The sequence below is a fragment of the Ovis aries genome, unplaced genomic scaffold (genome assembly GCF_016772045.2).
Source record: "Ovis aries strain OAR_USU_Benz2616 breed Rambouillet unplaced genomic scaffold, ARS-UI_Ramb_v3.0 scaffold_90, whole genome shotgun sequence".
NCBI classification, from domain to species: Eukaryota; Metazoa; Chordata; class Mammalia; order Artiodactyla; family Bovidae; genus Ovis; species Ovis aries.
The window spans coordinates 230,545-302,633 of NW_024599829.1; the positions used below are offsets into that span (position 1 = coordinate 230,545).

The following is a 72,089-nucleotide window of genomic DNA, read 5'->3' on the forward strand; positions in this document are numbered from 1 at the left end:
GACTTTCAACATCTATTGGATCACAGAAAAATTAATAACTCCAGAAAAGCATCTACTTCTGCTTTATTGACTGCACTGAAGCCTTTGACTGTGTAGATCAAAACAAACTGTGGAAAATTCTTGAAGAGATGGGGATACCAGACCATCTTACCTGCCTCCTGAGAAATCTGTTTGCAGGTCAAGACAGATAGAACCGGACATGGAGCAATGGACCGGTTCCAAATAGGGAAAGGAGTACATCAAGGCTGTATATTGTCACCCTGCGAAGTTAACTTATACCCAGAGCACATCATTCAAAATGCTGGGCTGGATGAAGCACAAGCTGGAATCATGATTGCTGGGAGAAATATCAATAACTTCAGATATGCAGATGATACCACCCTCATGGCAGAAAGTGAATAGAAACTAAAGAGGCTTTTGATGAAGGTGAAAGAGGAGAGTGAAGAAGTTGGCTTAAAATTCAACATTCAAAAAACTGAGATCATGGCATCTGGCCCCATCACTTCATGCATATAGATGGGAAAACGATGGAAACAGTAGCTGACTTTATTTTCTTGGGTGTGAAATCACTGCTGATGGTGACTGCAGCCATGAAATTAAAAAAAAAAAAAAAAAAGCTTGCTCCTTGGAAAAAAAGCGATTGCCAAACTAGAGAGCATATTAAAAAACAGAGACATTACTTTGCTGACAAAGGTCTGTCTAGTCAAAGCTATGGGTTTCCAGTAGGTATGTATGGATGTGAGAGTTGGTTCTTAAAAAAGACTGACTGCTAAACAATTGATGCTTTTGAACTGTGGTGTTGGAGAAGACTCTAGAGAGTCCCTTGGACTACAAGGGGATCAAACCAGTCAATCCTAAAGGAAATCAGTCCTGAATGTTCATTGGAAGGACTGAGGCTGAAGACCCATTACATTGGGCAGCTGATGCAAAGAACTGACTCATTGGAAAAGACCCTGATGCTGGGAAAGATGGAAGGCAGGAGTAAAAGTGTATGACAGAGGATGAAATGGTTGGATGTCTTCACCAGCTTGTTGGACATGAGTTTGATCGAGCTCCAGGGGTTGGTGATGGACAGGGAGGCCTGGCATGCTGCAGGCTTTGCAAAGAGTGAGGCTCACGAAGAGTCGGACCTGACTGAGTGACTGAATTTAACTGTACAAACCTTGGAGAGTTTCCTCCCCACTTTATATCTTATGAAAGTCATTAATTGTTTGTGTCCCAAGATGATATTTTTTTTTTCTTCACATCTTGTTGAGATCCCACAGAGACCAATGATTGGTTCTGGAAAATTAAGGGATATGGGCTTCGGGGATACACACATAAAAACATAAAGCCTGTGACATTTTCCCTCATAGCATCCTCAGAAACAAAGGAAGCAATATCTGTCAAAAGGTTGCTAGACTACATTCTATTTTGGAGAGGAAAGGGATGAATGATATTTCCTGATGTCTGGAAAGTAGGTTGCTTCTTTTTTCAGGGGACTAAATTATTACTAGCGATGTATAAGAGAAAGAGGAATGGTAAAGAGGTCAGCGGCATTAGGAATAATTCTTACAAGTCTGTATTTGGAGAGTTTTTAAGAAATGCCAAGTTTGAAGCACTCTATGAAGTGGATGGCATCACTGACTCGATGGGCATGAGTTTGAGTAAACTCCAGGAGTTGGTGATGGACAGGGAGGCCTAGCATGCTGCGATTCATGGGGTTGCAAAGAGTCAGAAACAACTGAGCGACTGAACTGAACTGAACTGATGAAGTGTTTTCCCTTTACGTACTGAGAAACAATATGAGATGAAATGGGGACACTTCAATCTATAGAATGAAATATCTTGAAACAGCTATTAGTGTAACAGGGGAAAGAGTGTGAGCCAGTTGGGAAGAATGCTTGATTCCTCTCCCCTTCCATCTGCCTCCACTCTCCAATTAACTCCATCCAAGGAATGTGGGAAAGACATCAGGGAGATTCTCTTGAGACTCCCTTTGATGCTGAGAGTAGTGGTGAGGGGTCCTCAAAACTGCAGATGGAGGAGCACAGACATGTGAACCACCTCTGAAGCAGACAGGAGAGCAAGAACTTTAACCTTGTGAAAAGGTCATGCATCTCTACAGCAGGTTTCTCAAGTATGATGCTATTAACATCGGTCAAGATATATATTTGGTCTTTGCTTATGTTGAGGATATGTGGAAGGGTGGGAGTGGGGAAAGAGATGCCGTCCTGCACCTTATACACTTAGCAGCATCTATAGTCTGCCCTCTGGATGTTTGTAGCACCCCTTCCTATTGTGACAGTCAACAATATTTCCAGACATTGACAAATGTCCAACAAGGATCAACATCACTCCTGCTCTATAAATAATCAGCAGCCTGACTTTTCATCTTTAGAACTTAAAAACAGGAAAAGATTTTCAAAATTATGCACCACGTTGAAATAAAAAAATACAGCTCACTTATTCCTGGCCCTTTGAAGAGAGAAAAGCCTTCCATCACAGTGATAATTTGTGTTCAAACAGGAGTCCTTAATTCACATATCCTTTATCTCTTGAAGTTATTTGAAGAAGGAGGAAAAAAATGGCTGTGTTGGCTCTTAGTCCAGATTCACTTTCCTCCTGGAATAAGCAGTCAGTGCTAATAAGTCATTTTATTGTTAGTTAGGATCAGGAGAGTGAATAAATGAGCATGTTCATACCCTTTGTTGGCATCTTTTACGTGTCCAGGTCTTAGAAAGTATCTCTCCTATATTAAAAAAAAAAAAAGGCAAATTCCTGCATGCATTTTTTTGAAAGTAATTGGTAAAACTGTTTATTTTCTTGGATGTTTTGACAATTAAATATGCACGGAGATTTATGTTTAGGTATGCCATATTCTACCTTTGTGATCTGACTTCCTATTTTTAACTTGACACTTTCTCATAGTCATTGTTCAGGTTATTGAAAGTTCTTCTGAAACCTACATAGTTTCCTATAATATGCATGCAGCATAACTTTGACCCTCCTGTTTGACATTTTGTTTCTAAGCTCCTATAATAAATAATAGTGCAATGCAGCAAGAAGAATTTGTGTTAATTTAATATTCACAATTTTGATTTATTGAATAGATTTAAAGTAGTGAGTTCATTCATCAAATAGGTTTTAGAAGGCTTCAGGGTCACAGTTACATAAAGTTTGTGTGCGTGTTAAGTTGCTTCAGCTGTGTCCAACTCTTTGCAACCCCATAGAGTGTAGCCCACCAGGCTCCTCTGTCAATGGGATTCTCCAGGCCGATGTTGGAGTGGGTTGCCATTTCTTTCTCCATACAGAAAGTTTCCATTCAGTTCAGTCGCTCAGTCTTGTCTGACTCTTTGTGACCCCATGAATCTCAGCACACCAGGCCTCCCTGTGTTCACTCAGACTCACGTCCATCGAGTCAATGATGCCATCCAGCCATCTCATCCTCTGTCGTCCCCTTCTCCTCCTGCCCCCAATCCCTCCCAGCATCAGAGTCTTTTCCAATGAATCAATTCTTCGCATGAAGTGGCCAAAGTACTGGAGTTTCAGCTATAGCATCATTCCTTCCAAAGAAATCCCAGGGCTGATCTCCTTCAGAATGGACTGGTTGGCTCTCCTTGCAGTCCAAGGGACTCTCAGAAGTCTTCTCCAACAAAAGTTCAAAAGCATCAATTCTTCGGCGCTCAGCCTTCTTCACAGTCCAATTCTCATTAGACCTAAGTAATAATTCTCTGTACAATGATGAACATTTTATAGCATAGTTTAAAAATCGCTGCTGCTGCTGCTGCTGCTACTAAGTCACTTCAATTGCTAAAATAGACTATAAAATTCACTTTTCCATTTAAAAAGTAATAATACAAATGATGCTTGTGTGTTAATAATCTTAAATAAGCATACTTCTCATCATTTCATCAAAAAAGAGAAACTTCCTACATACTATTAAAAAATTCCCAAGGATACTAGTATTTCCAAAATTGATTTAACAGTGTAGCAGTAAAAAGGTATTTAAATTTCAAACTTTGCTAATTAAGTAATATTTGATGTCTTTCTAATGATTCAGTTCCAAGCTGTATATTGTGTAGAGCTACTTTAGATCATTATATAGATTTTCATGGATGTGAATTATTTCATGTGATCTGTGAATTTAAATGTGAGCTCTATGCATTTGTGGATTAGGATGTCTGAACTTTTCTTAAGCTTCAAAATGTCAATATTTTATTTCTTTGCTGAAAAAAGTTGACTATCTTATTTATTCTCATGTCTTTCTTAGGAGATATTTGGAGATGATCTCACAGAGAATAACTATTAACTTTTTTTTTTTTCTGCAACCACAGTAAAGTGAATACATGGATGAGGAAAACTGCACTGCTGTGTCACACTTCATCCTCCTTGGATTCTCAGATGCCCCTGAGCTCAGAGTCTTCCCCTTCCTGCTGTTTCTTTCCATCTATGGAGTCACAGTTTTGGGAAACCTGGGCGTGATTGTCCTTATTCAGATTAGCTCTGGACTCCACATCCCCATGTACTTTTTCCTCAGCCACTTGCCCTTTGTGGATTTCTGTTATTCCATGATCATCACCCTAAAGATGCTAGCTAACATCTTAAATGAAGACAAAGGCATTTCCTTCCTGGAATGCACTGTGCAATTCTACCTGTTTTGCACATTGGTGGTAACTGAGGTCATTCTGCTGGCAGTGATGGCCTATGACCACTCTGTGGCCATCTGTGACCCGCTGCTCTATGGTCACCATGTCCCAGGATCTCTGTGTGGAGTTGGTGTCTTGTTGCTACCTCAGTGGTGCTATGTGTTCTCTGATTCACTGTGTTTAGCTCTTCAGGTCCCATCCTACAGATTGAATATGACCACCCACTTCTTTTGTGATCTCCCCCCTCTCTTGTCTCCTGCTTGCTCTGATGCGTCTGTGAATCAGTTGATGCTATGCACTGGGGCCACTTTCTATGAGATCATCACCATCATGGTCATCCTCACACCCTACTTGTTTATTCTCATCACCATCCTGAGGTGGTGCGCTCTGCAGAGGGAAAGTGCAAAGCCTTTTTCACCTGTGCCTCCCACCTTACAGCCATCACTGTCTTACAGGGAACGGCCCTTTTCATTTATTGCCAGACCCATTCTGGCAACAGCATGGGTACTGACAAAGTGACCACGGTGTTCTACACTGTAGTGATCCCCATGCTGAATCCACTGATCTACAGTCTGAGGAACAAGGATGGATGTGAAAGAAGCTCTCAGAAAAGTGGTGAACTTCAAAATATTATCCTAGAGAATATTTTCCTAGCAGAACTCAGGGTTAGAAACTGGAGGCTGGTGAAAAGGTGATAATGATTGCAGTGTTGAAAGGGCAGAACTGAATTAGGTAGTTTTGAGTGAGTCTTCCTGGCTTATTATTTTGTACCTCATATCCTGTCAATTTATAAGAGTAGTCTACTTCTTTACATTTATTCAGTTTAAAATGTTTTAAATGGTTCTTAGTAATTGGAATCAAGATTGCCGGGAGAAATAACCTCAGATATGCAGATGACACCACCCTATGGCAGAAAGTGAAGAGGAACTAAAAAGCCGCGTGATGAAAGTGAAAGAGGAGAGTGAAAAGTTGGCTTAAAGCTCAACATTCAGAAAACGAAGATCATGGCATCTGGTCCCATCACTTCATGGGAAATAGATGGGAAAACAGTGGAAACAGTGTCAGACTTTATTTTTCAGGGCTCCAAAATCACTGCAGATGGTGACTGCAGCCATGAAATTAAAAGATGCTTACTCCTTGGAAGGAAAGTTATGACCTACCTAGATAGTATATTCAAAAGCAGAGACATTGCCAACAAAGGTCCGTCTAGTCAAGGCTATGGTTTTTCCAGTGGTCATGTATGGATGTGAGAGTTGGACTGTGAAGAAGGCTTAGCGCCAAAGAATTGATACTTTTGAACTGTGGTGTTGGAGAAAACTCCTGAGATTCCCTTGGACTGCAAGGAGATCCAACCAGTCCATTCTAGAGATCAGTCCTGGGTGTTCTTTGGAAGGACTGATGCTAAAGCTGAAAGTCCAGTACTTTGGCCACCTCATGTGAAGAGCTGACTTGTCGGAAAAGACCCTGATTCTGGGAGTGATTGGGGGCAGGAGCAGTAGGGGATGACAGAGGATGAGATGGCTGGATGGCATCACTGACTCGATGGACGTGAGTTTGAGTGAACCTTGGGAGTTGGTGATGGACAGGGAGGCCTGGCTTGCTGTGATTCATGGGGTCTCTAAGAGTCGGACATGACTGAGCTACTGAACTGAACTGAACTGAACTGAACTAAATGGACTGTTAAAACGCACATTTAGTTTGCTGTATAACTTTCATAGGCTTACTAAAGATTTTACATTTTATTTCACTATCCATTATGGAAACTATGATTTATTTCAAAATCAAATGGCTGTTATTTTACAATGAACAACACACATTTGAGTTTATGCACAAATGTTATATATATATATATATATATATATATATATATACTGCATTTTATTTCTAGCTTCCTTTATTGTTTTTGCTGTCATTGCCATGTCCAGCATTTGGGGAGTTTCATATATCATTATATCTGAATAATGGAGACATTGATAATAATTATGTCAAATAAATCTTAACAAAATTAAATTTAGGTCACATGGAAATATTTTAGAATAATCCTGGTACATCGGTAGTTTTCCTTGTGTGCATGGGTGTGTGTGTGTATGTCTGTGTGTATACAAGAATACTTCATTTCATTGAAATTCACAGAGAGTTTTTCTGTAGATTAAAGGTTTGTGGCCACTTTCCCTTGAGCAGGTGTATATAAGCCTTTTTCCAAGAGCATCTGTCACTTCATGTTTCTGTGAATATTTCTTATAATATTTCAAATATTTCAGAAAAGCAAAAGAAAAAGGAAACTATGGTAATTTAATGATTATAACATCAGGAAGCATCCATCATTCTTGAGGTTGGGAGAAGTAGAGAAAAGACATTTTACAGGAATCTCAACTTGGAGGAAGTACTCTGCTAATCAGTAGTAAGCCCTTGAGGAAGGGCCATGGCTGTAAGGGTGTCTGCGGTCTAAGTCTGGCTTATGACTCAACAGTTCTCAGACACTGGAGATGGGCCCTAGTGGTGTCTCGTTCCAGGGGGATGCCAGGATACGACTCTGACCTCTGAAGAGAGTAAGATGAGAAACCGGAGCCAGAACTGGAGAACATGAAGCAAAAAAATCCCTTTCTTCTCTCCTCTCCATTTCTCTTCAATATTCTTTTCTTTCCCACATCATTTCCCTTGGTTTATCCCTTTAGCAAAATCTAAACAGAAACCAGCTATCAAGGGCATCTGGGTATTCAGTTTGCAAGTCCCAGCAACAGCGTCACAGCTCAAGAATAGAAAGGCAGCCATAGATATATGACAAAAGGCAACAAAGGGCCTGCAGCTTATGATGCAAAAAGAGAGATTCATTTTACTTCTATCCTCACTTAGAGTGTGCAAGTCTCTCTATAATACACAAGTGCACCTTAAGACTCTTCACTCTTCAGATTATTGTTAGTTTAGATGTACTTGATTCATCAGAAGAGTTATAAACCAAATGTGACAGAGGGTGGTTGTCACTCTTAAGATCTCTCTATGGAAATGTACCTGATTTCATATATATATATAAAATCACACTACAAGAAGTACATTAAATCAAATATTTGATCAATTTCACATACTGGGTTAAAAACAGCTTTCAAAAAGAAAAAAAAAAACAGTATCTATCAAGAAATAATATTCAGAATTTTTAAAAAGAAATAAACATTTAAAAAATATGATGCTTCAGAATTGGGAAAACCATTTTTTGGAGCTAAAATTGCCCATATTCTGAAATTTTGTTCCAATCCACTAATTTGTTTAATTTCTTCAGAGTCACTTTCATGGAATATGCATTTTAAGCAGAACCATCTTTCAAAATACAGTAATTAGGCCTTGGTCAGGATATTTTTGGCATATAGAAAAATAATTTTAATTCTAATATCAATAATATCTAATTCAGTGTTTCTTTGTTAGTTTTTCTTTTTTTAGGTCATTAAATAATATTTAGCTGAGAAACATATGAATTAAAAAGCAAGTGGACAAACAAGGAAAACACTAATTTTATCACAATTTTGTCTGTGTCATTGTATGCGATTTTAGACAAATCCATCAAAACTCTGTGGCTTTAATTTCATCTATAGTACTTATTTTAAAAGACCACTACTTGGATAGCAATAGAGTGGCTTTTTTTTTTTCCTGTTAGGCTTACAATATCCAGGACTTCCCATAGCTCAATTGGTAAAAAAATCCACCTACAATGCAGGAGAACTGGGTTGAGAAGATCTCCTGGAGAAGGAAAAGGCTACTCACTCCAGTATTCTGGCCTGGAGAATTCCATGGACTGCAAAGTCCATGGGGTCGCAAAGAGTTGGACACGACTGAATGACTTTCACTTTCACTTTACAATATACATGATTATGCTAATAGAATAAAAGAAATACATGCTATTATCATGTCTCAGGAGTGCTGTCTCTAATCGTTTCTCACCACGCAGCCTTCCTCTTTATGACCATGACCATTTTCTAGTTTAATATTATAAGATTCACCATCATTAAACGTAACCAAAGGGAACAGTCTCCCAATTCAGTTCAGCCATTCAGTTGTGTTTGACTCTGCAACCCCATGGACTTCATCATGCCAGGCTTTCCTGTCCATCATCAACTCTTAGAGCTTACTCAAATTCATGTCCATTGCATTGGTAATGCCATCTAACCATCTCATTCTCTGTCAGCCCCTTCTCTTCCAGTCTTCAATCTTTCCCAACATCAGGGTCTTTCCCAATGAGATGGTTCTTCTCATCAGATTGGCCAAAGTGTTGGAGTTTCAGCTTCAGCATCAGTCTTTCCAATGAATATACAGGACTGATTTCCTTTAGGATGGACTGGTTGGATCTCCTTGCAGTCCAAGGGACTCTCAAGAGTCTTCTTCAGCACCACAGTTCAAAAGCATCAATTCTCTGGCGTTGAGGTTTCTTTATAGTACAACTCTCACATCCATACATGACTAGCGGAAAAAAACATAGCTTTGACTAAGCAGACCGTTGTTGGCAAAGTAATGTCTCTGTTTTTAATATGCTGTCAAGGTTTGTCATAGATTTGCTTCCAAGGACCAAGTGTCTTTTAATTTCATGGCTGTGATCACCATCTACAGTGATTCTGGAGCACTCAAAAATAAAGTCAGCCACTGTTTCCAGTTTCTGCATCTATTTGCCATGAAGTGATGGGACCAGATGTCATGATCTTCATTTTTTGAATGTTGAGTTTTAAGCCAAAATTTTTAACTCTCCTCTTTTACTTTCATCAAAAGACTGTTTATTTCTTCTTCACTTTCTGCCATAAGGGTGGTGTCATCTGCATATCTGAGATCATTGATATTTCTCCCAGCAATCTTGAATCCAGCTTGTGCTTCATCCAGCCCAGCACTTCTCATGATGTACTCTGCATAGAAGTTCAAGAAGCAGGGTGACAATATACACCATCATTAAATGTACCCAAAGGGAACAATCTTTACACATTCAAATATGAGGCAGCCATTTCTTTATTTTTAATAATGTTTTAATAGAAAAATATATTAAAATAGTTTAAAATAGGTATGAATTTAATGACATTTCTATTATCTATAATTTTAAGAATAAAAATATGATAAAAATCAGTTAAGCCTTTATTGTATTATGCATTTTTTTTTCTTTTGACTGCACTATGCAGCTTGTGGGATCTTAGTTTCCATACCAGTGACTGAACCTCTACTCTGGGCAGTGAAAGCACAGAGTCCTGTCCTCTGGACTGTCAGGGGATTCCCAACTGCATCACCCATTTTCTTTATTCATTCATTTTTATTTTTAGAAAATTATACAATTAATATTTCATACTTCTCATCATTTTTTTTTTTACTTTTTAAAATTTTGTATCATACATTTTAAATAGCATTTGCACAGCTCAATCAAGGCTTTACACTCCACAATCTATTCTTCATATCTGGAGAAAGATATGAAGAAGGGAAGATAAGACTTGAGATCTAGGTTTGGCTGCAGCAGTTAATAATGAGGGCCTCCCAGGTGACTCAGTGTTAAAGAATCTGCTTGTCAAGCAAGAGAGGAGAGTTCCATCCCTCAGCCATGAACATCCCCTAGAAAAGGAAATGACACCCCGCTCCAGTATTCTTGCTGGAGAATCTCATAGCTAGAGAAGCCTGGTGGGCTATAGTCCATGGGGTGGCAAAGAGTCAGACACAACTCAGTGAATCAACAAAAATAAACAATTAATACACAAACTTTACCAGAGGCACATTACTCCTGATGTGAAGAGCATCATTTATGCCAAGTACTTCAACTGAAGAAAATAAAGCTAAGGATTGTGCGCCCATAAGTAGTAATGCCATTGAGAGCATGGTAACAACACAACTGAGAGACTTGAAGCCAGGGTTTTCCTACTGTTGCTTGTGGTTAGTATAAGAAGGGCAGTTACACCTTACAGAGGTCACAAGTACGGTAGAAATTTAAGAAATATTTGTTGGAAGACAATTACTCCATGATCTCACTTGCACATAAACTACAGCAGTTAGCCTCATAGCAGTAGAATGTAGAGCAATGACTGATAATTCAGGGCTAAGGGCTCAAGGCAAGGGGAGATGAAGGCCGAGAGGTACAAAGTTTCCCTCATGCAAGATGAACAAACCCTGAAGTCTCAATGTACAATAGAATTTGTATTCTCATTATTGTAAAAAAAAAAAAAAGTGAGAAAAAGAAAATGGTAACATAAAGCAATGGACATGTTAGCTTGATGGTAGTGATTATTTCACACCAAATTTATACCTTAAATATATAGAATTTGTTTGTCAATTATACCACAGTAAATCTTAAAAAAAAAAAAAAAAGCATAAAACAATGGAGTGTTATTCAGCCATTAAAAAGAATACATTTGAATCAGTTTTAATGAGGTGGATGAAACTGGAGCCTATTATATGGAGTGAAGTAAGCCAGAAAGAAAAATACCAATACAGTATACTAACACAGATATATGGAATTTAGAAAGATGGTAATGATAACCCTGTATGCGAGAGAGCAAAAGATACACAGATGTATAGAACAGTCTTTTTGACTCTGTGGGAGAGAGAGAGGGTGGGATGATTTTGGAGAATGGCATTGAAACATGTATAATATCCAGGTTGCTTGGGGCTGGTGCACTGGAATGACCCAGAGGGATGGTACAGGGAGGGAGGTGGGAGGGGGGTTCAGGATGGGGAACACGTGTATACCCGTGGCGGATTCATGTTGATGTATGGCAAAACCAATACAATGTTGTAAAGTAATTAGCCTCCAATTAAAATAAATAAATTTAAATTTAAAAAAAGAATTAAGGAGAAATAAAGCATAAAAATAAATAAATAAGATAATTATTTTCTGGGAAATATAGATAACTTTTGCTATGACTTTTCATTGTATAACAGTTTTGGAGTCTATGATAATGATGATTGGGCTTCCTGGGTATCTCAAATAGTAGAATCTGCCTGCAATGCAGGAGACCTGAGTTTGATCCCTGGGTCAGAAGATCCCCTGGAGAAGGTCATAACAACACACTCCAGTATTTTTGCCTGGAGAATACCATAGACAGAGAAGCCTGGCAGGCTACAATCCATGGGGTTGCAAAGAGTTGCTTGGGGCATGGTGAGAAGACAGCTAGACTTTTGATTTATTTTCATATAAAATGTTTCTAAATCTGCTGTTGATTTTTCTTCATGTTTTCCAAGAAATATAAATTACATCAGAAAACAACAATAAACTTTAATTGTTTTGATCCTCTGAAGAAGGCAAGGGATTCTCCCTATGGCGTTGTACTCTCTAGGGAGTGCAGGAGACATAAGCGTCTCAGCCTTCCCAGTAAATCCACAAGTCCTCTGTAGGGCGGAGGAGGGCTGCCTTTCCCACAGTTCCATGTAGGGCATCTAATAGATACCTTGGCTTCAGTTATTTCTTCATGAAGGTAATCACTTGAGGGAATTTTGAGTCAATGCAAACATTACATATCAGGAACAGGAAGTGCATACTTTCCAGAAAGATATGTAGTAAAGCCTGGCTTAGCTGAACTCCTTCATAGTAGTGTCCTGAACAAGTGTTTCCTGGGAGTGTGAGAACACAGGGGCCCTGAGACTCTTTGGTGCATGTCTCTCTGCTTCTGCCAATTCGAGGTAGAACTGTGCAACGAAGGATAGACAGTTATTTAACAAAAACTGAATTCAAAGGAATTAAAAGTAAACTTCTGGAGAAATAGAATCTATAAGGTCACCTCTAACTAAGATTTTAAAGCATGTGAAAAAAAAAGTGCTGACTCACAAGACCACAAGCAAAAGCAATGGGCAAAAATTGTAAAGATAAAGATTTTAGACACCATCCTTCCCAGGTTTGAGGATAATACACATTGTATATTAATAGTATTTGGGAGATAAAGAATTAGAAATGTAATTGCACATAAGTTAGACAGTTGGAGAAGGCAGTGGCAACCTACTCCAATGCTCTTGCCTAGAAAACCCCATGGACTAAGGAGCCTGGTAGGCTGCTGTCCATAGGGTCTCTAAGAGTCAGACACGACTGAGCAACTTCACTTTCACTTAGATAGTAGAGCATAAAAACCTACCAGAATCGAGTAAAGGATGGTCAGTGGTTTATTCACTTCCCCTCATCTTCCAAGGGGACAGTGGACAATATCTGGAGGCATTTTTGGTGTCACAATGGAGGGACCAGGGGTGAAGGTACTGTCATCCAGTGGATAAAGGCCAGAGAAGCTGCTCTACATGGTACCATGCATGGGATACCTCCCCATAAAAAGAATAATCCAGTCCAAAATATCAATAATGCCATGGTTGAAAAACTCTGAAAAAGATCACTAATAAGAGTTGTATAATAGTGAGAACTGACTTGGAAAGATTGCCTTCTGACTGATCCTGAAATATCCTTAGATATCTGAACATATAAAATTATCAAAGGTTCTTTCTGTTATGTGGGATCTCTAGCCTTTAGTGCTGATATATCTAAAGCTATCTAATTCTATGGAGAAGGAAATGGCAACCCACTCCAAGATTCTTGTCTGAAAAATTCCATGGACAGAGGAGCCTGGCGGGATGCAGTCTGTGAGACTGCAAGAGTTGGACACGATACTCAGCACATCTAGTTCTAGGCCTGTAGAAAGAACAGTGACCTTATCAGGAATGTTAACCTGAGAAAGAAATATCCATTATAAAGAAATATTATTAAGAGAATTCCTGATATGCATGACTTAACAGTACTAAAACAAGGACAGCTACAAGTGAACTGGGCTGTGTTGATCATGATAGCTTTCAGAATTATTTGCACTGTTAATATCCAAAACAATTGCTGATTGTTGTCAGACATTCATTAAAACCTTCTGCACAGGAAAGGAAACAAAAAGAATGAAGAAGTAACAGAATGAGAAAAACGTTTGCAATCCATATATTAAAATATTAATCTCCAACATGCATATAAAGAACTCATACAACTCAATAGCAAAAAAACAAACACAACAGCAACAACAAAAATAAAAACTAATAGTTCAGTTAAGGAGTTATCTAAACACAAGATTTATATTTTTTCCTGATATGCAAATGGCAAATAAGTATATAAAAAGGAGAAAAACATATTCAGTGTCACTAATCATCAGGAAGAGGAAAATCAAAACCACAATGAGATCAAATCCCACTTGTCAGGATGACAATCATCTAAAACCAAAGCCAAAAATAAGTGTCATTAAGTTTATGGAAAATTGGAACCCTTTTATACTATTAGTAGGTATGTAAAATCACGCAGATACTGTGAAAATAGTATGGTAGCTTTTCACAATGTAAAAATTAAATATATGATCCAGTAATCCTGCTTCTGAATATTTATCCAAAATATTAAAATAATGATTCCAAAGATATATTAGCATTCTTGTGTTCATTGCAGAACTATTCACAATAGCCGAGAAGTGGAAATAACCTAAATGGACCAGAAAGTGAATAAAGAAAATGTGGCATGTAACTAAAATGTCATACAATTCACCCTTTTAAAAAGATGGAAATTTTGCAGATGGAATTTTTGCAGATGGAAATTTTGCAGAAATAACCTAAATGGACCAAAAAGTGAATAAAGAAAATGTGGCATGTAACTAAAATGTCATACAATTCACCCTTTTAAAAAGATGGAAATATCCACATGGATAATAGTATGCTCAGTGAAATATATCAGTCACAGAAAGACAAATACTGTATGATTCCACCTATATGTTCATGGAGTCAAAAAGCGAAGTGATAGATGTCACAGGCAAGAGGAGGGAGCAATGGGAAGTTACCAATCAAAGGGCATAAAATTTCAGTTAAGCTAGATGAATGAGATCTAAAGATGCACTGTACAAAAATCACATCTGTAGTCAACAAAGCTGTATTCTACACCTAAAATATGTTAATCAGATAGGCCTTATGTGAGATGTTCTTACCACAATAAAATAAAAATAAAAATAAATGTTAGTACAATATGATCTCTGAAACCTAAATTGTACTTGGATCCCATCAGCTCTTCCCCTTTATTCTCTCTTTATTTTCTTGGACCCAATCCAGGTTCACACTGTATTGTCATCATGTCTCCCAAATGTCTAACCTGTGAGAGGCTTTGACTTTTCTTTTGTCTTTTGTCTTCAATAATTTTAAGGAATACTGATGAGATATCCTGTGGAATGCTTGCAAATATCGTTTTGCCTAATAATTTTCTCATTTTAACCCTGGAGTACAGGGTTTGGGGAAAGAATATGACCGAGATGAAGTTTCTCATCACATCATATCAGGGAATAAATGTTGTCCACATTGCATCACTGGAGATGCTCACCTGTATCTTTTATTTCAGGTGGTGTTGGTCATATTTATTAAAGTTGAATGTGACATTAAAAATGAAGTTGAGTTAACAATTATATATAGCATGTTCATGTTTCTTATTTACATTCTATAGTTCAGGCTTTCTTCAATAAATATGAGTTATTTCAATAGTTCAATAAACAAAAGTAATTAATGAAATTGATGTGGTGGTGCAATTGAAGAGAACATTTATTTTATAGGGATTAGGTCATTTTCCAAACTTAGTACTTAACTTTGTAAATATCTCTGTTTTAAATCTCAGTGAATCATGGCGATCTAAAAGGTGGATCTTCATACGTCTCCCATATGTTAGACTAAAAGTATGTAGAAACAGGATTATGCCTCGTATATTGTATAATTCAATTAATATTTGATAATGATTACTTCTATAGTTACATAATTTTGATAATTGTAAAAGTAATCAGTGATGAAGCATCTGAGTGAAGTGACTTTAACCTATAAATGTTCATGTGAAATGCCCCTAATACTGTTCCAATTTTTCTAGAACATAAGAATTACATCAGAGAATTGTGAGTAATTTTAATTATTTCAAGCCTTTAAGAGAATGAGGCTACAGACAGTCTCTAGGGTTTATGCCGCATCGGTTTTGACTCTAGATATAAGAATATATCCATCACTCCCAAACAAGAGAGATCCTGCGTTTACCCATCAGCAGGTATGTACAACAGACAGCTCGTGGGAAGCTGCTGTGTAACTCAGGAGCTCAGCCTGATGCTCTGTGATGACCTAAGAGGTGCCATGGGAGGGAACGGGGAAGTTTAAGAAGAAGGGAATATATTATACATCCCCTGCAATTAAAAATAAAATTTGAAAAGAAAAATTAATATTATTTTCCATGTAGGGTAGGTAGAAAAAAAAAGGGTGAGCAGAAAATTACCATTTAGACATAGAGATTCCTTGTGTAATACTGAGTTATCCTAAAAGCTACCAATCTGAACTGTAAAGGAAGAGGACGTGCAGTCAGGCTTCAGAGCTTTGTATTAGAGCCGGATCAGCTGAGCCCCTGAATTATAGCCCCATAAACAACAGGTCAAAGTAATGTTTCTGCTTTTTAATGTGCTGTCGAAGTTGGTCATAGCTTTTCTTCCAAGCAGCAAGCATCTTTTAATTTCATGGCTGCAGTCATCATTAGCAGTGGTTTTGGAGCCCAAGAGAATAAAGTCTGTCACTGTTTCCATTGTTTCCCCATCTATTTGCCATGAAGCAATGGGACCGAATGTCATGATCTCAGTTTTCTGAACTTTGAGTTTTAAGCCAACTTTTTCACTCTCCTCTTTCACTTTCATCAAAAGGCTGTTTAGAAAAACAAAAGCTATTGTCTTCTCCAGCAGTCATGTATGCATATAAGAGTTGGACCATAAAGAAGGCTGAGCACTGAAGAATTGATGCTTTGAATTGTGTTGTTGGAGAAGAGTCTTGAGAATCCTTTGGACTGCAAGGAGCTCCAACCAGTCAATCCTAAAGGAAATCGATCTTGAATATTCATTGGAAAAACTGATGCTGAAGCTGAAGCTCGAATGTTTTGGCCACCTGATATGAAGAACTTACTCAAGGGAAAAGATTCTGATGCTGGGAAAGATTGAAGGCAGGAGGAGAAGGGGATGGCAGGGGATGAGGTGGTTGCATGTCATCACTGACTCGATGGGCATGAGTTTAAGCAAGCTCCCAAAGTTGGTTATGGACAGGGAAGCCTGTTGTGCTGCAGTCCATGGAGTCGCAAAAAGTCAGACACAACTTAGTGACTGAACTGAACTGACTGAAACTATAGGGCTTTCCAGGTGGAGCAGTGGTAAAGAATCTGCCTGCTAGTGCAGGAGATGCAGGAGACTGGGTTTGATCCCTGGGTCAGGATGGTCCTCTGGAGTAGGAAATGCATTCAGCTCCAGTGTTCTTTCCTGGAATAAATTCCATGAACAAAGAGGCCTGGCCAGCTACAGTCCATGAGGGGTCACAACAGAGTCAGGCACAACTGAGTGGCTGAAAACAAAATAATGCCTGGAATGGAGAATTAGAAGAGCTCTGAGCATTTGGGGAAGGTGCATTGTCTTGTTTCTACAAATTTTTAAAGGAGTAGTCAAGGTGAAAAAAAAAGACAATCATTTAAATTAAAAAAAAAATAAGCAGAGGTTAAACAAACACCAGTGGAGAAAGAGTAAAAGGCTCTATTTTTTATTAAGGTTATATAGCAGACTTAAGAGCAAAACTTATAACAAAAGAGAGAAGAAAAAATATGCAGGCAATATTAGCTCCTCTATTCCCAAAATTCAGAAAAAAAAAGAAAAGAAAAGAAAGAAAGAAAAAAACTCACCAGTAATTATAAAATAGCATTTAGGTCACAAGAACCATTACATGGAATATAATATTAGTTTAAAACTAATTTCGTATTGTCTTAGATTAGCTATAGTTAGAATATCTGACTTTGTGATAGATTGTCTTCTGAGTTTGCCTTCAACACTCAAATTTATGTAAGAAGAGATAGGGGTCTTAAGTGTTTCAGTTTTGTATATGATCTGACATCTTCATGCTGAGTCATCTGAAGTCTGTCTCTTGATCTATGGAACTAGAGAAATGGCAGAGAAAGTTCCTCTCATGGTAGAATCTTAGAGGTATCATCACCAGTTAGAGAAATATAATTCTTTGATATTACCATTTTCTCATGAAATGCCTTCACAGTGTACTACCATCTCAAGTGTTTGATCTTTGTCTTTAACAGGGACCTACTAAATATCCTATAAAGTGAAAGTGAATTCGCTCAGTAGTGTCCAACTCTTTGTGACACCATGGACACCAGACTCCTCCGTCCATGGGATTTTCTAAGCAAGAGTACTGGAGTGGGTTGCCATTTCCTTCTCCAGGAAATCTTTCAGACCCAGGGATTGAACTCAGGTCTCCCACATTGTAGACAGATGCTTTACTGTCTGAGCCACCAAGGAAGTCCTACTAAAATCTTCCTACACTTACGGACATTTCTAAGTTATAAACTTTAGTAAAGTAACTTATTCTTCCTGGGAGAGAAAATTTTCTTAAATCCTTTCTCAAATCCTTTCTCATCTCATTTTGTTGTTTTCTGGTAAGGCTTTGTCTTATGTACAGTTTCACTGGACACTTGTCCATAGATTTAAAATCTCTAGTGTGTCGTTAATCAGAAGCGTGTCTCAGTTGCTCAGTCGTGTCAGACTCTTTGTGACCTCATGGACTGTAGCCCACCAGGCTCCTCTGTCCTTGGATTTCTCTAGGCACGAATACTGGAGTGGGTTGCCATTTCCTTCTCCAGGGGATCTGTCTACCCCATAAATCAAACCCAGGTCTCCTGCATTGCAGGTAGATTCTTTACCATCCAAGCCACTGCAATTGGTGTTTTATTGGAAGTATGATCATAAATAAACTTAATCTCTTAGTTTTGACACCTTGTACATAGACCAGAGCCTATTGTAGAGGAATGGAAAATCTGTGGGAGTCAGAATCAGGATTCCAGATGCTGATGTGTATATTGTCCTTATTTGCACATTATAAGGAAAGTCAAGGATCTCTGTCTTCTGTTTTGTCAAGTCTTGAATAAAGATATAGACTGGATTAACTTTATTATTTTTTTCATTTATTATTCCTCAAGTGGTGAGGTGGGATTGATAATCAGGCTTTTCTGAGTTGAGAACACTGTTTGGAAAAAAAATAAGGTTTATTTTGACAACAGATTTAGTGAGTCAGAAACAAAAATCAATGTTACAGTGTTATGTGGAATTAACAGTAAAGACGCTGAAGTACATTATAAGAGGTGTCATTCTTAAAGTCACATTGTGAACATGTGATGGTAAATTAATTTAGAAATTCCTCCCTTTTGCTATTAGCTGTTCAGTTCAGTTCAGTTGCTCAGTAGTGTCTGACTCTTTGTGATCCCATGAATGCAACACACAAGGCCTCCCTATCCATCACCAAGTCCCAGAGTTTACTCAAACTCACGTCCATCGAGTTGGTGATACCATCCAGCCATCTCATCCTCTGCCGTCCCCTCTTCCTTCTGCCCCCAATCCCTCCCAGCATCAGAGTCTTTTCCAATGAATCAACTCTTCTCAAGAGGTGGCCAAAGTTCTGGAGTTTCAGCTTTAGCATCAGTCCTTCCAATGAACACCCAGGACTGATATCCTTTAGGATGGACTGGTTGGGTCTTCTTGCAGCCCAAGGGACTCTCAAGAGTCTGCTCCAACACCACAGTTCAAAAGCATCAGTTCTTTGGCGCTCAGCATTCTTCACAGTCCAACTCTCACATCCATGCATGACTACTGGAAAAACCATAGCCTTGACTAGACGGACCTTTGTTTGCAAAATAATGTCTCTGCTTTTAGTACTGAAATAATCAGCTATAGTTCTAGGCTAGGTTAATCTTTTATGAATTTAAAATAGGCAAGGAGACCTAAAAGCGTTGTGGGATTTCATTTAGGATAACCCCCATCCTTTAATCTCATATTGTTATTTCTGAATATTAAAATTTATAACTGAGAACTAAACATTTTCAGTGATTTTGTTGCTTAAAGAAAATTTTAAACGGTTATCTTGTTTAAAATTTTAGACATTTAGCATTTCTTGCATAAGAAAAAATACATGGAGAAATTCTAAAAGAGATATTTTGTTTCATCTACCAATCTTGGTAAGAAGTAGTTAACCAAGTGCCTTATATTCTCATTTTGTTTAACATTTTTGTTTGTAAGACTTATTTAGATTCTGACAAACAAAAGTCATATTTCTATCAGAGAGCAATAAAAGTAAGGCCATGTTGCTCTTCTGGGCTTCTCCAATTACCCAGAGTTGCAAGTCACCCTCTTCTTGATATTCTTCACCATCTACAGTGTCATTGTGGTAGTGAATCTTGGGATGATAGTAACCATCAAAATTAACCCCAAATTGCAGACCCCCATGTACTTTTTCCTCAGTCATCTCTCCTTTGTGGACTTTTGTTGCTCCTCCATAGTTGTTCCAAAGACCATGGTGAATCTCATGGTAGAAGACAGAACCATTTCATTTGTAGAATGTGCAATGCAATTGCTTTTCTTTTGTACCATTGTGGTGACTGAGTCCCTTTTATCAGCTGTGATGGCCTATGACTGCTTCGTGGCCATCTGCAACCCTCTGCTCTACAGGGTGGCTATGTCACAGAGACTCTGTGTGATGTTAGTGTTTTGATTTTGTGCCTGGGGAGCAACCTGCTCTTTGACATTCACATGTTCTGTTAGCAAATTATCATTTCAAGGTTTCAATACAATCTATCGCTTCTGGGAGTTCTCCTCCCTGCTTTCCCTCTCTTGTTCTGATACTTATCTCAACCGGTTGCTGCTTTTTATTTTCTCCACCTTTGATGAAACCAGCACACTCTTCATCATTCTCCTGTCTTATGTGTTTGTTGTTGTCACCATCTTCAAGATGCCTTCAGCCTGTGGTAGCAGGAAAGCCTTCACTACCTGTGCCTTCCGCCTGACTGCCATCAGCATCTTCCCTGGCACCATCCTCTTCCTCTACTCTGTGCCCAACTCTGCAACCTCCAGGCACACAAAGTGTGTCTGTGTTTTACAAAGTGGTCATCCCCATGTTGAATCCCCTGATCTACAGTCTGAGAAATAAGGATGTCAAGGACAGTCTCTAAAATAATGGACTCTAAAGTGTTTTCATATTTTTTCTCCAAGAAATATTATAAGCACTTTGAGATAAGAATTTGCTTCATCATTTTTACTCTCCACAATATGTAGCAAATGTATCACTTATTTAATGTGTCAGCAAATTTTTTCTTTGCTTTTGTTTGCTGGTGAAAGCACAGTGATGAATTCATTAAATTGAAGGATTCTGCTTCATTCAAGTTTATATCATGCTTTGGTGTTTACACACTCCTTTGTCTTCCCAGGTGACACTAGTTGTAAAGAACCTGCCTTCCAATGCAGGAGACGTAAGAGAAGGGGTTGGATCCCTGGGTCTGGAAGACTCCCTGGAAAAGGGATGACAACTCACTCCAGTCTTCTTGCCTGGAGAATCCCATGGACAGAGATGCCTGGTGGGCTATGATCCAAAGGGTTCCAAAATGTCAGACATGGCTGAAGATATTTAGCCTGGACAAACATACATATTAACACTCAAAATGTATCAGTTTAGTTGACAATTCTATTTCTGATTTTTTTTCAAAAGCATCTCTAATTCATGTATAAATGTGGCTTAGTGATTAGCTGACAGATTTTTTTTTCATAATTACCTTTTTCTTAGTATTTAAGGTATGGAAATGAGTGTACACAGAATTATACTTTGGTCAAATTATTTTAAGTCACTGGCATCAACTGGTTAGGATTTATACATCATACATCACACACACACACACACACACACACACACACACACACACACACACACACACACACAGGACCCCCCAAAAATTCATATAGAAAGTCTTTGGTCTTGAGAGTAGCTGAAGACAGTTCATGATAAAGGATTTGTATGTGCACAGGTACATGCTTGGTAAAGAAATTATGTGCACAGAATTCTTCACATCATCCTAAAGGAGATCAGTCCTGGGTGTTCATTGGAAGGAGGGATGCTAAAGCTGGAAAAGCATAGCCTTGACTAGACGGACCTCAGTCGGCAAAGTAATGTCTTTGTTTTTCAATATGCTATCGATGTTGGTCATAACTTTCCTTCCAAGGAGTAAGGGCCTTTTAATTTGATGGCTGCAGTCACCATCTGCAGTGATTTTGGAGCCCCCCAAAATAGTCTGACACTGTTTCCATTGTTTCCCCATCTATTTCCCATGAAGTGATGGGACCAGATGCCATGATCTTTGTTTTCTGAATGTTGAGCTTTAAACCAACTTTTTCACTCTCCACTTTCACTTTCATCAAGAGGCTTTTTAGCTCCTCTTCACTTTCTGCCATAAAGGTGGTGTCATCTGCATATCTGAGGTTATTGATATTTTTCCCGGCAACCTTGAATCCAGCTGTGCTTCTTCCATCCCAGCGTTTCTCATGATGTATTCTGCATATAAGTTAAATAAGCAGGGTGACTATTATTACTCTTATATAGGATTATATATACTACTGTTTAAACTCCTCAATTACCATTTTATTAATCCTATACATGTATTGTTTTTTTCCTTCTAAGCACAGTATTGGATTTAGTATCTGAGTCAGTTCTGATTCAAGATTTTTCATCATGGTCATTGAGAATAATTAAGCTCCTTATATTCCCCTTTGTTTTTATCTCCACCAGGAATTCTCATTCATTCATTTTAACTATAATGCTCATATTTTTAAAATTGTATGAAGGAAAATTACTGTTGAAGCTTATTTATATTTTCCATGTTTCTAATCGTATTATTTTCATTTTCACTTGCATCAAATGTATAGTCTACTGTAGAAAATTACAAAGATTTATATTTATTATTAATTAATCTCCATTTATGTGTTTCAATGTATCATTTCTTTTATCTCTCATAGAGCAGAAAACATGCCGCAATTTTCTTGTTAAAAATAAGAAGCAGAAATATACCTTCTTTGTCCAGATTTATGGTTAAATGCCCAAATATGTTTTTTAAAATGCTCTCTAGTGTACTTTCCATCATTGTAGAATAAAGAAGAGAAGGAAAATATATGTCTCTCTATATTTTTCTATGTACCTATCACACACACACACACACACACACACACACACACATAGTGAAATCTGTAATGCTTAGAGAATGAAACTACTCAGTTACTTCAGTCGCTCAAAGAGTAGTATCCAACTCTTTGAAACTCCTGGACTGCAGATGGCAGGCTTCCCTGTCCATCGCCAACTCCCAAAGCTTGCCCAAGCTTATGTCCATCATGTCAGTGATGCCTTCCAAATATGACATTCTCTGTCGTCCCCTTCTCCTCCTGCCTTCAATCTTTCCCAGCATCAAGGTCTTTTCCAATAAGTCAGTTCTTCACATCAGGTAGCCAAAGTATTGGAATTTCAACTTTAGTATCAGTCCTTCAAATGAATATTCAGAACTGATTTCCTTTAGGATGGACTGGTTGTGTCTCCTTGCAGTCCAAGGAACTCTTAAGAGTATTCTCCAACACCACAGTTCAAAAGCATCAATTCTTCAGCGCTTATCTTTCTTTATGGTCCGACTCTCACATCCAACATGACTACTGGAAAAACCATAGCTTTTACTAGATGGGCCTTTGTCAGTAAAGTAATGACGGTGCTTTTTAATATCTAGGTTGGTCATTCAGATGCGTATATCTTTCCTTTCCTCCTTTGCCTTTAGCTTCTCTTCTTTGCTCAGCTATTTGTAAGACCTCATCAGACAACCATTTTGCCTTTTTGCAGTTCTTATTTGGGGGGATGGTCTTGATCACTACCTCCTGTATGATGTCATGAACCTCCGTCCTTATGTATTCAGGCACTCTGTCTATCAGATCTAATCCCTTGAATCTATTTCTCACTTCCACTCTATAATCATAGTGGATTTGATTTAGGTCATACCTGAAAGGTCTAGTGGTTTTCCCTACTTTCTTCAATTTAAGTCTGAATTTGGCAATAAGGAGTTCATGATCTGAAGAAAATTTTCCTCAGTGATCAATACAAAGAAATAGAGGAAAGCAATAGAATAGGAAAGACTATAGATCTCTTCAAGAAAATTAGAGAAACCAGGGGAATATTTCACGCAAAGATGTGCTCAATAAAGGGCAGAAATGGTATGGACCTAACAGAAGCAGAAGATATTAGGAAGAGGTGGACAGAATACACAGAAGAACTATCCAAAAAATCTTCATGACCCAGATAACCATGATGGTGTGGTCACTCACCTAGAGCCAGATATCCTGGGATGTGAAGTCAGGTGGGCCTTTGGAAGCATCACTATGACAAAGCTAGTGGGATGACCAAATAACTGTTGAGCTATTTCAAATCCTAAAAGATGATGCTGTGAAGGTGCTGCACTAAATATGTCAGCAAACTTGGAAAACTCAGCTGTGGAAACAGGACAGGAAAAGGTCAGTTTTCATTCCAATCTCAAAGAAAGGCAATGTCAAATGATGTTCAAACTACTGCACAATTGCACCAATCTCACATGCTAGCGGAATAATGCTCAAAATTCTCGAAGCCAGGCTTCAATAGTATGTGAACTGTGGAGTTCCAGATGTTCAAGCTGGATTTAGAAGAGGCAGAGTAACCAGAGATCAAATTGCCAACATCCTTTGGAATATAAAAAAGCAAGAAAGTTCCAGAAAAACATATACTCCTGCTTTATTGACCATGTCAAAACCTTTGTTGGTGTGTATCTCAACAAAATTTAGAAAATTCCTAAAGAAATGAAAATACCAGACCACCTGACCTGCCTCTTGAGAAATCTGTATGCAGGTCAAGAAGAAACAGAACTGTACATGGAACAACAGACTGGTTCCAAATAGGAAAAGGAGTATGTCAAGGCTATATATTGTTATCCTGCTTATTTAACATATGTGCAGAGTGCATCATAAGAAATGCTGAGCTGGCTGAAACACAAGGTGTAATCAAGATTTCCAGGGGAAAAAAATCAATGTCAGATGTGCAGATGACACAATCTCTAGGGCTGAAAGTGAAGAAGAACTAAAAAGCCTCTTGTTGATAGTGATGTTTTTGGTGTTGGACAAGACTCTTGAGAGTTCCTTGGACAGCAAGGAGATCCAACCAGCCCATTCTGGAGGAGATCAGCCCTGGGATTTCTTTGGAAGGAATGATGCTAAAGCTGAAACTCCAGCACTTTGGCCACCTCATGCGAAGAGTTGACTCATTGGAAAAGACTCTGATGCTGGGAGGGATTGGGGGCAGGAGGAGAAGGGGATGACCGAGGATGAGATGGCTGGGTCGCATCACGGACTCGATGGACGTGAGTCTGAGTGAACTCCAGGAGTTGGTGATGGACAGCGAGGCCTGGCGTGCTGCGATTCATGGGGTCGCAAAGAGTCAGATACAACTGAGCGACTGAACTGAAACGGTATTTTGAGGGCTTCACTGATGGATCAGTGGGTGAAGAATCTGCTTGCAATGCTAGAGACACAGGAGACCCCAGTTCAATTCCACTGCCCAGTGAGATTCCCCTGGTGGAAAAAATGGCAACCAACTCCAGTATTCTTGCCTGAAAAATTCTATGGACAGAGAAGCCTGATGGGCTACAGTCCAAGTGTTGCAAAGATTCAGATATGACTAAGAGACTGGGCACATGCACAAAGAGGTATTTTTAGTTATCTTCTTTGAGAACAGATATAACTTGCATCTAATGTTGACCTACCAAAGACATTACAGTCTCCATAATATGAAATTGTGCAATCCCAAATAGCAATAATGCTGAAGTCCATAAGTCTTAGTTTACTTTATCAATCTTTGTTTTGGTAGGTAAAAATTGGCATAGTTGATTTTACATGGAGTGTTTCGCTTTAGATTTATGTTTTTTCTTCAGAACTTTATTTCCTCCTTATAGTGTTTTATTCAATCAATAAAGATAATAATTGCTACGTTGGTTTTACTTCTAGCTCTCATCTATATATAGACATAGAACTCTTATGGCATGTAGTACTTATGTCTAATTTTTTTTCCTCTTAACTAATTTATGTTGCTAATGACACAGATATAAATTTTCCACTCATGGAAATGCTTTCCTTTTTAAAAAACATATATTTATAAATTAAACATAAATTTATACATATGTTTATTTTTGAATAATAAATACATAATATTTTACAATATGCAAGACACATTCATGCTTTCCCAAATTTTGAGATCTAATATTAGGTAACAGTCATCTTAGAATAGTCTACAGACTCTGTTCATTATACTATATCACATAATCATTTTTTCAAATATTTTGATTCATATTATTTAAAATCTGAGATCCTTAAAGTTAACTGAATTATACAACTTTTCATATTCTTTCTCTTCTGTAGGGTTTCACTTCTTAACAATGCTAATCTGTTTCTATATTTATAACTGTATAACTAACACGCATTTATACACGCTATATTTATATTTACATATCTATAGATGAAACTCTAAAGCAGTATGTTTATTTTCTCTTTATAAATAAACTGTGTTTAGCAAATTTAAGTATCTTGTTTACTATTATGGAGTTAAGACACACTATCCTCTGACGTGTATTGAAGTCTTTTGTTCCCATCACATGTTCAACTTCAGAAAGATTGAAGGTTACTGAAACAATATATACCCTGTAGGTTTGGTGATGTGTCATTGTGGTTTTTTTTTACTTGCCTGTTAAACACTTTGGATTCACCCTTGGCTCCTCCCTCCCTCACCATCTTGCCAGGTCCCTCATCAGTATATATATTTTATTATTTTTCTCACAATTTTCACCATGGCAGCGCTGGTCTAATGTGCCACCAACTCTTGGCTAAATCGTTGTGCAGCCTCCTGCCTAGATTTCTGCCTTCCGTTTTGCCATTCTATGGTGTATGCCTGAACCAGTAGTTCAGGCAGAGTGAGTTTCTTAAATTGTAATTTGGGTCATGTCATTTTTCTCTCTGACTCCCACAGTGTCTTTTCTTCACTCAAATTCTAAGCCTGTACATATAGACATGGTCTGGACTTCTTTTCCTCTCTGGAAACATCCTGTTTCACCTCTCTTTCCCTCTTTATTCCAGTTCTGATCTTTTTGTTATTTCTTGAACATCCTAGGAGATATTTTCTTCCCAGGAAATCTTCGTTTAGAAATTCTTATGCTAAGAGGATCTGACATCTATTGCTTTTTCTCTTAACCAGTTTATCTGTCTAGTGACACAGGTTCAATTCTTCCTAGTCATGTCAAACCTCTTTTTCTCAAAAGAAATTAAAAAAAAATCTTCATCTTTTCTCAAGTCTTGTGGGTCGTTTTCATGAACTATCTCTTGAATATGTCCCCTTCTCTGTATTACTCTTCTTATCTATTTCAGAATAGCTTTTTCCTAGTTTGTTCTTTTACTTTCCACAATGTTGGTAACAGTGATATCCTGGGAAATTGCTTAAAGAATCATATTTGCACATCATTGATACTCTCATTTATTAGCCATTGAGAGGGTGTAAAATGTGTTACACTGTTATTAAAGGCCTTCATATATATGGCAGTAAATAGCTTGCTAGACTTCTTTTCTACAGCTTTTACTTTAGAATTCTACCATAGAGCAAAATTCATATATTTGTTTATATGTTAATAGTCCTTCCCACTTACCTTAGTCCTCCATCAACAGATCCTCTAGCAAGCTTTAGTTCCATACATTGAACCTCTTAATTTTGGACCAAACAGAGTAACCTGTACAATAAAATGTACTCAGTAAAAATGTGTTGAATGAGCAAATTATAACTTTTGAGAATTTCCTTAGCCATTTTTCTAAGCTATGTTTCTAAGATATTATAAGATATGAATGTAAGCATAAAATTGAAGATATAGTGAGACTTGATGATGGCATTTTTTGAACAAAAAGCAGTGGTAATATCAAAGAAAGACATGCCAGTGAAACATTTCAATTGTTGTCTGCAATAGTAATACATTTGGCAAACGCCCGTTGGAGTTTTCTATTGATTTGAGTCAATGACAGTTTCTTCTAAATTCATGGTGAGTTCTTTCAGAGTTTATCATGATAATTTGTTAGAAAAATATATATATCAGTTTTTCAAGAATGAAGCCATTAAGTTGCAAAACAATGAATGATGAAATAGAGAGATTTTTAGTCTCCTTGTCAAACTCAACACTTGTGTCTCAAATTGCATGAGTCTTGATTACAGTTGTGTTTGTTATTGTATTTGTTACACAATGTTTACAAAATATATTTTCAGATTAATTTTAGATTGGAAAAGCCGCGAACAGAACTGCATCAAGTGGAGGTTCTCTTATGCCATTTTGACCGTTTTGCTGCACCTCTCACATCCTTATTCCTCAGACTATAAATCAGTGGGTTTAACATGGAGATCACCAACAAAGACTTTCTCCTGTTCCAAGGAATACTGAGAGCTTGGCTGGATATAGCTGAAGGTCACAGACCCATAAAATAAGGTCACAGCAGTCAGATGGGAGGCACAAGTGGAGAGGGCTTTGTGCCTTCCCTCAGCTGAGCTGATTCTCTGGATGGCGATGATGATGTGAATACAAGAGACCATGATGATAATAAAAGTGAACATTGCAATGACCCCAGAGAATATCAAAAGCAGCGTTTCATTGTTATAAGCATCTGAACAAGAGAGCTTCAAAAGAGGGGAAATGTCACAGAAATAGTGATTCACAATGTTAGGACCACAGAAGTCTAGTTTTAGCAAACCTATTGTGTGTGTCAGGGAGTTAAAGAGTCCTCCCGAGTAAGATAAAAGAACCATCTGAATACAAACCCGTTGGGTCATAATGACTGTATATAACAGCAGCGTGGCTATTGCGACATAGCGGTCATAAGCCATCATAGACAGGAGAATGTCTTCTATGGTTACATACAATGCAAAAAAGAAACTCTGTATAACACATCCAGAAAAGGTGCTGGACTTACGTTTTGAAAGGAAATTGACTAGCATTTTACGAGAAAAGACAGTGGAATAGCAGATATCACAAAAATGTTGCCAAGGAAGAAGTACATTGGAGTATGAAGCTGCACACTTAGCCAGATCAATATGATCATCCCCCAGTTGCCTATCAGAGTGATAAAGTAAGGAAAAAAAGCAGAAAGAGAGGGACCTGCAATTTAGAATTTTCAGTTAAACCTAACAGAAGGAATTCCTTCACACCTGTGTGATTCCAATCCGCCATACCTCCAGGTTTGTATAGCTCTTTAGCTACAGAACAAGATGGTATCACTCAGAATATATATATATATATATATATATATATATATATATATATATATATATGATTTCTCCATGATCTGGTGTCCATAATAACAGGAAGCATCTAGGTTTAGCCTGTAATTAGATGAAAAAAGAAATTAGCTTCAGTACCAGACCTTGTGTTTGCTAGACAATACATTTATAATGACTCACATTTTTAAAACTAGAGATTATTTTATTCCTTCCTTCTCAGTTTCCACATAGTCAACATTACAATAAGGAAACTATCTTAGATAATGAAACTACTAATTGGTATAACTGACATTATAACCCATATATGGCTTATATCAACCACCTGACTGGTCAATGACACATATAAGTTCTCTGCTTACAAGGGTTACAGACTCTGTAATAGAAATGATTTTCTTACCTGTGGCTAATCTATTCCTATTTTTTAATACCCAGTTAACTGTTGACACTCATAATATTCAACTTCTTTCGTTTACAAATCTCAAACATCAGAAAATTTTGCCTCACCTATGCTAAGATTTCCCACTTGGATGAACAATGGCTGTGCCTTCCATGATAGCTGAAACAGGAGGAAGTGATAGAGACATATTTTCATTTACTATTTAGTATTAAAGCCCATCAAAAACTAGCACTGTTATTTAACGTGATAATTTTTATATCGCACTTTTGTATTTGCCTTCCCATCTCTCTCTCTTTTTTTTTTAAGCAACATGAAAACAACAAACCCAAAAATTTCATGTAAGGAGGTAAGCCGTGAGTGTGAAGTGTCAAAACTATTACCTTCACATCTCTGAGGGTTTTTGTTGTTTGTCTTTTTTGTTTTTATTAGCATTAAAATAACAAACCCAAAAAATGTCACGTGAAGAGTCAAGGTGTGAGTGTGAAGTACCAAAATTATATTGGTCAGATACGTGTTGTTTAAAAAAAAATTTAGGCTGTCACTCAATTTCATTTGCTTTTTTGGCATGATATAATGTTAACTCAACAATATTTATGATTCAATATCAATAAATTAAGCATTTGTATATACTTTCATGGGCTTCCCTGGTGGCTCAGAGGTTAAAGTGTCTCCTTGCAATTCAGGAGACCTCGGTTTGATCCTTGGGTTGGGAAGATCCCCTGGAGAAGGAAATGGTAACCCACTCCAGTATTCTTGCCTGGAGAATCCCATGGACTGAGAAGCCTGGAAGGCTACAGTCCATGGGGTTGCAAAGAGTCAGACACAACTGAGTGACTTCACTCACTCACTTAACTTTCATATGTTTAATATATACTATTTATTACATGAGGCCTTGCCAAGGAGCACCACTGTAAAGAACCCTGTGTTACTGCAGGGGGCACTAAAGATCTGGGTTTTATCACTGGGCTGGGAAGATCCCTTGAAGGAGGGCATGGCAACCCACTCCAGTATTCTTGCCTGGAGAATTGTGATGGACAGAGGAGCCTGGTCAGGTATGACTGAAGAGACTTAGCACACATGCATGCACACTTACTACATATATATTACTACTTTCTGCCAAGAAATGCTATATTTTGTTAGAGATGAAAAAGGAAACGTCATGCTCTCAAGGTGTTTACATGCTATTAAAGAAATGAATCAAATAAGCACCTATTGATATTTCACATACAACAAGGGTGAATACTATGAAGAAAAAATAATGCAGGAGACGGTGAATAAAAAGTGAGGATAGTTACTCTGTTGAGTACTAGTTTCTTATTGCTGCTGTAACAAGTTCGCAAGAATTGGTGGCTTAAAATAACAAGCATGTATTTTATGCAAGGCACTGGGTTAGGCATTATACATCTCAAGAGGGATGTTTGAGTTGTGCTGTCAAGGAACTTAAAGTCTATGGAGGTCAGGATATGAGTAAGCTTGGGATGTAAAATTCAGGTACTGTTAAACAAAACCAAAGCTTTCATTCTATTAGTACAGAGGTTCATCATTCACAAACTGAGATTATAAACTTGATCATGTTTACACTTTAGATCAATGAATTTGGGAATCAAAGTCTACTATATCCAGAAAAAAGAAAAAAATAATTTAGTGGAAACTATAAGTAACTTTTTTTTTCCTGTTAAAATATCTATATTGTAAAATACAGAATTAGTGTATTATAATTTGTATGGATGTGAGAGTTGGACTGTGAAGAAGGCTAAGCACCAAAGAATTAATGTTTTTCAACTGTGGTGTTGGAGAAGACTTTTGAGAGTCCCTTGGACTGCAAGGAGATCCAACCAGTCCATTCTGAAGGAGATCAACCCTGGGATTTCTTTGGAAGGAATGATGCTGAGGCTGAAAGTCCAGTACTTTGGTCACCTCATGTGAAGAGTTGACTAATTGGAAAACACTCTGATGCTGGGAGGGATTGAGGGCAGGAGAAAGGGACGACCGAGGATGAGATGGGTGGATGGCATCACAGACTCGATGGACGTGAGTCTGAGTGAACTCTGGGAAATGGTGATGAACAGGGAGGCCTGGCATGCTGCGATTCATGGGGTCGCAAAGAGTCAGACACGACTGAGTGGCTGAACTGAACTGAACTGACTGAATTTGGTACTAGGTGATCAGTCTTGCCCAACTGTTTGCGACCTCATGGACTGTAAACCACTAAGCTCCTCTGTCCACGGAATTATCCGAACAAGAGTACTGGAAAGGATTGCATTTCCTCCTCCAGGGGATCTTCCAGACCCAGGGATCAAACCCCTGTGTCTTGTGTCTCCTGCATTTGCAGGATAATTCTTTCACTGGTGTGCCACATGGGAAACACAAAAGCACATTTATGTCTTTTTTAATGGGAATTTTTCCCCCCTCTGAGGATTCTTAGTGTAATGGGGACATCATGTCACTGGTGTGTTCAGACGAGGATTGAAACAGGCTGGAACCTGAGACCTGGGACTCTTTGTTACAGTGCTTGCACCTGGACAAATGTCTCATTGAGCTGAAAAACGCAAAGAAACTCCGAAGGACTCAGAGATAACTGTGCACATGCACAGTTGGGGGCAATTATGGACAACAAGATGCAAAAAAATCAAGCTGTTCCTCTCCACCCAAAATAATAATAATAATAATAAGACCAAAAACCCAGCTGCCACTTCTAAAGAGCTGGGAACAAAATTATGGTGTTGGGAGCAAAACCAGGGTACTTTGCATGCCTCCTGCATTTAACACCACCAAAAGGGTGGGGGAATCATATAAATCACCCCTCCAGCCTGCTTGGGACTCCCCTCTACTCTCACCCTATAAAAGGAACAGCTTGCCCACCTTTGAGGAGCAAGTAAGGGAACCTAAAATGCTTTTCATCCCCCCCCCCTCCACATCACTGCATCAGGGTCACAATAAAGCCATGCCAGAATTTCTTGTCTAGCCTCATCAATTTCTATTGATTAAGGAGGGTCAAAATTCTGACCAGTAAGAAGATGGTTTGAGTTCCAATATAACTCTTCTTTTGACCTGTTGCATATTCCTTATAATAATAAAAAGAAACAAAGAAAACATGTGCGTATAAGTTTCCCTTCATTATTCGGAGAAAGGGAGGGAAAAATGAAGTTCTGTGCCAGTTTGATTAGCATAAGTCACATGGAGGATGTAGCAGTTACCTGAAGCACGATATTGATAGACAAGCCTCAACGTCAGGACACAGGAAAACCAGGCGAGAATCCAATAGGTTAAACAGCAAGAGTTCAAGCAACAGCTTTATCAATGGAACCCATAATAGAAAACACGAGGTAGGGAAAAGTGTTACATTGCCCTAAAGTACGCTTTTCTCTCATGCTGTTAGAATTACAACTAGAACACAGAGTCATTCTGTCACTAAATTTGGGATTTCTGATACCAACGAGTATCATTTATCTGATAAAATTAGAGTCTGCTTTTGAACAGTAATAATTGTGAGTATTCCCTTAGGAAAAAGAACTACTGGAAACAACAGTTTTGTGACTGAAAGACATAGTTAAATGCAATTCTTCCAAATCTCAGAAAGGTATCCTGAAAAGTCAAGATTCCCCAGAGAAAAGTATTTGTTTAAAAAATATGAAATTCCTTCACTATAGTTTACTTTTTACTTGTAACTCCAAACGGACATTAGAAAAAACACAATCAACAATGATCAAGGTCACAATAAGAAAGATAATGGTGAGAGAAATCACAAAATTAAAAGCATTTATCAGGATAATAAAAAAGTGATCCCAGCCAAGTATCTATCAAAACAGTCAAAACAGTTTCAAAATGATGGTATAACTATGCTGTAAACCAAAACTGAGCTATCTTACTATATTCTCTCACGAAACTTTGCTTTCCAAATACAATTACATTTTTATAATATTTACAACTGAAATCATAAAGTATTATGTGTAAACATTGCATTTCACTTTTATTTTGTTCATGTTGCTACAGTACAGGTACATATAGATTGATTGCATGCTATATGAACTATTTGTTATTAATAAATTCATGACTATGCAAATTTATAAGTATAAAAATATGTATTTCCATGTTTAGCCACTCAGTCGAACCCAACTCTTTGGTGACCCCATGGACTGTAGTCCTCCAGGCTCCTCTGTCCTTGGGATTTTTCAGGCAAGGACACTGGTGAAGGTTGCAGTATTTCCTTCTCCAGGGCGTCTTTCTGATTCAGGGGTTGAACCTTTATCTCATGTGTCTCCTGCACTGCAGGCAGAGTCTTTACCTACTGAGCCATGGAGAAGCCAGTATATAAATATACTTATAGCTTAAAGTAATATAAACTATAATTTTATGATTAAAGTTGTTTATAAAGCATCACTCCACACACACACACACACACACACACACACAGAAACTTAAATAGCAGTCATTAATAAAAAAATTTAAAAGAAATACTATCAACAACCACCACCTTGACATAATGAAAGACTCAAAACTACATAGATCATACTGTCTAATTTTAAAATAAGACATATTGGGAATTTCCATGGTCCAGTGGCACTCTTACTGCCAGGACTCCAAGTTGGATCCCTAGTTGGGGAATTAATATACTGTAAGCAGCACAATGTGGTCAAATAAAATAATAAAAATAATACATATTTATTTGTAGACAACTTTATCCAGGCACAGTGGATTTGCATTGGGAAGAAGCAGAAGCTTGTAGCAAAAGCATTCCTGTGTTCTGTAGATTGTGTCTGTGTGCATCACCAGCTTTTGTTACAGACAGGATGCAATGATAAACTCAAGAAAAGTAGAAAATAATTCTTTAAATATTATTATTAGAACCATAAAATAAATGTAGAATAAAAGTTTTTATTAATAAAACTATTGCTAATAAGACTAGGAAGAAATGCTTTTTCTAGTACTATAGCCAAATAAATTAAAATTCTGAGATATAATATTCTACTTTCCATAGAATATCTCAAATTTACTGCAACTGTGAAAATGGCTTTAAGTTACCATGTTTTAAAATCAAAATGTTAAAATGATATTATTCAGTTGTGTCTGGCTTTGTGAGTCCATGGACTGTAGCCTGCCAGGCTCCTCTGTCCATGGAATTCTCCGGGCAAGTACGGGAGTGGGTTACCATGCCTTTCTCCAGGAGATCTTCCCAATCCAGGAACTGAACCCAGGACTCCTACATTGTTGGCAGATTCTTTACCATTTGAGCTACCTGGGAAGGCCCTTATTAAATACCATAGCCATACACAGACACATGAAAATATTGAACATGTGTATTAAATAAATAGTTCCCATTTAAAAAAAAAAGAGAGAGAAAAGAAAACATTTAAAAGATAAATAAAACACAGACTAAGACATTGTTATCTGACTGTTTGAGAAAAATACTGAAATCATACAGCTAGTAAAAGATTTTTAATGTGAAGTAATAGGAAATGTCAAAATTTTAAATAAAACTATTGCCACTTCCTAAACATACTCACAGTTAAGTCCAGAGTAAGTAGAAGATCTAGAAAAGACCAAGTTTTCATGATCTTAAAGGATTTATTATTGAAAGTAAAGCTTTATTACATTTGCTTCTTTTTCTTTTGGGGCCACAGTTAGTATTACTAGCTCCTTGTGTAGATGTGAATCTCAGATGTCCACAGGCTGAATCATTAGCAACTTTTCTATTCTCTTGAGACTGAAACTAATCAAAACTGCAAGTAGTCTCAATGGTTGTTCAGTAGGTGCCTCTGCTCACCCTTTTTATATAAAATGTATTTTTTTAGATAAAGCAATTTAAAAAGTATGTTCTCTAAATCTTAAACATCTTGGGATAAGGTGCAACACAGACCTGCAATTGCAATTGCATCTAAATGCCATTGCAGAAACTAAAGATGCGTGTTTCAATGACACAGACACTACTCAGACAAGTGTTCAAATATTATAATGGTGAAACAGCTGCAGTTTTCCTCTTTCCTGTAAAATGGAACCATTCAAATATACTTTATTTACCTCATTGATTCATTATGAAATTGACCAAGTGACTCAATGGTAAATAATCCACCTGCAATGCAAGAGACACGGATTTGAACCCTGGGTCGAGAAGATCCCCTGGAGTAGGAAATGGCAAACCACTCCAGCATTGCTGCCTGGGAAATCCCAAGGACAGAGGAGCCTGGTGGGCCACAGTCTAGGAGGTTACAAAGAGTCGCACATGACTGAGTGACTAAACAGCGCACAATATCATATTCCAAAATTTTAACAATCATTCACATTAAAGTATTATGAGAGATTACACACACACACACATGAAATCAATTCAATTGCATGCTCTCTTTTTGGCTTATTAATATAATCAGTTCAGTTCAGTCACTCAGTCATGTCTGACTCTTTGCAACCCCATGGACCTCAGCACACCAGGCCTCCTTATCCATCACCTACTCCCGCAGTTTACTTAAACTCATGTCCATCGAGTCAGAGATGCCATCCAACCATCTCATCCTCTGTCGTCATTTTCTCCTCCTGCCTCCAATTTTTCCCAGCATCAGGATCTTTTCAAGTCAGTCAGTTCTTCACATCAGGTGGCCAAAATATTAGAGTTTCAGCTTCAGTATCAGTCCTTCCAATGAATATCCAGGACTGATTTCCATTATGATGGACTGGTTGGATCTCCTAACTGTCCAAAGGACTCTCAAGAGTCTTTTCCAACACCACATTTCAAAAGCATCAATTCTTTGCTGCTCAGCTTTCTTTATAGTCCAACTCTCACATCAATACATGACTACTGGAAAAATCACATATTTGACTAGATGGGCTTTTGTTGGCAAAGTAATGTCTCTGCTTTTTAATATGCTGTCTAGGTTGGTCATAGCTTTTCTTCCAATGACCAAGTGTCTTTTAATTTCATGGCTGCCGTCACCATCTGCAGTAATTTCAGAGCCCCCCAAAATAGTCTCAAATTGTTTCCATTGTTTCCCCATCTATTTGCCATGAAGTGATGGGACCAGATGCCATGATCTTAGTTTTATGAACGTTGAGTTTTAAGCCCTGCCAATATAGGTAGATTTAAGGGTTTAGCCCTTGGGTTGGAGAGATCCCCTGGACAAGGACAGGACAACTCACTCTAGTATTCTTGCCTGGAGAATTCCATGAATAAAGGAGCCTGGCAGGCTGCAGTCCATAGGGTCACAGAGAATCAGATATGACTGAAGTGACTTAGCATGCATGTATGCAAAATATGATAAAACCATGTTTGTTTATTTGTTTGTTTACCACACTGGTGACTAATTTTGTATAAAAATACAATGAAGCATAGGCATATATAGTTAGGACTAACAGTTATGTTTCAGTTAAAAGAACTACATGTACTCTCTATCATACTTAACAGTGTTTACAGTCACTATAACAAAATATAGATTCTCAATGTTATTTCTGAATCTCCATTCTTATCAAGGTGGCAAATATTACCTCATATTTTTCAAAAATATATTTTTTTACTTACTTCTGAGAAAAAAAAATTAGCTACAGATAAATTGTTTGAATGACAAACTACCCATCAATTGCACTCACTCACGTTCTAACAACATAATGTTCAAAATTCTTCAACCTAGGCTTTAGCAGTATGTGAATCAAGAACATTCAGATGTACATGCTGGGTTTAGAAAAGGCAGAAGATCAGAGATCAAATTGCCAACATTCACTGTATCATAGAAAAAGCAAAATAATTCCAGAAAAAAATCTACTTCCACTTCTTTGAATACACTAAAGCCTTTGACTGTGTGGATCACAACAAACTGTGGAAAATTCTTCAAGAGATGCAAATACCAGTCCATCTTACCTGTCTCCTGAGAAACCTATGTGCATGTCAAGAAGCAACAGTAGGAACCTTACATGGAACAATGTACTGGTTCAAAATTGGGAAAAGAATATGTCAAGGCTGTATATTGTTGCCTTGTTTATTTAATTTATATTCAGAGTACATCATGTGAAATACCAGACTGGATAAATCACAAGCTGGAGTCAAGATTGCTGAGAGAAATACCAACAACCTATGAGATATGTAGGTGATATCACGCTAATGGCAGAAAAAAAAAAAAAAGGAACTGAAAAGCCTCCTGATGAGGGTGAAAGAGGAGACTGAAAAAGCTAGTTTAAAACTCAAAATGCAAAAAAAAAAAAAAAAATTAAGATCGTGGCATCCAGTCCCATAATTTCATGGCAATTAGAAGGGGGAAAAGTGGATACAGTAACACGCGATTTTATTTTCTTGGGCTCCAAAATCACTGCGGATGATGACTGTAGCCATGAAGTTAAAAGATGCTTGCTGCTTAGAAGGAAAACTATAACAAATCTAGACAGTGTATTAAAAAGCAGAGACATCATTTACCCACAAAAGTCTATATAATCAAAACTATGTGTTGTTGTTGTTGTTATTTTTTTTTCCAGTAGTTATGTATGGATGTGACAGTGGTCCATAAAGAAGGCTGAGCACCAAATAACTGATGCTTTTGAATCGTGGTGCTGGAGAAGGCTCTTGGTGTCCCCTGGACTGCAAGGAGGTCAAACTGGTCAATCCTAAAGGAAATCAACCCTGAATATTCATTGGAAGGACTGATGTTGAAGCTGAAACTCCAATACTTTGCCCACCTGATGTGAAAAGCCAACTCATGGGAAAGATCCTGATGCTTGGAAAGATTGAAGGAAAGAAGGAAAGGGGGTGACAAATGAGTTGGTTGGTTAGCATCACCAACTTGATTGACTTGAATTTGAGCAAGCTCTGGGAGACACTGACGGATAGGGAAGCCTAGTGTGCCTCAGTCGCAAAGAGTTGGGCTTGACTTACTGACTGAACAACAGCAACAAATTCCTTTGAAGATATCTACTTTGTCCTTTAAATATATTTTTTTTGCCTTATGTCACTAGAAAAATTGATATTTTTCAACTCATGCCATTAGACAAATTAACCCCTGATCTCCGAGACTCATTATAAAGGCAATCAAGATTAGAATTGGAACATAGATTTTAATTCTGACCTGAACTGAAGATAGTCATCAAAATGCAGATATTTTCTATAGCGGGAACCTGAATTTAGTATTTTAAATTTACATTCTTATGACTGAAATGAAATATATCTTTTCAGTATTTTCTTTCTCTGACCATAGATAGGCAGAAAAGTAAATCTAATTGAACATAATTGTTACAAATATTCTATTTTATTCTGTAATGTGGCTTTTTATTATGTATATGTATATATTTTTCTCATTTTATATTTTCATTAAAATTATGTCATGATTTTCTGTGTGTATATTATCAGGCTAAATGTTATGAACTAGGGAAATACTTCAGACCAAAATAAATAAAACAATATCTGAGTTTTTCTTACCAAATTATTACTCTGACTTAAGTTCAGGCAGTGACCTTACTATTATGGGTTTCTCTTGTGTATGGACAGAGAAATACAGTTGAGAAAGATTTTTAGTTCTCATCTAGGTATAATTTGCCTCCTAGGTATAATTCGGGACATTGGAAAGGTTTGGGTACATTTTTGGTTAACCTAAATAGGGAGGATGCTACTAGTATCAAGTGAGTAGAGACCAGGTAGGCTGCTAAAACCCTAAACTGTACAGGGTAAACCTCTCCTCCTCCTCTTCTTCTACTAACAAAGGCGTATTGGCCCAAACTGTCAATAATGCTGCTTTTAGAAACTGTGCTAAGTAAACTTCTACAATTTTATAGTTTACATGGAAATTGTAGTTTACTTATTTTAGACTAATTTATTTTTGTAAATAAAAAATGTCTTAAATTTAACAGGTTCCTGTTAAGGAAGTTGACATGCTTCTTTGTGCAACCTTATGGTCATGAACACAACTGATAGATGGTTAGAAGAAATCAGCTCATTCCATGAAAATCTCATTAACTTTTTGCAGCAGGAGGAAACACTAACATTAAAGGAATGATGAACAACAACCCTTATTTTTCAGAAACAATTCAAGAATAGATCGAATGAATGACATTGTACTCTGTAATCCAATAAAGTTTTCATTGAGGGCAAATATTTCAACAGGATGAAGGGACACTGAGTTGAATCTTAGGTTCCAATTTTTTTTTAACCTCTCATAGCCTCTCAGAATCTCTGGAATGCTTCATGGATATTGTTAAAATTCATTGTTTCTTCTAGGAAATCAAACTCAGCCACTATCTTAAAATCATATAATAATGGTAAAACAATGAACAAGTGTATGCCGTTACATTGTAACAGGCAACAAGAGCTTTACATATATTCTAGGAGATTTTTACACATTTGATCATTTAACTCTCAAATTATCCATATACTAGGAAGATTAGATATATTAGTTCATTTATACTTCAAAACAATCCATTTCATTGGTAATATTTTATTATCTTTATTTTCAGGGTTGTGATCCTGTGACAAACCCAGCCATTTATAGCTCTACAATTACAATGCACAGTATGATATATTCTTATCTGCACAGTGTATTCCTTTAACTCTGCTGAGATAAAATAAAAAGGAAATTAGGACTCAAGGATTAAAAGTAACCACAGAAAATGTCTAATAATTTAATCATCAAAACTGATTCCAGAGAAAGGATTCATACTTCAATTGATTTACATGGTCAATTTACAGAATACAGTGATCAAAGCAATTGTTCACCTCTTCCTGAAGATAGAGTCAGTAACTTATGTGTAAATAATTAGTAATATATATGTTAATAGTCTTTACAATATTCACAAGCTTGTTTGGTTTTCCCAGATATCCACAGTGAATGAAAAAGTCTATTATGGTAATCAATCTAGGCCAACCAGTCCATCCTAAAAGCAATCAGTCCTAGGTGTTCATTGGAAGGATTGATGATGAAGCTGAAACTCCAGTACTTCGGCCACCTCATGCGAAGAGTTGACTCAATGGAAAAGACCCTGATGCTGGGAGGGATTGGGGGCAGGAGGAGAAGGGGACGACAGAGGATGAGATGGCTGGATGTCACGGGTTTGTGTGGACTCCAGGAGTTGGTGATGGACAGGGAGGTCTGGTATGCTGTGGCTCATGGGGTCACAGAGTCGGACACGAATGACTGACTGAACTGAACTGAAAGAGAAAATACATGCTATAATTTCACTCTCTCCTAATATGAATGTGACTATCACTATATGTGCTTCTGTCTGGTTTTCTGAGAGCCACTGTAATCACTATTATCTATCATGAGTAATGTTAAATTTCTCTGATGGTAAATGCTCTTTAAGTGCAGAATCTAGGCTTACTTTCCCAAACACAGAAAACTGGGTTTACTCACTCATCTATCCATTCATTTATCCTATCCATTTATCCATTTATTCATTAAATATATATATATACTGAGCACATGCCCTACACCAAGCTGCATAGGTGTTGGAAAAATCAACCAAGATACATATTCCCAGCTGCCAAGGACTTTCTCGTATGGATAGGTTGACAGACAAGTCAACAAATACCTTCAATATTAGATGATAGAGAATATTAAACAAATCAATGTACAAAGAGCAACTATTATTTATTTTAATTCAGAAACATTTCACAGAGCAGAATTTTGACAAGTCTGTTTTTGTAAGAGACAATAAAAGTGTTTTACAGAATAGAGGATGAAAAGTTATTTTTATTTCTGAAAGGTGGGGAAACGTTTAAAATATTTGACAAATAGGATGATGTACAGCTGATTATCATATTGGAGGGATAAGCTATGCCTTAAATATTCTTAAGTAACTTCAATTCCTATTCATTTGAGAGTCCCAGTTCTGTCCAATAGCTTTCTGAGGACATATTTTACATCTTTGTTTCTGAAGCTGTAGATTATTGGATTAAACATGGGAAAGACAACCGTATAAAACACTGCAACTACTTTGTCAGTTTCTGGGGAATAGCTGGTAGTGGGACGCAAGTACATAAACAAGAGTGTTCCATAGAATAAGGTGATTGCCAAGAGATGGGAGGCACAGGTAGAGAACGTTTTGCTTCTTCCACCTGAGGACTTGATGCTCAATACAGTGAGGAGTATACAGAAGTACGAGATAAAGATGACCACAAAAGTGCTGGTCTGGATGAAGCCACACAAGGCAAAGAGCAGAAATTCGTTGATGTAGGTGTCTGTACAGGATAAAGCCAGGAGAGGCGGGATGTCACAGAAAAAATGGTTGATGATATTGGAACCACAAAATGGCAGCCTGAATGTGAGGCAGACATGGACCATTGAAGTCACACCCCCACTGAAGTACGCCAATACAATGCAGCAGACACAGACTCTCCGAGACACAAGAGCAGAATAGAGCAGTGGATTGCAGATGGCTGCATAGCGGTCATAGGCCATTGCTGCCAGGATAAGGCATTCAGCATCAGCAAAACAACCAAAGAAAAACATCTGTAGCACACAGCCAGAGAGGGAAATGCTTTTCTTGGATGCTAAGAAATTTACCAGCATTTTAGGAGTGATTGCTGTTGAGTAGCTAATGTCTAAAAAAGACAAGTTGCTGAGAAAATAATACATGGGGGTTTGAAGGCTTGAACTGATATTAACTAGGATTATTAAACCTACATTTCCCACCACAGTTAGTGTATAGACTATGAGAAAAACCAAGAATAGTGTAACTCTGAGAGGTAGATAATCTGTAAATCCAACAAGTAGGAACTCAGTCGGCATGGTACAATTATTCTCCAACATCTTCTTGGTTTTCTTGTCTTTCTCATCTGAAATAAATGGTATCAGGATACATGAATTGATTTCAGTGATTGACATACCAAGGATATTTTGATTCTTCCTTCTAAAGAGGCAAAGATAAGGATAGAATAACCGTTAAGGCATTTTCTGTGATGTATTTGGTGTGTTTTCATTTGTCACTTTATTTAAAAAAACAATTAAAATCTTCACTGATGCTAGAGAATGTTATTCAGCTATGATGCTTCAAGAGGCAGAGATTCCTTAAAGACTGTGCACATTAAGAGATGGTACTAATTCCTTTAAAGATGAAAAAGAATGAATTTGGCTGAGTTGACAATTCCTAGTAGGACTAGAAGAGCTGGAAAAGTCCTTATAGGAAAACCCCTATTTTTCAAATCCTGAAATCCTATTTTTCCATGTACAGGAAAGTATAGTTGAGAAAAAGTCTAGGGAGAATGTTCCCACAGATAAACTGGATAAATCTACAGAATATCTGTGATCTTGGGAGGTAGTTTAAAATAACAGATAAGAGCATAACAGTTATGCAAGAGATGACTGGGTTCAAATCTTAGCTTTGCTACATATAGAATATATACTAATTTGTTATGTGAGCTTTATAAAGTTATTTAACCACTCTGTGATGATTAGAGGAAAAACAAGTAGATATTTGTAAAATAATTACATAACTGGTACATAATACACACACATGCACACACACAAACACACACATACATATGTATATGTGTATGTATGTATATATATATATATATATATATATATATATATATATATATATATATATTTTGGAGAAGACAATGGCAACCCACTCCAGTACTCTTGCCTGGAAAATTCCATGGATGGAGGAGCCTAGTAGGCTGCAGTCCGCGGGGTCGATAAGAGTTGGGTACGACTGAGCGACTTCATTTTCACTTTTCACTTTCATGCATTGGAAAAGGAAATGGCACCCCACTCTAGTGTTCTTGCCTGGAGAATCCCAGGGATGGAGGAGCCTGGTGGGCTGCTGTCTATGGGGTTGCACAGAGTCAGACATGACTAAAGTGACTTAGCAGCAGCATATTAATTGCTTACTCAGCAGCTTGAAATGCCCAAGCAGTTGTCTAAAAATTCATCTTATCTTTTTGAAATTTTATTTATTGATTTTAATTGGCAGATAGTTATTTACAATATTGTCAGGGCTTTTGCCATACATCAACATGAATCAGCCATAAGTACATGTTTCCCCCCTTCATGAACACCGGTCCCACCAAAGTTCGTCTTATCTTTGACATCGTGGGTACAGGATCTGCCTTCTCTTTTTTTTTTTTTGCCTTCTCTTAAACATAAGAGCCATTGTGTGTGTGTGTGTGTGTGTGTGTGTGTGTGTGCGTGTGTGTGTTCTACATATATTAATTGCTTGGTAGCAGTAAATCTTTTACACAGACATATAATTATTGCTTCCCTTTCCCTAGGTTTATATCTCTTTCTTGACTCTGGAGTACGGATATAATAATGTCTGGTGTGAGGTCACAGAACATTCTTTTGAAGGACAACCATATCTCTGAACTTGTTAATAAACTTCTAAACTGAGACTATACTGGGAAAATGTATTATATAGTCACAAGGAGAGAGTGCCCAAGCGAAAAAAACTTAGGAGGAATGTCAATGAAAAATACTGTGAGATGGAGTATAATGCAGGCAATTAAAGATATGTAATGTTGGAAGTGGCTTACGTCAGTAACACTCCAGTAAATAATAAGAGAAAAATTAATGAGGATCTATTCTCTCTGCTATGTGTGGGAATCCTGTAATTCTCCCTGCTCCAACAATATGACCTGAAATCTTCTAGAGGATCCAGACTTCGTTGGGAACTAAATCTTTAAAAGGAAAAAATTGATTGGAAAAAGATGAATCTAAACTCTTGAATGAGAAAGCAATTATTGTGTCTATGTTGCACAAGTATAATTTCTATGCTTACATAATATTCAGATTCTTATTCTTAACTCTTTGTCTTCCTTTCTGTAAAGAATCAATTCAATAATCATGAAAAGGACTTTATTGAATATTTGTGTGTGTGTATGTCTAACTGTGAGACACTCAAACAGCCTGGGTCCTGTTTTATTTGATATCACTGGAACAAAAGAGGCCCCAAAAATGAAGAAAGTGGGAAAGTAAGTGTCTGGAGACCTGGACTGTAATCCTGATTCTACTACTTTAAATTATTTCATTTTTATTTATGTCATCATGTCCTCATTTATAAAATCAGACCTGCTGTATTTATTTTTATGCTTGTCATCTAAGGAAGACTTCATAATAGCTTACTAAACTTTTATATTTGTTTGCAGATTATTAGTAGGAATTGTTGAATCAGGCAAGTTCATTAAAACTAGAAACAACAAGTGAACAGGCATGCAGCATGAAAAATGCTATAAACTCTCACCAAACATAAATGGAGTATAACTGCCACTACCAATAAAACAACCAAGGCAAATTATAGCTTGTTTTCTTGAACGGTTTTAACTTGGGTGTTCTATGAACTGGAGCCCTGATATGTTCACTATGATACCTAGTTATGTGTGTTAAAGATGATACTGATGGTGGTGAAAGCTACAAACAAAGCTAAACTTACTAATATATATTTCAATCACTTGACATGCATCATTTTGTTGAAACCACCTATTATTCTATAGATAGATATTTTTCTAACTTTATAAGTGATAAAACTGAAGCATAGAATTGTAATTAAAATTTCGGAGTATACATTGACAGAATCCTGTTCTCACTTCTTAACCAAAGTACTATGATGGGTCTGATGTTGAAATGTTTTCTACTGTTGTAGGAATTTTATGATATATCATTTGAATACAGAATGACACTGTGGGAAAGCACCTCAGATATCATCTGAGGTTCTTGTTCTTCAGATGCCATGACTACAAATCCTTCAACGTGGGGCATGTCCACTAGTGACTTGAATGAGCATATCATATCCAAAAACAGGTTATGAGGTCGTCAAAGTCTGATTTTACTTCCTTGAGTTTCCATGAAAATTGAAAAACTGTCTAGAGGGATTCTGTAGTCAGTTGTTGAATGGGAGACTGAGCATCCCACAACAATTTTGCTTCTTTTGAAGAGTTCATCTCATACTACTTTGAACTTAGATCTTGATTAATCTAACGTAAGCTAAGCCCCACTGACCCCAAGGAAATCTTATGTGACAAAGCTGCTTATAAAAACTACCCATCCATGGATGGATTTTCAATTTGCTCTTCTGCTTAAAGTATTAAGTGTAAAGTTTGCCTTCTCGCCTTTTCAAATTATGCTGTACTGTACTAATTAAACTTACACAGGATATGGAGTCAGGCAAAATTTAGTTTAACCTCAGATGTGACATTGAATGTTCTATAAGTCATTGAACTTCTCTACGGCATCAGGGCAAAGTGCCTTTGGGGGTTGGTATTAGTCTGTATTGGCATGGCTTGTTGTCCCTGCTTGGCAGGACATTGCCAGCAAAAATGCCCCATTTGGCCACAAGAGAAATATTTTTTATTTGTGGAAACTTTTCCATTAAGATTAATCATTTTTTTTTAAGCCTGAGTAAGTACATCAAGGCTGTATATGGTCACCCAGTTTATTTAACTTATATGCAGAGTACATCATGAGAAACGCTGGGCTGGAAGAAGCACAAGCTGGAATCAAAATTGCTGGGAGAAATATCAATAACCTCAGATATGCAGATGGCACCACCCTTATGGCAGAAAGTGAAGAGGAACGAAAAAGCCTCGTGATGAAAGTGAAAGAGGAGAGTGAAAAAGTTGGCTTAAAGCTCAACATTCCGAAAACAAAGATCATGGCATCCGGTCCCATCATTTCATGGGAAATAGATGGGGAAACAGTGGAAACAGTGTCAGACTTTATTTTTGGGGGCTCCAAAATCACTGCAGATGGTGACTGCAGCCATGAAATTAAAAGACACTTACTCCTTGGAAGAAAAGTTATGACCAACCTAGATAACATATTGAAAAGCAGAGACATTACTTTGCCAACAAATGTCCATCTAGTCAAGGCTACGGTTTTTCCAGTGGTCATGTATGGATGTGAGAGTTGGACTATGAAGAAAGTTGAGCACCAAAGTATTGATGCTTTTGGACTGTGGTGTTGGAGAAGACTCTTGCGATTCCCTTGGACTGCAAGAAGATCCAACCAATCCATTCTAAAGGAGATCAGCCCTAGGGTTTCTTTGGAAGGAATGACGCTAAAGCCGAAAGTCCAGTACTTTGGCCACCTCATGCGAAGAGTTGACTCATTGGAAAAGACTCTGATGCTGGGAGGGATTGGGGGCAGGAGGAGAAGGGGATGACAGAGGATGAGATGGGCTGGATGGCATCACTGACTCGATGGATGCGAGTCTGAGTGAACTCCGGGAGTTGGTGATGGACGGGGAGGCCTGGAGTGCTGCGATTCATGGGGTCACAAACAGTTAGACACGAATGAGTGACTGAACTGAACTGAACTGAACTGAAGGCCCCCCTGACGGGGTTTTCTCCCAGGAGTAGGCTCTGTATATTGTGCATGCGTCTGCTTTAAAAGCTCCTTTGTTTCAAACAAAACAAAACAAAACTCTTTATCTTTCTCAGCCATAGGCAATGGTCTGGGAGGCCTTTTAGGCAAAGTGGGAAACTCCTGGGCCCTTGGAGGCTCAAGCAGAGGTTGCAGATGTCGCCTTAAATCAGAAAGTGGTGGATAAGTTTTTAAAGGTTTGCGTAGAGGGGGAGGGGGCTTGCCAGGTCACCTGGCTGCAGCGTCCTGCAAGCCCTCTTCTTCCTCGGGAGGTAGTGCACAGTCTCCCTCCTTTTCTTCATCAATGGCAGAAACATGATCTGCACAGAAGATGGAGACCCACCATCCACTGCTATAGCCTCCCCCATAGGCTACCTAACAGCCTCATGACGGTTGTCCAGGATATTTCTAATCATATTCCACAGAGCAAAAGCATCTACAGGAACATTTTCTGGCTCATGCAATGTATAAAACAAATGTAGAAATTTTGACAGTCTTCCTGTGCTTACTTTAATGACTCTATGGGCTAACATATGAAGGAATATTTCAATAAACATTTGTCTGTTCTTAGATGGGCAGCAACCCATTCTTCTAGAGAATATTCTTATTGATTCTGTACCCTCCTCACCCTGCATAAACTGCCGAGGGGTGCCGGTCACCCACAGGTACAATCCTAACCATCCCGCATTACAATCTCAAATTACTTACTCTTCAGTGTCCCTGTTCATGCGGCACTTGCCAGAGTCCAGCTCCAGCAGCCAGGTATTCATCCTGAAGAGATGGACGGTGTCAGCGAGAGAAATGAGATAGTCTCTCAGTTTTCTATGCACTGCTTCTTTATTTCAAGTGTAAGATTCTCTTCTATACTTTTACAAAAACATTAGGTCAGTGGTTTGGCATTTTCAGTTCCCACTTACCCAGATTTATTATCTCTATAAATCATTTTTGCTCTTCAAACAGAGTTCCTGCTTTAATGATTCTCTGGGAATCAGCCTTACTGTCTATTATCTACTTTTTCTAATGTGTCCTATAGTTAACTTGTGATTACATTGTAACTCATGCTACATTCCTCAGTTTACTACTTATTTTCCTAAATCCTGTTTGCCCCTAACATCCTGAGCTCACTATCTCTTAAAAAGGCTTCTAGCTATTGTGTCTCTAAAAATTCCTAACTTCTATGGAAGGTGAATGAAGTCTCTCAGTCGTGTCCAACTCTTTGTGACCCCGTGGACTGTAACCTACTAGGCTTCTCTGTCCATGGGATTCTCCAGGCAAGAATACTGGAGTGGATTGCCATTTCCTAAATCTTTAACTTCTAACTATTTTAATTATTTCTAAGCCCCAAATTCAGTAAACTCCTTTGCCATAAACATTCTCCTCACAAATAGGCTTCAGATAGCAATCCCTCCCATGGCCTCAAGCTGCAGCCTATGTGCTCATCCTGGAACACTCTTTCGTAAAAGTCTTTAAACAAATGTCAATGATTAACTTTATGAATTATTCTCTGAGCACAGATGCAGAAAGCTTTGTGCCTTCTCATGTTCCTCTCAAGAACAATAAGCACCTAAATATTCCTTTTCAGTCAACTCAGCCAAGGAGTGGAAAAGACAAGTCAGAATTACAAGGCCTAACTCCTTAATCCTGGGTCCTTGCCTGCTGAATGAGGAGAGGGGACTGGGGGCCATGCCTCCATTTTGTCAGTAATGCCTAACATGGCTCCTGACATAAACTTCCTTATTTCATTTAATTAGCACAATATATATGTGCATGCTAATTACTTCAGTTGTGTCCAACTCTGTGCAACCCTAAGGACTATATAGCCCACCAGGCTCCTCTGTGCATGAGATTCTCCAGGCAAGAATACTGGAGTGAGTTGCAATTTCCTCCTCCAGGGGATCTTCCTGACCCAGGCATTGAGCCCAAGTATCTTATACCATAAAATTGAAATCAGGATTAAATTGGATAATTTATGACACTTTACAGGGCTTGTATATTATAGATGCATGAAACAATAAATACATTATCTATTATTAATATAATACTATTGTGATTATTTAATCATTCAGTATCTGACTTCAAAATCATAAGTTCCTTCAGTTGATAATTACAGGGACAAGCATAAAATAGTTATACTGTATGTTAATATGTGTATATTCTCATAGAAGCTGAGGTTTGGCTTACTGATAAAATTTAACTTTCTAAATTTAGCTATGGAGTAAGAAATGGCAACCCACTCTAATATTCTTGTCTGGAAAATTCCATGGACAGCAAAGCCTGGCAGGTTACAGCCCATGGGGTCACAGAATTGGACACGACTGAGCTACACACCTAATTTAGCTAACTCAGTTCATTAGATTATTGGACTTCACAAGATTTCCAAAATAGCCATACTCGGATTCCCCATCATTGAAATAAGGACCACAATGAATCAGTCAATGGCTTTTGGAAAATGCAATGGGGAAGATCAGGTCAGATTTATACTCCACCATCTCCCCATTCACTCCTCTAGCCCACATACCTACACAAACTGAGAAAACCCTGCAGAGTCAGGGAAGATACATTTTATCTAAGGCAACAGTATCTTTGCTACTTCTACACCACACACTTTGTTAATGCTTTAGGGAATCTGTCACCTACCTTGGCACCTTCTGGAAGTTTGAACTGTAATATTTATTTTGCACAAGAGGCTGACACCAGATTTTGCACATAGATGTTACAAGGGATAAATATATTCTTGATGAGACAAGTGGGATATCCCAAGATAGTTCCCAACCCCAGGTGGATTTTAGGTTGGCAATGAGACTTTTTCTAGTGGTGTGGCTGGAATGATTCCCAAAGAGAAAAATGGAGAGTGATAATATAATCGACTATTATGTAGCCAATTACAATGTAATCCTTAACTGACAAATCTAAGATTAAACAACAACAAAAACCCTTTCAGTTCTGCCAGATAACAGAGAACAAACAAAAAATCCTATAAATCCTATGATTTCTACCAGATATTAAAAGATACTTTACAGCATTTAGTTATATGAGAGGGTCTGAAAGTACAAGTTCAATGCTATTGAGAGCAGTTCACATTTTAGTTTGCTTCTTCCAATTTTCCTAGTGACTAGAAGAAATATGTCTTGTATGATAAGTTGTAAGAGCTTACCACTCAGGTAGCCTAGATTTGAAAGTGAGATTTGCCATTTTACAGCTGTGAGACTTTGAGTCACTTCTTAAATGTTATTGTTATTAATTGTAAAATGATAAATACTAATTGTCCACCTCATCAAATTCTATGAAAATTGGGATCATGCATGTAAAGAGTTAGTCCTTGCTTCAGCAGACTGCACACTTTATTTTGTAATTGTAGCAGTATTTATAACAGTATTTCTTCATAATTTAAAGAAGCAGCTCTAGATTTTATCTTTATTTAAATTATTAACAGGGCTACCTCCATGTCTCAGTGGTAAACAATCCACCTGCCAATGCAGGAGAGGCAGGTTCTATCCCTGGGTCTGACAGATCGCCTTGGGAAGGAAATGACAACCTAGTCTGGTATTCTTGCCTGGAGAATCCCATGGACAGAAGATCCTGGGAAGCTACAGTCCATGGGTTTGCAGAGTCAGACATGACCAAGCACGCATGCACAGAAGAAACGGGAAAAATATAAACACCTGAGCTTTAGCTTCTAGGGAGCTGGAAGAGAAATGTTTTCTCATCTTCAGTGCTCAGTCAAGGCTCCTAAAAAGGTTCTGTGAAACCACTCAATCCTGTGGAGTGACCACTGCTACCTTAAAGGAAATGGTCTCCAGCATACAGCAGTCTCTAAAGTGACTAAGCCAAGAATCACAGAGTAAGGTAGCAACATTTTTATGAGTATGTCATATAGTAAACACTGAGCTATACCAGGGAAACCATCTACACGCAATCTAAGTGAACTTCCCCTTGTTTACCTGTCAAATCAAATAGATCTCTCTTAGTAAGGTCCGTCTAGTCAAGGCTAGGAGAAGGCAATGGCACCCCACTCCAGTACTCTTGCCTGGAAAATACCATCGATGGAAGAGCCTGGTAGGCTGCAGTCCATGAGGTCGCTAAGAGTCAGACATGACTGAGCGACTTCACTTTCACTTTTCACTTTCATGCATTGGAGAAGGAAATGGCAACCCACTCCAGTATTCTTGCCTAGAGAATCCCAGGGATGGGGGAGCCCGGTGGGCTGCCGTCTATGGGGTCGCACAGAGTCGGAAACGACTGAAGGGACTTAGCAGCAGCAGCAGCAGCAGCAGCAGCAGCAGTCAAGGCTATGGTTTTTCCAGTAGTCATGTATGGATGTGAGAGTTGGACTGTGAAGAAGGCTGAGCGCTGAAGAATTGATGCTTTTGAATTGTGATGTTGGAGAAGACTCTTGAGAGTCCCTTGGACTGCAAGGAGATCCAACCAGTCCATTCTGAAGGAGATCAACCCTGGGATTTCTTTGGAAGGAATGATGCTGAGGCTGAAACTCCAGTATTTTGGCCACCTCATGTGAAGGGTTGACTCATTGGAAAAGACTCTGATGCTGGGAGGGATTGAGGGCAGGAGAAGAAGGGGACGACAGAGGATGAGATGGGTGGATGGCATCACTGACTCGATGGACATGAGTCTGCGTGAACTCCGGGAGGTGGTGATGGACAGGAAGGCCTGGTGTGCTGCGATTCATGGGGTCGCAAAGAGTCGGACACGACTGAGCGACTGAACTGAACTGAACTGAACCAAGTAATGCAGTCGAAAGTGTTTGTTTATGGAAGCTCTGTTTATTAATTACATTCTCTTATCATATATACCAACTGAGCTATCAGGAAAGGCTGTGGCTCAACCAGTAAATAATTTGCCCACAATGCGGGAGAACTGGGTTTGATTCCTGGGTTGGGAAGATCCCCTGGAAAGGGAAAGGCTACCCACTTCAGTATTCTGGCCTGGAGAATTCCATGGACTGTATAGTCCATGTGGTCACAAAGAGTCAGACATGACTAAGCAACTTTCACTTTCATTCTGGGATAATAATACTGCAGCAATACATTCTTTGCTGTAACCACTATAGTGTAAGAAACCAACTATCAGGAGGCTAAATATTTTGTGGTTTTTGATCTTTTTTAATCATTATTATTCTTTTTTTGAGCTTTCTTGTTTTTATATTTAAACTAATTAATTTTTAATTGGAGGTAATTGCTTTACAGACTTGTGTTGTTTTCTGTCAAACATCAATAATCAGTTATAGCGACACCCATGTCCCCTCCCTCCTGAACCTCCCTCCATCTCCTTCCCCTTCCCACCCCTCTAGATGGTTACAAAGCCCCTCTCTGAGCTCCCTGAGTCATACAGCAAATTCCCATTAATTATCTATTTTACATATGGTATTGTAAGTTTTCATATTACTAACTCCTTAGTTAGTCACAGATAGGTCCTCACACTGTTCTGGGAAAGTAAGAGAAACTCTCCTGAAAATTATTTGGACTTTTAGAATTTGCTCATGTCCAGCTGCTCTTATGTAAATTCCAAGAAATAGTTAAAAGTTCTTGATGGATTGCCTGATTTATCATGAAAGAGACCTTATACCACTATGTTTATAATAGAGACTTTGAAGTCACCCTGACTCTTCCCTGGTGGCTCAGACAGTAAATCATCTGCCTACAATGTGGGAGACCTGGAATCGATCCCTGGGATGGGAAGATCCCCTGGAGAAGGAAATGGCAAACCACTCCAGAACTCTTGCCTGGAAAACCCTATGGACAGAGGAGCCTGGGAGGCTACAGTCCATGAGGTCACAAAGAGTTGGACACGACTGAGCAACTTCACTTCACTTTTGAAATCTCCCAGTCGTGTCCAACTGTTTGTGACCCCACGGACTGTAGTCTGTCAGGCTCCTCCATCCAAGGGATTTTCCAGGTAATAGTACTGAAGTGGTTGCCATTTCCTTCTCCAAGGTATCTTCCCGAACCAGGGATTGAACCCAGATCTCCCTCATTGTAGACAGACGCTTTACCGTCTAAGCCATCAGGAAAGTCCTTAATAGAGACTTTAGGACCCATGATAACCTGATGTCTGATGTTGCACAGCGAGGTCTTCTATCTCAGGTAGAAACAAGTAACAGGATAATGCTTATTTCTCAAAGTTAGAAAGGTAAATTGCTGAAACAAACAAGCAAACAAACAACAACACAACAACAAAAAAAAACCCTCTCTATTTAAAATATCTACATTCTTCTGCTATTACATATAGCTTCTTGATGTGCTGAGTCTCAATTTTGGGACTACTATAGAAATATAGAATTGCCTGCAGTGCTATCTAAAGAGGCCTTTCTAAATATAGTAATACATCCTACACAAACTGTCATGCTTTAAGAAGATCTACTATGTGGTTACAAATGCCCTCATTTATATAGAAGATGCAGCTTCCAAAACTGAAAGCAGTTTATTAATATCTTCTATATTTTATGTAGGAGGAAACAAAGTTTAGAAAGTATGCTTTCTCTTCCAGAGGATATCTCCACATGTCCCATGTGAATAGACTCGGGAATAAGGTATCTAGATCCCGACATTTCCAGGTGTTCATTTTACAGTCTATTTTCAATATTGTGGATATATGTGTACTTTGTGACATAGTGAGAGGCAAATTTGTTAATTTTGTTTTTTTACCTAGAGACTTATATATACACATTTAGAGACAAGATACAGAAAGTTCTTTGATAGCCTTGCTAAGAAAAAGGAAAATAATTTGGGAGGTTTCTTTTTTTTTCTTTTTCTTTTTTTTAAATTTTATTTTATTTTATTTTTATTTTTTATTTATTTTTTTATTAGTTTTTATTTTTTAAATTTTAAAATCTTTAATTCTTACATGCGTTCCCAAACATGAACCCCCCTCCCACCTCCCCTCCCCATAACATCTCTCTGGGTCATCCCCATGCACCAGCCCCAAGCATGCTGCATCCTGCGTCAGACATAGACTGGCGATTCAATTCTTACATGATGGTATACATGTTAGAATGTCATTCTCCCAAATCATCCCACCCTCTCCCTTAATTTGTGGGGTAAAGAATTAGAGGAAATACACTTGTACACATTAAAACAAGCTACATAAAGGTTTACTGTGGCTTCCCAGATGCTCAGTGGTAAAGAATCCACCTGCCAAGCAGGGGACACAGGAGACATGGGTTCAATCCCTGGATCACAAAGATTCCCTGGAGACGGATACGGCAACCTACTCCAGTATTTTTGCCTGGAGAATCTCATGGACAGAGAAGCCTAGCAGGCTACAGTCCAAGAGGCTGCAAAAAGTAAGACATAATTTAGGAACTAAACAGCAACAGCAGAGTCTCACTATGAGTTTCACTTTAAGAGCACCATACTTGGAATTGTGGTTATAAACAGAGGGACATTATGACTGAATTAATAAAGAATAAGTAGCTCCTATTTGGGAGATTCAATCATTTTCTGTATTGACAAAACTAGAAAGTCAATTCCAATCACTGATGAATCACTGTCACCATGTTATTTATATTAATTCAGTTCAGTTCAGTCACTCAGTCATGTCCGACTCTCTGAGACCCCAAAAATCACAGCAGGCCAGGACTCTCTGTCCATCACCAACTCCCAGAGTTCACCCAAACTCATGTCCATTGAGTCCATGATGCCATCCAGCCATCTGTTGGAGATCTAAATGTATCTGCTTTAGGATGGACTGGTTGGAACTCCTTGCAGTCCAAGGGATCTCAAGAGTCTTCTCCACCACCACACTTCAAAAGCATCAATTTTTTTGGCTCTCAGCTTTCTTCAACTGTATGGATGTCCAACTCTCACATCCATACATGACTACCGGATATTACTTTGTTGGCAACATAATGTCTCTGCTTTTTAATATGCTATTTAGGTTGGCCATAACTTTCCTTCCAAGGAGTAAGCATTTTTTTTTTAAATTTTATGGCTGCAATCACCATCTGCAGTGATTTTGGAGCCCCCCAAAATAGTCTGACACTGTTTCTCCATCTAGTTCCCATGAAGTGATGGGACCAGATGCCATGACCTTCGCTTTCTGAATTTTGAGCTTTAAGCCAACTTTTTCACTCTTCTCTTTCACTTTCATCAAGAGGCTTTTTAGTTCCTCTTCAATTTCTGCAATAAAGGTGGTGTCATCTGCATATCTGGGTTTATTGATATTTCTCCTGGCAATCTTGATTCCAGCTTGTGTTTCTTCCAGTCCAGTGTTTCTCATGATGTATTCTGCATATAAGTTAAATAAGCAGGGTGACAATATACAGCTTTGACGTACTCCTTTTCTTATTTGGAACCAGTCTGTTTCCATGTACAGTTCTAACTATTGCTTCCTGAACTGCACACAGATTTCTCAAGAGGCAGGTCAGGTGGTCTAGTATTCCCATCTCTTTCAGAATTTTCCAGGTTATTGTGATCCACACAGTCAAAGGCTTGGCATAGTCAATAAAGCAGAAATAGATGTTTTTGTTGAACTCTCTTGCTTTTTCCATGAACCAACAGATGTTGGCGGTTTGATCTCTGGTTCCTCTGCCTTTTCTAAAACCAGCTTGAACATCTGGAAGTTCACGGTTCACATATTGCTGAAGCCTGTCTTGGAGAATTTTGAGCATTACTTTACTAGTGTGTGAGATGAGTGCAATTGTGTGGTAGTTTGAGCATTCTTTGGCATTGCCTTTCTTTGGACTTGGAATGAAAACTGACCTTTTCCAGTCCTGTGGTCACTGCTGAGTTTTCCAAATTTGCTGGCATATTGAGTGCAGCATTTTCACAGCATCATCTTTCAGGATTTGAAATAGCTCCACTGGAATTCCATAAGCTTCACTAGCTTTGTTCATAGTGATGCTTACTAATGCCCAATTGACTTCACATTTGAGTATGTCTGGCTCTAGGTGAGTGGTCACACCATCATGATTATCTTGGTCATGAATAACTTTTTTGTACAGTTCTCCTGTGTATTCTTGCCACCTCTTCTTACTATTTTCTGCTTCTGTTAAGTACACACCATTTGTGTCCTTTATCGAGCCCATCTTTGCATGAAATGTTCCCTTGGTATCTCTAATTTTCTTGAAGAGATCTCTCGTGTCCGACTCTTAGCGACCCCATGGACTGCAGCCTACCAGGCTTCTCCATCCATGGGATTTTCCAGGCAAGAGTACTGGAGTGGGGTGCCTTTGCCTTCTCTGGAAGATATCTCTAGTCTTTCCCATTGTGTTGTTTGCCTCTATTTCTTTGCATTGATCACTGAGGAAGGCTTTCTTATCTCTCCTTGCTATTCTTTGGAACTCTGCATTCAAATCGGAATATTTTCCTTTTCTCCTTTGCTTTTCACTTCTCTTCTTTTCACAGCTATATGTGAAACCTCCTCAGACAGCCATTTGACTTTTTTTTTGTTTGCATTTCTTTTCCGTGGAGATGATCTTGATCCCTGTCTCCTGTCTCCTGTACAATGTCACCAACCTCCATCCATATTTCATCAGACACTCTGTCTATCAGATCTACTCCTTTATATCTATTTTTCACTTCTACTGTATAATCATAAGGGATTTGATTTAGGTTATACCTGAATGGTCTAGTAGTTTTCCATACCTTCTTCAATTTAAGTCTGAATTTGGCAATAAGGAGTTCATGATCTGAGTCACAGTCAGCTCCCAGTCTTGCTTTTGCTGACTGCATAGAGCTTCTCCATCTTTGTCTGCAAAGAATATAATCAATTGGATTTCTGTGTTGACCATCTGGTGATGTCCATGTCTAGAGTCTTCTCTCGTGTAGTTGGAAGAGGGTGTTTTCTATGACCAGTGCATTCTGTTGGCAAACCTCTATTAGCCTTTGCCCTGCTTCATTCCATAGTCCAAGGCCGAATTTACCTGTTATGCCAGGTGTTTCTTGACGTCCTACTTTTCCATTCCCGTCCCCTATAATGAAAAGGACATCTTTTTTTTTGGGTGTTAGTTCTAAAAGCTCTTATAGGTCTTCATAGAACCGTTCAACTTCAGCTTCTTCAGCGTTACTGGTTGGAGCTTAGGCTTGGATTACTTTGTTATTCATTGGTTTACCTTGGAAACTAACAGAGATCATCCTGTCGTTTTTGAGATTGCATCCAAGTACTGCATTTTGGACTTTTTTGTTGACCATGATGCCTACTGCATTTCTTCTAAGGGATTCTTGCCCACAGTAGTAGATATAATGCTCATCTGAGTTAAATTCACCCATTCTAGTCCATTTTAGTTTGCTGTTCCTAGAATGTTGATGTTCATTCTTGCAATCTCCTGTTTGACCTATTCCAATTTGCCTTAATTCATGGGCCTAACAATTCAGGTTCCTTTTTAATATTGCTCTTTACAGCATTGGACCTTGTTTGTATCCACAGTCCCATCCACAAATGGGTTTTGTTTTTGCTTTGGCTCCATCCCTTCCTTCTTTCTGGAGTTATTTCTTTACTGATCTCCAATAGCATATTGGGCAGCTACCAATCTGGAGAGTTCCTCTTTCAGTGTCCTATCATTTTGTATTTTCATATTGATCATTTATATTATTACTGTGTAGTAAAAGATCAACTCAGCCATCCTGGGCTGCTCAGATTCCCTGTGTTTCAGAGGTCTTCAAGTCTAGCTGTTGACTGGCTCCTGGGAGATTACATCTAAAACCTTAGAATATCCTGTTTGATAAGAGCAGTTTTGTATCCTGGGGTCCACATCAAATAGTTTATGCTGACATGGTTCATAGCTAATGCCTGATTGTTTGTATGCCTGGGGCTTTGAACTAGGCTGGATATAAACAGTTTTAACACCAGGGTGGTGAAATTCTAGATGAAGTAGCTAAGGATAGTTTGCGGCATTCTCCATGCCTATGAATTGACCATTAATAAAACCCTGGACACTAATAATTGGCTAAGTTTTTCTGGTTGACAATAATTCCTAAGAGTCATCAGACAAGATTGCTGGGAGAATGAAGTTCTCTGTATGACTGCCCCAGGAGGAGTCAGTGGAAGCTCCTGACTGGTTCTCCATGATGCAGTTTATACACTTTTTTTTTTTTCTACTTCCACTTTCAATCTACACCTTTAGTTGTAGTAAACCATTATCATAATAGTTTTTTAGAGTTTTGTGAGACCTTCCTTCTACTAAATCACAGAATCTGATAGTGGTCTTCGGCATCTCTGATACAAGCCCTAAATTTGAAAACGTTTCTCAAGCACTTTTCTTTCTTTTTTTTTTAAAGATTTTAAACTTTCTTGCATTTATATTACATAAAATATAAAATTTTATTCTAAGAAATAAAATTAATATGCAAATTAGGAAACAAAATAAGTAATACATGTAAAGTTACCTCCTGAGTTAAATAAAAAACAAACAACAACAAAAAAAAAACTGAGTATTGCTGAAATCAGAAGTTCTCTGTGATCATCTCTGTTATCCTACTTTCTTGAAAATTACAACCACCAGAACATATCATTTCAGACCTGTCAAAATGGCTATCATCAAAAAGACCACAAATAGCTAATTTGAGAGGATGTGGAGAAAAGGGAATCCTTTTACACTGTTGGTGCAAATGTAAATCGCTGCAGCCATTGTTGAAAACTGTGAGAAGATTTCTCAAAAAACTGAAAATACCGTATGGCCCAGCAATTTCATTCCTGGGTATATTTCTGAAGGAAACAAAAACATTGATTCAAAGAGATATGTATACCCAGTGTTCATATCAACATCATTTACTGTAGCCAAGATATGGAAGACACTTAAGTGTCCATCAACAGATAAATGGATAAAGAAGCTGTGGAATGCATATGGAGTTGAATACTAGCTAGCTCTAGAAAATAATGAAATTTTGCCATCTGCAATAACATGGATGGACCTGCAGGGTATTATGCTCAGTGAAAGAAGTCAGATAGAAAAAGGCAAATACAGTATGTTACCGCTTACATGTGGAATCTAAAAACTACAACACTTAAAAAATATAAGAACACAGAAAGGGACCAATAGGGAACAAACTAGTGGTTGCCAATGGGACGAGAGAAGGAGATGGGAAAAGGGCAAGAGGCAGAACATTAACAGGTACAAATGAGGGGCTTTGATGATGGCCCAGTGGCTAAGACTTCACCTTCCCATTCAGGAGGGACCAGTTCAATCCCTGGGGAGAAAGCTAAGGTTCCATATGCCTCACAGTCAAAACACCAAAACTGAAAGCAGAGGCAAAATTCTAACAGTTCCAATAAAGACTTAAAAATAATGGTCCACATCAAAAAAATATTTAAAAAAAAATACAGACTAATACAAACTAAATTACCTACAGGGGTATATTGTACAGCACAGGGAATATATTCAACATTTTTAAATAACTTGAAATGGCATAGAATGCAAAAAACAACAACAACAACAATCACTATCCTGTACCCTTGAAACTAATATAATATTGTAAATCAAATGTACCTCAGTTAAATATGAATAAAATACTCTTCAATTTTTTCTAATTCCCTAGCTTTCAATTTTAAAAATAAATTCATCCATATTCTAAAACTATCTGCTTGATAAATCTATTTGAATAACATTATAAATGTGATGTCATATAGTTTGTCCTCTACTTTGCTTGTGATTTTCTTCAATATTAGTTTCTAACATTTTCTCATGAAAATGTTATCATGAAAAGCTGTTACACATGAAAATGTTACACATGAAAAGCTCATGTGTATCCCTGTACTCTTAATTTTAAAATTGTATAGTATTTTTCTTTAATGTGTCTATTTAATGGTAACTTTCTTTCTATCATCATCAGTGCTGATGTGAATGTTACATTACAGGTCACTCAGTGCACTCCTACAGGAGTTTGTCTAGGTCCATCCCTAGATATGACCTTGAATGGATGCAGGATATACATATGCTCAGCTTTAAAGTATAACAATAATTTTCCTAATTTATATTTCATATTTATATCCTCAAGAGCAGCACATCTGACCTTAGCTTCTACATCTTGGCTTATACCTGCTAGAGTCAGACAATTAACATATTTTGGACATCATTATGGAGATGCGTGCATGTGTGTGTGTGTGTGAAGCCATGTCTGACTCTTTGTAAGCCCATCAGGCTTCTCTGTCCATGGAATTTTTCAGGCAAGAATACTGGAATAAGTTGCCATTTCCTAATCCAGGGAATCTTCCTGACCCAGGGATCAAACTTGCAATTCCTGCATGTCCTGAATTAGCAGGCAAATTTTTTTACCACTGTACTGCCTCTCAGATACTTAAATCTTTAACACATCTGGAAATATATATATTTTTTCCAGTATGTTATGTTAGAATTTTCTTTTTTGAATTCAGATAGCATGTTTTCTGTACCGATTTTTTTTTAAACATGTGTTCTCCATTTATTGTTAGTGACACCCTATGATGTATTAAATCCTCATTTATCTGTGGATCTGTTTCTGGACCTTGTTTTCTGATCATCAGTCTATTGGTAAGCTTTCCTTTCTGTAATGACAGATACTGCTAGATAATTTTGCAGGAAAGACTTAATCTTTTTGTCCTGAGCTATTTCACCAAAACTTTAAAAAAGGCTTGTCACTCTTAGAATATTGTTTTTTTTTTTTTTAATTTAGGAGGGAATTTCCTTTACAGACCAATTCTGTAAAACTTATATCTTTCAAATATTGAGTCATTCTCACAAACATGATGTCACTGTTTATTTATGCTATTTATTTAACATATTTTAGTTATGTTTTATCATAAACATAAAAGTTTTGATTGATAGATATATTTCCCTAAAGGCCTTATATAATAAAAAATTATCATTTTAAAATTATGATCTAAATATTTTCTTCAGTTATGAGAAAATACAACTAATTTTCAGATCGAATATTGATTCTATAGTTAACAATCCACACAGACTATTTTGTTAACAAACATAGATTTCATTTTACCGTTTTACATGAGTCTTTTATTTATATATCTTAAAAATCTGTAATTTATTGTTTTTGGATATCTTCCTCTGCTAGCAGTACCCTCCAGTGAATTATTACCCAGAGTTAGCAACATTGGGTGTCATTTTCCTTTACATAATTATAAAGTGTATAACAGTTAACTTCTGTTCATTAATTTTGATCAAAAGATGTCAATTCAGTTTTAAGTCCTAATTAACTGTACGTCTGAACCTCCAAATGCAATTTCTCCAGCTTTCCATGCATCATTATTGACATAAAGGAAGATGGAGGAAAAGCTTATTTGCAATAGTAAATATTTTGGGAAAAAAATCAAGCAAATAAATTGTAAACTTTTAACCATTAAATTGTGAAAGAAGATGTAACATTAAAGGTAACTTCTGGAAAGCATTTTCATTTCATCTTTTTAATCCACAAATTTGCTGTATTAATGCTGCCATCTTTTGAGACAGACCTAACCATGCAAAGTGAATGCCCAATGTGTCTCATTAACAATAATCTTGGTGCATTTTTTTAGCTTAAATTTAAACAGTATACAGTGCAATTATTGCTGAAAGGATAAGTACCATAAGCAATGATTATTCTGAGAGATAATTGATGAATAAGTTGTAAAAGATTGAGAACTCTTTCCTGCATTTTTTTTAGTGTATGAAATCCCTTTGAAAAATGTTGTCCAATTATGTTATTTCTTATTGAATCTCAAGAGAAATCAACAGACATTATAGCTATTTAATGAATCAAAATATTTTTTCAGTCTCCAATATTAAAAAAAAACAAAACTGCAGATAGACCTTAGCAAAAGAAGTGGGCAAATAAAGGCCCTGTTTTTCCTAGATTCTTAAATTATAGTTTATTACATGTATTTTCTTTATTATTTCAAATAAACTTATTAGAGTAATGTATTAGTATACTGAGGTTAATCCTTAGATAGATAACATGCAGTAAAATGTTCACAATCTAGAAAATAATAATTTTTAATTATTAACCTAATCATTAACCTATTCAGTTATAAAATTGATTTATTTTTAAATTTACATCTTAAAGTATAATCAAGTAACTTCACTTATTTGCTCATCTATCCACAAATATTTAACGACTGTCTACTATGTAACAGAAACTGTTCTGCCAGCCTGACCAATCATTATAAAGATTTGTGCTCTAAAATATGTATTAGAAGAGTGAAAACAAGAAAAATATAAACAAGTAACTGAAACTAATGCTGTTACTAATAAATATTTTAATACAATTTTATAGATTTTTGCAACTAAGGATTTCATTCCATCTTTGATGTTGAAGTCTTTAAAAATGTTTAATTAAAGAGACACAGATGTGTATAATGGACTTTTGGACTCAGAGGGAGAGGGAGAGGGTGGGATGATTTGGGAGAATGACATTCTAACATGTATACTATCATGTGAATTGAATCGCCAGTCTATGTCTGACGCAGGATGCAGCATGCTTGGGGCTGGTGCATGGGGATGACCCAGAAAGATGTTATGGGGAGGGAGGTGGGAGGGAGGTTCATGTTTGGGAATGCATGTAAGATTTAAAGATTTTAAAATTTAAAAAATAAAAAACTAAAAAAAAAAAAGAATAAAAAGGCAGAAAAATAAAAAAAAAGAGTATATGATAATTTTATGTAATAAAATCATGATATGTGGAAAGCTGAATTGACAAATTTGAGTATTATCTTTGTTATGTAACTTGACAATTAACAATAATAGCTATCTCTTTTTTTATTTTTATTTTTATTTTTACTTTATTTTACTTTACAATACTGTATTGGTTTTGCCATACATTGACATGAATCCACCATGGGTGTACCTGCGATCCCAAACATGAACCCCCCTCCCACCTCCCTCCCCACAACATCCCTCTGGGTCATCCCCATGCACCAGCCCCAAGCATGCTGTATCCTGCGTCAGACATAGACTGGTGATTCGATTCCTACATGATAGTATACATGTTTCAAAGCCATTCTCCCAAATCATCCCACCCTCTCCCTCGGAGGGAGAGGTCCAAAAGTCCGCTATACACATCTGTGTCTTTTTTGCTGTCTTGCATACAAAGTCATCATTGCCATCTTTCTAAATTCTATATATATGTGTTAGTATACTGTATTGGTGGTTTTCTTTCTGGCTTACTTCACTCTGTATAATTGGCTCCAGTTTCATCCATCTCATCAGAACTGATTCAAATGTATTCTTTTTAATGGCTGAGTAATACTCCATTGTGTATATGTACCACAGCTTTCTTATCCATTCATCTGCTGATGGACATCTAGGTGGTTTCCATGTCCTGCCTATTATAAACAGTGCTGCAATGAACATTGGGGTACATGTGTCTCTTTCGATTCTGGTTTCCTCAGTGTGTATGCCCAGCAGTGGGATTGCTGGGTCATATGGCAGTTCTATTTGCAATTTTTAAGGACTCTCCACACTGTTTTCCATAGTGGCTGTACTAGTTTGCATTTCCACCAACAGTGTAGGAGGGTTCCCTTTTCTCCACACCCTCTCCAGCATTTATTGCTTGTAGACTTTTGGATCGCAGCCATTCTGACTGGTGTGAAGTGGTACCTCATTGTGGTTTTGATTTGCATTTCTCTAATAATGAGTGATGTTGAGCATCTTTTCATGTGTTTGTTAGCCATCAGTATGTCTTCTTTGGAGAAATGTCTATTTAGTTCTTTGGCCCATTTTTTGATTGGGTCGTTTATTTTTCTGGAATTGAGCTGCATAAGTTGCTTGTATATTTTTGAGATTAGTTGTTTGTCAGTTGCTTCATTTGCTATTATTTTCTCCCATTCAGAAGGCTGTCTTTTCACCTTGCTTACATTTTCCTTTGTTGTGCAGAAGCTTTTAATTTTACAAAAAACCTCGAATAGCCAAAGCAATCTTGAGAAAGAAGAATGGAACTGGAGGAATCAACTTGCCTGACTTCAGGTTCTTCTACAAAGCCACAGTCATCAAGACAGTATGGTACTGGCACAAAGACAGAAATATAGATCAATGGAACAAAATAGAAAGCCCAGAGATAAATCCACACACATATGGACACCTTATCTTTGACAAAGGAGGCAAGAATATACAATGGAGTAAAGACAATCTCTTTAACAAGTGGTGCTGGGAAAACTGGTCAACCACTTGTAAAAGAATGAAACTAGATCACTTTCTAACACCCCACAGGAAAATAAACTCAAAATGGATTAAAGATCTAAATGTAAGACCAGAAACTATAAAACTCCTAGAGGAGAACATAGGCAAAACATGCTCCGACATAAATCACAGCAGGATCCTCTATGATCCACCTCCCAGAATTCTGGAAATAAAAGCAAAAATAAACAAATGGGATCTAATTAAAATTAAAAGCTATCTCATTTAAAATTATCCTTTTGAGGGGTTTCTTTTGGTCATATTTGAGTTAAGTGACATGTGGTAATAAAAATTTTATCCTATATCGAATGTCTCTTTGATGAATATTCAATTTATACCTAATCAAAAGATAATTATTGAAATGCAAAAGTCTATTTCTGGTGCAAATTATTACATAATTTCTTTACTTCCTTACAGGATAATAAGAAATAAAAAATATATACATACACAAAAATAAGTTTCCAGAGATATATAAAATTCTTAAAAGACATTAAGTTAAAAATAAAATATATCTACTATACATAGCAAAAAGCAAGTCAGTGATGGTATTGAAGAGAAAACTATCCATGGGAAAGACAGAATGTAGCTCTGTGATGCCTGGACATCAATATGGATTTCATGGCTCCACTTTTTCATGGAAAATTTTTCTAATGAGCTCAAAATTTATCCCTTGAAATATTTATTTGTATATAATGCTAATGAATACATTATAAAATAAATAGCCAGAGCATCAGTTACTCTCAAGGAAAGTTTTCCAGCTAGATTTTAAGGCTGCATAAATATTTTAAAAACTGGGTTCCCCAGGTGGCTCAACAGAAAAGAATCTGACTGCCAAGCAGGAGATGTGAGTTCAGTCCTTGGGTTGGGATGATCTCCTAGAGTCAGAAATGGTAACCCACTCCAGTATTCTTGCCCAGAAAATTCAGTGGACAGAGAAGCCTGGCAGGTTACAGTCCATGGGGTCACAATGAGTCAGAGTTAACTCAGTGACTGAACAACAATCTCCTCTTTATTCTATGGAGACATGGAAAAAGTGCAGGAATGTAATAAGTTTGCATTCCAGAAGACAGCCCTCTCTCTGCTACTTACTTAAAAAAAAAAAAAAAAAAAAAAAGGATCGGTTTGTGCATAAGGCCTTGTATTATGAGCTCAGAAGCCTAATTCTGGATATTGGTCTGCTGTTTAGGACACTGCTGAGAAATGATGGTTACACAGAATCTGATGATCTTGTAAACCACAGAAAGATTCAACCATCTGGTGGAGAAAAGTGTAGATAGAATAAAAAGCCACTTGATTCTGGGGAAGTTTTGAAATGACTGCTAAGGCAGTAAACACAAAATCCTGCCTTCTGATGGTTTTTAAAGATATTTTTAAATGTTAATGATCTAGATAATATGAAATAATCTTCTATTAAAGTCAGTCTTTAAATTTTAGTGAAAATTTAATTTGCCAGTTTTAAGATTGCCATCAATCTCACAAGCTTTTATCATTTTTTCAGAAGTATACCTACAGATCCTACTATTCCATCAAGGTCAAATATTATGCACTTACATGTCTTAAATAAAATTGTAGTTATTCTAGTTTTTTAGAAAACAGAAGATGATTAATTATATATATAATGGCAATCCGGATTTGGGTACAAGAGGATTGAGTCAAACTTCATCTTATATTTTCTAGTTATATATAATGTTACCTCACTATCATGAAAACATTATTACATGTTGGTACAGTCATATATCTAGGGTAAGATATAAAAATGTTAAAAGATTTAAGAAAATGATGACTGTATTCCTAGGTTTGAGTGTGTATTCAAAAGGAGATTGGGGGGCTTCTCTGATGGTTCAGCGGTTCAGAATCTGCCTGTCAATGTTTGGGACACAGATTCGGACCTTGGAGCAGGAAGATTCCACATACCACGGGGCAACTAAGCCCGAGCATCACAACTGCTGAAACCCAGGAGTGGAGAGTCTGTGCTCTGCAACAGAGAAGCTGCCACAATGAGAAGTCCACGCATGGTTACTAGAGTGTAGCCCTGCTCTCTGTGGCTAGAGAAAGCTATGTGCACAACAGTGAAGACCCAGCAGAGCCAAAATAACTAAATACATAATGTTTTTAAAAAGGAGTTTGTGCATATCTGGTATTACTTGTACAAATGTTACTTAAAAGAATTTCATTTATCACAGCAAGATTTTGGATACCCCTTGTGAACATATGGTGATTTAGGCTTGAAAGTTTAGCTGGAAACTGGGAGCAACTCTACAGAATTCAGAGCACAGAAATACACTCCTGAAACTAGGATCAATTTTTCTTTTCTTTTCTTTCTTTCTTTTTTTTTTTTTTTCCCCCAAAGCTGTGGCAAAGGACCGGGGAATATACAGTGGAGAAAATACAGTCTGTTCAATAAGCAGTGATGGAAAAATTGGACAGCTATATGTGAAAGAGTGAGATTAGAAAGCTACCTCACAAAAATGAATTAAAAATGGTTAAAGACCTAAATGTAAGACTAGAAACCATAAACATCCTAGAAAAGAACAGAGGCCAAACACACTTTGACATGTCACAACAGTATATTTGGCATCTGTCTCTGAAGGCAAAAGCAATAAGAAAAAGAGGGAAAGGGGGATCCAGTTCAGTTCAGTCGCTCAGTCGTGTTCGACTCTTTGCGACCCCATGGGCTGCAGCATGGCAGGCCCCCCCCCTGTCCATCACCAGCTCCTGGACTTCACCAAAACTCTTGTCCATTGAGTTCAATGATGCCACTCAACATCTCATCCTCTATCTTCCCCTTCTCCTCTTACCTTCAATCTTTCCCAGCATCTGGGTCTTTTCAAATGAGTCAGTTCTTTGCTTCAGGTGGCCAGAGTACTGGAGTTTCATATTCAACATTAATCCTTCCAATGCATATTCAGGACTGATTTCCTTTAGGATGGACTGGTTGGATCTCCTTGCAGTCCAAGGGACTCTAAAGAGTTTTCTCCAACACCACAGTTCAAAAGCATCAATTCTCTGGCACTCAACTTTCTTTATAGGCCAACTCTCACATCCATACATGACTACTGGAAAAACCACAGCCTTGATGAGACGGACCTTTGTTAGTAAATAATATCTCTGTTTTTTAATATGCTGTGTAGGCTGGTCACAAATTTCCTTCCAAGGAGAAGTGTCTTTTAATTTCATGGCTGCAGTCACCATCTGCAGTGATTTGAGCACCCCAAACAATAAAATCTGCCACTGTTTTCACTGTTTTCCCATCTATTTGACATGAAGTGATGGGACTGGATGCCATGACCTTAGTTTTCTGAATGTTGAGCTTCAAGCCAACTTTTTCACTCTCCTCTTTCACTTTCATCAAGAGGCTTTTTAATTCTTCAATTTCTGCCATAGGGGTCGAATCATCTGCATATTTGAGGTTATTGATATTTCTCCCAGCAATCTTGATACCAGTTCGTGCTTCATCCAGCCCAGTGTTTCTCATGATGTACTCTGCATATAAGTTAAATAAGCAGGGTGACAATATATACTCTGATGTACTCCTTTTCATATTTGGAACCAGTCTGTTGTTCCACGTCCTGTTCTAACTGTTGCTTCCTGATCTGTATACAAATTTCTCAAGAGGTAGGTTAGGTGGTCTAGTATTCCAATCTCTTCCACAATTTCCCAAAATTTGTTGTGATCGAAACAGTCAAAGGCTTTGGCATAGTCAATAAAGCAGAAATAGATTTTTTTTTTCTGGAACTCTCTTGCTTTTTCTATGATCTAGCAGATGTTGGCCATTTCATCTCTGGTTCCCCTGCCTTTTCTAAATCCTCTGTGAGCATCTGGAAGTTCACAGTTCATGTATTGTTGAAGCCGTGCTTGTAGAATTTTGGGCATTACTTTACTAGCGTGTGAGACGGGTGCAATTTGCAGTAGTTTGAACATTCTTTGGTATTGCCTGTCTTAGGGATTGGAATTAAAACACCATTTCCAGTCTTGTGGCCACTGCTGAGGTTTCCAAATTGCTGGCATATTGAGTGCAGCTCTTTCACAGCACCTTCTTTAGGATTTGATATAGCTTACCTGGAATTCCATCACCTCCAGGAGCTTTGCTTCCAGTGATGATTCCTAAGGCCCACTTGATTTCACATTCCAGGATATCTGGCTCTTGGTGAGTGTGAGTGATCACACCATCGTGATTATCATGGTCATGAAGATCTTTCTTTGTACATTTGTTCTGTGTATTCTTGCCACCTCTTCTTAATATCTCCTCCTTCTGTTATGTCCATACCGTTTCTGTCCTTTATTAAGCCCATCTTTGCATAAAATATTCCTTTGGTATTTCTACTTTTCTAGAAGAGATCTCTAGTCTTTTCCATTCTATTATGTTCCTCTATTTCTTTGCACTGATCATTGAGCAAGGTGACTTATCTCTCCTTGCTATTCTTTGGAACTTTGAATTCAAATAGGTATATTTTTCCTCTTCTCCTTTGCTTTTTGCTTCTCTTCTTTTCACAGCTATTTGAAAGGCCTCCTCGGATAGCTATTTTGCTTTTTTTTTTTTTTTTTGCATTCCTTTTTCTTGGGGATGTTCTTGATTCCTGTCTCCTGTATAATGTCACAAACCTCTATCCATAGCTCATCAGGCACTCTGTCTATCAGATCTAGTCCTTTAAATCTATTTCACAATTCCACTGTATATTCATAAGGATTTGATTTAGGTCATACCTGAATGGTCTTTGGTTTTCCCTACTTTCTTCAATTTAAGTCTGTATTTGGCAATAAGGAGTTCACGTTCTGAGCTATACTCAGCTCCTGGTCTTTTTTTTTTTTTTTTCTGACTGTATAGAGCTTTTCATTTGGTTGCAAAGAATATAATCAATATGATTTTGGTGTTGACCACTTGGTGACCTATGACCAGTGTGTTCTGTTGGCAAAACTCTATGAAAGATTTACCTGCCTCATTCTGTACTCCAAAGCCAAATTTGCCTGTTAGTCCAGGTATTTCTTGAATTCCTACTTTTGCATTCCAGTTCCCTATAATGAAAAGGACACCTTTTCAGGGTGTTTGTTCTAATAGGTCTTATAAGTCTTCATAGAACCATTCAGCTTCAGCTTTTTCAGCATTACTGGTAAGGACAAAAACTTGGATGATGGGCTGAATAAAGGACAGAAATGGTAGGGTCCTACAGAAGCAGAAAATATTAAGAAGAGGTGGCAAGAATACACAGAAGAACTGTACAAAAATATCTTCATGACCAAGATAATCACAAAGGTGTGATCACTCACCTAGAGCCAGACATCCCAGAATGTGAAGTGAAGAGGGCCTTAGGAATCATCATTCATCTCACATGCTAATAAAGTAATGCTTCAAATTCTCCAAGCCAAGCTTCAGCAACACGTGAACCATGAAATTAAAGATGTTCAAGCTGGTTTTAGAGAAGGCAGAGCAGTTAGAGATCAAATTGCCAACATCTGCTGGATCATCAAAAAAGCAAGAGAGTTCCAAAACAATATCTATTTCTGCTCAAAGCATTTGACTGTGTGGACCAAAAAAAAAAAAAATACTGTGGAAATTTTTGAAAGAGTTGGGAATACCAGACCACCTGGCCTGCCTCTTGAGAAACCTCCATGCAAGTCAAGAAGCAACAGTTAGAACTGGACATGGAACAAAATAATGGTTCCAAATAGGAGTACATCAAGGCTGTATATTGTCCCCCTGCTTGTTTAACTTATAGACAGAGTACATCATGATAAACACTGGGCTGGAAGAAGCACACTAGCTGGAATCAAGATTGCCAGGAGAAATATCAACCTCAGATATGCAGATGACACCACTCTTATGGCAGAAAGTGAAGAAGAACTAGAGTGTCTTGAGTCTTTGAGGAGGTAATTAACTGAAAATGAAGCCTTTAGGGCAGATCTTATCTAATTGTTGACCATGCAATAAAATATTGCAGAAAAGGGAATGGCAACCCACTCCAGTATTCTTGTCTCAGAATCCCAAGGGCGAAGAGGTTGCTGGGCTACAGAACATGTGGTCACAAAGTATTAGACACAACTCATAGATTAACCAAGCAAGAAAAGATTCAGTTCAGTCCAGTTCAGTCACTCAGTCATGTCAGACTCTTTGTGACCACATGAATCTCAGCACACCAGGCCTACCTGTCCATCACCAACTCCAGGAGCTCACTCAGTCTCACGTCCATCAAGTCGGTGATGCCATTCAGCCATCTGATCCTCTGCCGTCCCCTTCTCTTCCTGCCCCCAATCCCTCCCAGCATCAGAGTCTTTTCCAGTGAGTCAACTCTTCACATGAGGTGGCCAAAGTACTGGAGTTTCAGCTTTAGCATCATTCCTTCCAAAGAAATCCCACAGCTGATTTCCTTTAGAATGGACTGGTTGGGAAACCTTGCAGTCCAAGGGATTCTCAAGAGTCTTCTCCAACACCACAGTTTAAAAGCAACAACTCTTCAGTGCTCAGCTTTCATCACAGTCCAACTCTCACATCCATACATGACCACTGGAAAAACTATAGCCGTGACTAAACGGACATTTGTTGGCAAGATAATGTCTCTGCTTTTCAATATGTTATCTAGGTTGGTCATAACTTTTCTTCCAAGGAGTAAGCGTCCTTTAATTTCATGGCTGCAGTCACCATCTGTAGTGATTTTTGAGCCCAAAAAGATAATGTCTAACATTGCTTCCACTGTTTCACCATCTATTTCCCATGAAAAGATGGGACCACATGCTATGATCTTCGTTTTCTGAATGTTGATCTTTAAGCCAACTTTTTCATTCTCTTCTTTCACTTTCATCAAGAGGCTTTTCAGTTCTTCTTCACATTCTACCATAAGGGTAGTGTCATCTGCATATCTGAGGTTATTGATATTTCTCCTGGCAATCTTGATTCCAGCTTCAGCTTCTTCCAGCCCAGCATTTCTTATGATCTACTCTGCATCTAATTTAAATAAACAGGGTGACAATATATATCACTGACATACTCCTTTCCCTATTTAGAACGAGTCTTTCATTCCATGTCCAGTTCAAACTGCTGCTTCTTGACCTGCATACAGGTTTGTCAAGAGGCAGGTCAGGTGGTCTGCTATTCCCATCTCTCTCAGAATTTTGCACAGTTTATTGTGATCCACATAGTCAAAGGCTTTGGCATAGTCATTAAACAGAAATAGATGTTTTTCTGGAACCCTCTTGCTTTTTCTGGAACCCTCCTGCTTTTTCTGGAACCCTCTTGCTTTTTCTATGATCCAGCGAATGTTGGCAATTTGATCTCTGGTTCCTCTGCCTATTCTAAAATGGGCTTGAAAATCTGGAAGTTCACGGTAAACGCATTACTGACGCCTGGCTTGGAGAATTTTGAGCATTACTTTACTAGCATGTGAGATGAATGCAATTGTGCAGTAGTGTGAGCATTCTTTGCCATTGCCTTTCTTTGGGATTGGAATGAAAACTGACCTTTTCCAGTCCTGTGGCCACTGCTGAGTTTTCTAAATTTGTTGGCATATTGAGTTCAACAATTTCACAGCATCATCTTTCAGCATTTGAAATAGCTCAACTGGAATTCCATCACCTCCACTAGTTTTGTTCGTAGTGATGCTTTCTAAGGCTCAATTGACTTCACATTCCAGGATGTCTGGCTATAGGTGAGTGAGCACACCATCATGATTATCTTGGTCATGTAGATCTTTTTTGTACAGTTCTCCTGTGTATTCTTGCCACCTCTTCTTGATATCTTCTGCTTCTGTTAAGTCCAAAACATTTCTGTCATTTATCAAGCCCATCTCTGCATGAAACGTTTCCGTGGTATCTCTAATTTACATAAAGAGATTTCTAGTCTTTCCCATTCTGTTATTTTCCTCTGTTTCTTTGCATTGATCATTGATGAAGGCTTTCTAATCTCTTCTTACTATTCTTCGGAACTCTGCATTCAGATGCTTATATCTTTCCTTTTCTCCTTTGCTTTTCACTTCTCTTCATTTCACAGCTATTTGTAAGACCTCCCCAGACAGCCATTTTGCCTTTTTGCATTTCTTTTCCATGGGGATATTCTTGATCCCTGTCTCCTATACAACATCACGAACCTCTGTTCATAGTTCATCAGGCACCTTATCTATCAGATTAGTCCCTTAAATCTATGTCTCACTCTCACTGTATAATCATAAGGGATTTGATTTAGGTCATACCTGAATGGTTTAGTGGTTTTCCCTACTTTCTTCAATTTAAGCCTAAATTTGCAATAAGGAGCTCATGATCTGAGCTACAGCCTGTTCCCAGTCTTGATTTTGCTGACTGTATAGGGCTTCTCCATCTTTGGCTGCAAAAAATATAATCAATCTGATTTTGGTTTTGACAATCTGGTGATGCCCATGTGTAGAGTCTTCTCTTGTGTTGTTGGGAGACGGTGTTTGCTATGACAAGTGCCTTCTCTTGACAAAATTCTATTAGCTTTTGCCCTGCTTCATTCTGTATTCCAAGGCTAAATTTGCCTGTTACTTCAGGTGTTTCTTGACTTCCTACTATTGCATTCCAGGCCCCTATAATGAAAAAGA

The 72,089-nt window shown here is 37.8% G+C and overlaps 2 protein-coding genes and 2 pseudogenes across 2 annotated transcripts; 2 read left to right on the plus strand and 2 right to left on the minus strand.

Moving 5' to 3' along the window:
* Positions 1-4,328: 4,328 nt before the first annotated feature.
* On the plus strand, positions 4,329-5,267 carry LOC101111071 (olfactory receptor 5L1-like; annotated as a pseudogene).
* An 8,496-nt stretch (positions 5,268-13,763) lies between these two features.
* Positions 13,764-20,722, plus strand: LOC114112621 (olfactory receptor 5D18-like; annotated as a pseudogene).
* Positions 20,723-27,890: 7,168 nt separating this feature from the next.
* LOC101110565 (olfactory receptor-like protein COR9) lies at positions 27,891-28,508 on the minus strand. The gene has a single exon (XM_015104318.1). The coding sequence runs from the start codon at positions 28,506-28,508 to the stop codon at positions 27,891-27,893; it is 618 nt and encodes a 205-aa protein (XP_014959804.1).
* Positions 28,509-40,961: 12,453 nt separating this feature from the next.
* LOC101110298 (olfactory receptor 5AS1) lies at positions 40,962-41,900 on the minus strand. Its single transcript, XM_004021594.3, has one exon. The coding sequence runs from the start codon at positions 41,898-41,900 to the stop codon at positions 40,962-40,964; it is 939 nt and encodes a 312-aa protein (XP_004021643.1).
* Between the last annotated feature and the right edge of the window lie 30,189 nt (positions 41,901-72,089).

Bases quoted from the DNA above. Each gene is read 5' to 3' on its own strand.
- LOC101110298 (XM_004021594.3), bottom strand. From the start codon at position 41,900: ATGTTGGAGAATAATTGTACCATGCCGACTGAGTTCCTACTTGTTGGA.
- LOC101110565 (XM_015104318.1), bottom strand. From the start codon at position 28,508: ATGCTAGTCAATTTCCTTTCAAAACGTAAGTCCAGCACCTTTTCTGGA.